Here is a 72,089-nt window from a genome sequence, read left to right on the forward strand (position 1 = left end):
AACCGTTCAACGGAGAGGAAAGCATAATGAAAAGCATTACTACATGAGATGCAAGCCGAATGCTGGACGGGAACTCCACAAGATTTAGATGACCGACGGAGCTCACCAATGTTTTAAATAGCGGGCTATTGTCAAATAGCGACGGACCTTAAAATCAGCTATAGCGGGCTATTTGTACATCGGACCATTTAGCAGCACCCTGCTGAAAAGGCTATATAGCGGGCTATAGCGGAGCTATAGCCGGCTATTTAAAACATTAGAGCTCACACGCCCTTTCTTTGCGCAATAATTCTACACTTACGGATAACACCTATGGAATTTACTTGCGGACTCTCTCCCCGGCCATTCTCACACTAATCCGCCACCTGAATCTCAGGGTGGACCCCCTTCCTCCCCAATTATTTTGTTGACATCTCATTCCGCTGTAATAATAATTTCGTAAAATTGGTCCGTAGATGTAGCAAAACTCTTCTTTGAGCCAATGTCCGGCCAACGTCGCATGCAAGCATGCCTACGCCTACGTGTGCCTATGCCGACGTACGCTGGCCCGGCCAAACACCAAAACGTTTGACGATTTGAAATCCATCCATATCGATGCTCAACCGGAGAGCAAATACTGAGAGACGATCAGGAATGGACTGGGAAGAACGCGGAACGGCTGAAGCTGGCCCCACAGGCACGAACACGTACGTAGGCACGTTAAATTAAAACTTATTAAAAGTGGTCTGAGTGACATGGACGAAAGCGTCACAGATGATTACCATAGGACAACACACACCTTTTTTTGTCTTATACATGCAACTTGCACCAGTGTGTGTCTAGCCAGTTTCATCGAACCCTGCTGGCTTGACTATAGCAGTGACACGCACATCACATAAGAATATGATTATCCGTCCCTCTTGATCGATATCCTCCGCCGTAAGTATGACCGACGGAGGCAGCAGGCACATATACTTTATCTGAGAATAATATATATATTATATATTGTAGTACTTACTCCCAGTTTATTAAATCGTACTAGATGAAAACGTATTGCCATGCAGGGAGTATTGTAGTATGGGACGGCAATATGTGACTGGTACGTACTATGCTGTATCACGGAGGAGCTCGTCGCTGCTAGCTAGTACGCCCTCAGTTTTTATTTACTTCCCATATTAGATTTGTCTCGAGTCAAACTGTCTAAATTTGACCAAGTTTATGTATAAAAAATAACATTCATAGTACCATTAGAATCATCATTCAATATATTTTCATATCATATATGTACTTTTTATTGTGAAAGTTTAGTTTGTTTTGGAATAAACTTGGTCAAAAAAATTTAGAGTTCAACTTAGGTCAAAGCTAATATACAAAGTAAATAAAAACAGAGGGTGCATGCCGCAGCAAGTGACCTCACACATGATATTTACTTATTGCACCACGCGATTGGCTGTCGCCAAACCATTGCCACTGGCAAGCTAATTATGCTTCTTTTTTATTTCTGGCAAGCAAACTAGATAGTCAGTTCAGCTCAACTGTCAATACCGACCCCATTTGCTCTTGGCATTCCACGGTGGACGTACTGGAAGCCGAGTCAGCACGTGCCAACTAATTTTTCTGTCACGCGTGAAGAGTTGCTAACCAGACCCTGGGTGCCTACGTGTGCATGTTGAGTGGGCCGGGTGTGCATGCGTATAGTTCACGACCGGAGCAACCGCTGCACGTACGGGTAGGGCCCCGCTGTCGGTGCTGGTGCCAGAAAAGAAACTCATAAGCGTCGGCAAAGGGATTCAACAACAAACTAGGCACTGCCGACCTTCTCCACACCTCCTAAAAGTTAAGCAAGGAGGCTTTTGTATTTGGTTCGGTGTCAAGAGCTCAGTGGCTCCAAGTTTTACTTTATTTTCAGTGTTTCTAAGCTGTCAACCCCGGGCCATGCTTGTGAGAAATAATATCCAAATAGCGAAGTACTCCCTCTATAGTGCGCGCATGCTTTTTGAGATTTAAATTTAACCATAAATTTAACCAATAAAATGCGGCTTATGTGTCATAAAAATGATATCATTGAATTCGTATTCAAAAGAAGTTTTCAATGGTATAATTTTTCAGTAACTTGATTTATGTATTATTGGTCTAATTTATGGTCAAAATGAAATCTCGAAAAGGATGGGCGCGCTAAATTGTGGAATAGAGGGAGTACGTAACAAACACGTACTATACTTTTTCCTAACACTTCAAGGATCGAATGCTTGTATTTTTCTTTTTCTTTTTTACAAAAAATGAAATATATTATAAAAAAATTCACCGGAAGCATGAAGCATCTCAAACATAAGAAAAATTACATCGAGGTTCATAAACCACCGAACGACCACTGCTATCATTGGAACAAGCCACTGACGCGACGTTGTTGCTGATCCCATAGCAGAGCCGGCATGACCTTCTCAATGATAGCCTGGAAAGCGCAGCTGCAGAGGACGGGGCAGCAGGCCATCGAGACGAGAGTGGGGCATTCAGGCAGGTTCGTCGACCGCTGAAGAGAAGGATCGAGAGCACCGGGCAATGACGCACGGCAGCTGCTAGGAAGGGGAACCCTATCCTTTCCGCCCGATCGAAGACGTCCTACCGCCAGACAGAGCCGCACACGATGTCGGGGAACGCCACCCATGAGAAGGTCAGGGAAACCGCATGCCAAACCCCAACCGCCCCGAGGACTGGAACTACCCAAAGCTCACACCCTCGGCTTCCCTCATCTGGATCACAAAACGTACCCAAGGGAACACCTCCAAGGAGGACACGGCATGCAACGCGTTGACGTCACCCAATCTACAAGGAATTTGGACTTTCTTCCAGGTAGTGGGTCGGGATGGATGTTGGGGATCTCAGCCATGCCACCATGGAGGAAGAATGGTGCCCTAGGGCGTCATTGTTGCCAGGCTGGACCTGCCGAGCAGGGTTTCACATGGTCTCGAACAACCAACCGGGCACCCACCGAGCTCCAGATCTGGAGGCGCAATGCCACGTTCAGCCGGAACCTGCAAGGGAGGAAGAGTCAAAGGGGCGAGCACAAACCTCATATCTGATGGGATGGGAAGGCTCCATGTCGCGGCCGCCACCAGGATCACGCGAGGACGTAGACGCCGACCAGAGCCCCTCGCGGTGGACGCCAGCCATATGGGCCCCATCACTGCACCAGCAAGGGCCGCCGCCAGGATCCCGGGGTCCTCTGCACGAGGCGGAGCAACGAAAGCCTCACGGCCACCGTCATCGGCGTTCGCCCGAGCTCGCCCGACAACCACCTCTGGTGCCGGCAACGAGGAAGGCGAGGAGAAAAGGAGGCGGCACATGGGTAACCCTAGTCGCCACCCGAGTCGCCCGAGCGGACCGTGGGGAAACTTTGGAGGCTTTTGTTTTGTCAATTATGAGTTTGTGTATTGCCTCTGCATTCTCCAAAATGTTATGGCGTGCCCCCTCCATATGCGTCCTTGTTACCGCAGATATGGCAACCCTACTATTGTTTCTATTAACCATTTAATTCTATATCTTGAAAGTTAATGTTAAATTTTCGATGGACACGTAAGTTGCATGTCAACTAAGAGTGCAAAGAAACAACATGCGACTAAGCTTTCCCAACACAGAGTCCAAATATTAGCATTCCCTGAGTCAATAATACAAATGACTTTAGCAACTTTAGAAGAGAGCGTTGAACTATTGAGTTGCAACTTTCAGGTGGAAGTGTATATTTTTATGCTGGTTTTGGGCATTCTTCTTATTTTTCTCAGATTGGATGTCCAAGTAAAATTTTAAGATAGGTTTATGATTTACTTTGAACCTGTTTGGATTCTCTCTCCATAACTCTGCTCCTGGAAGGGTGCCAAACGCTCTAACTCCACAGAGTCTGGAGAACGGAGTGGAGCAGGATGCAGTTCAATTTTTTGGAGCAGCTAAAACCGAGTTCCACAGATCCTTGAAATGAAGGAGTTTGTACAAGTTACAACAACCTGCCACCTATAAGTAAAACATACTGGTTCATGTGATATGTATCTCTGTCGGTCGTACGTTTTCCGCTCTATAATTTTTCTTGGGCCAACTTTTTGACATGAAAAAACCCAGTAAGCTGAGGGAACCGGAGTTCGGCTGCCAAACATGTTTCATTGATCGGGGAATCACAGCGGGAGCGTGACCCAGCGAGCAGAGTGCTGATTTAATGATTTGGGGGAGCTAGCCTATTGCCGAACAGACCCTTTTTTTGGAAAAAATTATCTATTCATCTTCAATCATAGCAATACATCAAATACCGAAATAATAATAATTATATTCAGATTCGTAGACCACCTTACGACGATTGGAAGCACTGAACCGAGCCAAAGGCGCACCGCCGTTATCGTCCCTCCCTCGCCGGAACCGGACACAATTTGTTGTAGTAGACAGTCGGAAAGTCATCGTGCTAAGGCATCATAGAACCAACAAACTAGTACAACAACCGCCGTTGATGAAGAGAAGTTTAGATCGGAAGGATCCAACCTGAAAACATATGAACAAAGATGAATAAAGACCGGATGCGAGTGGATCCACCAAAGACAACCACAGACCGAATCCCACGAGATCCGCCGGAGACACGCCTCCACACGCCCTCCGATGATGTTAGACACACCATTGGGCCGGAGACTAGACGGGGAGAATCTTATTCCGTCTTCAAGAAGTCGCCGCCATCTCATCTTCCTACGTAGGACACAAATCCTAACAGAACTTGAAGAAGCATCTAAAAACGGAGTCCTCAAGCACAATGGATTCCGGCCAAACAGGCCCTTCATACACGATTTTGTCATCAAGCATTATATAAGCTTTTTAAATTTCCTATACCAGGAGGCTGCTCAAGCACATTATTGTCAAGTTCCGAGCGAGGGTTGCTATTGCACGTGGGAGCATAATGACTCTAAAAGACCAGGCGAACATTTTCGCTAAATTCACATGCTCATCTTTCATAACACAAACAAACACAGAGGAAAAAAACATCATATAATTATATAATACACTGTTGGTAGCTTCAACCTTCGGCCTGATATTTTGCCAATGCGCTTTTGTTATCTACACAACACCCTGTCAACACATCGCTTTTGGTCCTCCAGCTCATTGTGTGGGGCTATATCGGAAGGAATACTTGAGACGTACCATGTGTGCGTCGTGTTGCATTCGGTACCGGCGGATAATTGTTTCTTTTTTGTTTGCACAATCTCTCAGACTATGAGCAGAGGACTGAATCCTAGCGAACTCGGAAACAACATATCTGGAGATAAGATCCTGCCAGATTAAAAGAGATGCAGATTGATTTCCCTGGTCATGCGCTGCTGGCTGCACCAGCTAGACTCCTCTCACTCACGTGACACTTATTCACATCACATTATGCAGTGTTTGTGTCGACTGGATCTAAAGTGTTCCTTCCTTGCCCCGTTAAAAGTAAGAGTGTGTGTTTCGTGGAAACCCCGCATGTTTTCCTACAGTAAACGAAAAAAGAACTCGAGATATATATTTGGCTCTAGTTCCAGGAAAATGAGCATTCAACAAGGTACCTTTGTCTGCGGAGAAGTAATTAGAGAATGTTTTGCAGGGACCGGCGCTTAGAGACAGGACCAGCAGACATAGTTTTCTAAAATATCACCGCCCACGCGCACTGAGTAATTAACAAACCAGCTAATGTACTCCGACATTAAACAAGGCCGTCGAACCAATGACCATCAATCGACCAATCGTCGTCATGTGTGTATGCCTTGAGCAAGCAAGCTAAGTTTGTTTCTTTCCTTTCTGTTGCGTTTACTTACTCAAAAGCAGTGATCGCTGCAGGACATCGCCGTCACAAAAGTTGATCAACATATGAAAAGGCATTGCATCACGATCAATGGTTCATCGACTGTTGCTTGTTTCCTGGAAGCCAACCACCAAAACGCATGCACCTCCCAAAAGCTTGGACTCTCCTAGTAGTATTTCTTCTTTGTAATTTGAAATGAATTTACGGAGGTCATTCCAAATCACTATTATTGAGAATCTTTTCTTTTTGTTCAAAATTCTGTGAGCCTTATTCGAAGAGTATTTATCCATTAACCATTTTCCTTTGTGAATTAGGGGGATACCTTTTATTGTGCATCAAAATAATATGAGTCGTCTATTTTCAGTTATTCGATGGATTAGATCTACCAATACTACTAGACAAAATCAGCAGTACTTTTTTGTTCAAAGGATAAAATTGGAAGACACAAAACAAATACCCAAGCTCTACATCCATTGAGATGTCGGGTGTTTGCTTCTCCTACTCTGACCCGACGTGATCTATAAAATTCCGAGACTAGGCCAGATCCGACGGAGATGAGAACAAACTACAATAGTAGCGAAGCTAGTCTCCCAGATTGATTGATAATGTCAAGACGCATCAGTACATACGTGATCAGCCCATTGTTTTCCGACGATCACGCGTCCGTATACCTACACAAGCAGGTGGCTGCTGAACCATCGACATGGGAAGCGGCAGCTCATTGCATACATGTCTAAGTACTATCATCTCACCCTTCACTTGCCTCAGCGGGCGGCAGGACGTATAGGGTACTCCGGCAAGGAGGTACACTCAGACATGCACCATCGCTGGGAAGCGTCAGCGACATCACGAATCACACGGACATGAAACATCGGTACTACGGCAGCGTCGACAGGGTGAGGAGTCCACACGCCTACGTCGAAGCAGCCATGACATTACGACGCTGTAGCGGTGGCTGCGTGGCCTGCTGGTTGCTTCGAGATGCCCGGTTGGACTTCCATTAGGAGCCCGGCGTCCTGAACGACGGCAGCTCCTTCGTCAATGCCATTAAGGCCAGCATAGATGATGCGAGCTCTGAAGTCTGATCGATTGTTGGATGGGCACCACAGAACAGCGACGGCAACCGCGAGGGATCTTAGAAATTAAAGAGAGAAAATGACGAAACTACCCAACTAGTCAACGGCTAAGATTATTCTATACTACTCAGTCTTAGAGGTAGTATGATGTATCGTAAAAAACCTCTACCGGTATCGTTTGAGAAACCTCGTGATTTTAGTGCCTGCGGTGTCAGTTTAATTGAGAAACCACGGACATGAAATTCCAACTCAGGAAAATATCTAGCCATGCCGCCATTTGGGTGATTCAGCTGATACCGTCATACGATTGTCAAAACGGAATGTTCCATGTCTTGAAGTTGAATCACCATTGTCGAAAACCACACATATTCTCTTTACCGGTCTAGTCATGGTGCTATGATTTTCACGAGGCTTTTCCAACTGCTAGATGCTGACATAGCACTGGGGGGGGGGGGGGGGGGGGGGGGTGGGGTCAAACACCGCTATTCAAATATTTTCATATTTCGCATCAGTTTTTGTTTATAATGGTGGAGTGCCAAAGTTTCATAGTGGTGATAGCTATGTATGTTTTCCACTTGATTTGCACACCATTTACGCATTAGGTTCTTATGTTCCACACATTTATAACTAAACAACTGCTCTTATAGCAAGTTCACTTTGGTTTGTTTATATCAGCTTGATTAGCTTTCCCTGTAAAGTTCTCTTTTCTCCCCTCAACATGTCACTTGAGAGGATCATTGGAAGAAGGAAGCCATCCATCAACACCACACCAGAAAAATACATGATTCATGGTGGGTTTTGACGCATCACTGGCTGCCTTTCTATGCCATCACTTGACAACTAATCATTCATGTGCAAACACAACCAGTTGCACTTCACCATGTCTGCCTCAAAACATCCCTTTCTCTGCAGATTTGTGTTACAATTGGACTGACAGCTGCACGTACAACTCGCGCACATTAATCCCTATCATGAGCTATGGTACATATTATGATATAAATAGTTATCATCAGGAATCAAAGTAGTATAGTAGTTAGCAAACTACCAAGGACTTTCTAATTGGAATTTGGAAGTAATTAGCATGTGTATCTACATTCATGACCCCTCACCAGCAGATAGCTTAGCTCCTAGCTAGCTAGTGATTTGGTTAGAAGCTCACTAATTTGTTCATTACTCGCCTAATCCGTCTAGTAAGCACGGTGTTTGACGCGTGTCAGAGGCAAATCTATTTCTTAATCTGCAACGAATCGTCGAGCAGACTAAAGGGGATTGGTCATCATGGGTTGATTGTCTATTTGCTTGGGCCGATGTTTACATTCATGTGCGACTTGATCTGCTAGGTTATTTTTTTCCTCTCTTTTCGGTGGTTATGTGAGTTGAAAATTAAGGTGCTGAGATCGGTGGATGTGTGGTCGGCCCACTGACAACGACACCATAGGAAGAATACATTGTACTTCCACAGATTAGTTTGTTAAGCAATGTGGAGTCCAATGTATTAGTGTGCAAGTTATTTAGTAGTAGAGCTTTGCCGGCTTGAACAATGTATTGATTTTTTGCAAGAGAAACTCATGTGGTGACTCAACTGTTTCATACAAAATCACTGTACAGTTGATGTGATATTTCTCACATAGTCACATGATACATGGTCTCCGTGATTAGTACTGTATTTCTATCCACTAGCTTTTTATTTTTTGAAACCAAAGATACCGTTTGAACAACTAAAAAAATTGACTACTTATATTTTCCACACAACTTGAAATTAAATAATTAATCATATTTTCTGTCAAAAATATTAATTAATCATCTTCCAAAGTGAGTCCAGTCCGCCGGATGATCCTATTAGGCTGACCTTTTGTGTGCATTTCTATCGAAAAAAATGTATTTCTTTTGTTCTGCTTGTATGTTGGCAGGCCTTTAACCAACGTAAGTAGCTCCAAGACAGAAGCATTGTGGAGTGGAGGCCAGCAGATTTATTTGGTAGGAGAGCACAAATGAAGCTTGATTTGCATGCATGTGGCACGCTCTTTGCTAGAAGAAGATATTAGTTAGGTTAATCGATCCGGCGCAGTTCTATGCACGAACTAACTAACGAAGAATATACCTCATGCATGCATGATGCCTCTACATAGTGCTAGTGGCAATATGTTAATTCTGAGGTGAGGTTACGTTATTGCCATTGACGCTCCCATGCATCATGAGCTTGCTCCCATACGTTAACTAATGTACAAGTGATCAGGCAAAAGGAAACTAATTCAAGTCGTATCCTTGGGAAAGAAGACAAAAAAGTAATGCAAAATTGACTCAAGAAAGCGTCAAATGATGATCAAGAGAGATAACAAATTTTACTCTCAAGATATCAAAGTTTATTGTGCCCCGCCCTGCTTTGATTAGTAAGACGCCATTATGATCCATCACTTTTTGATTGGTATATACCATGCGCCGTGTTACCGAAAGAGGCAACCGAGTATATATATGTAAAAGGTTATATAATTTGCGAATAAATGATAAGAGTGCACATTAGTATTGTATCAAAGGGGCGGTCATCTGAGTGTATAGTTAACATAAACATTGACGTCTATGTCACTTGGGCTAATGTAATTAGTAGTGGAATGCAAGTACAGTTGCTACCTTGCCGGTAGCACTAATTTAGTTATGTAGCGCGCGATCGAGGATGAGCTATCGACCACCGATTGCTTCCCTTGGTTGAATTGGTCTTTTGGTGATAGATATCTGCGAGTACTCTTTCCGTCCGGGTGTGCAAGCGCGTGCACATGCTTCTTGCTAGGTTGCCAATTTGGCTAACCAAATATGTGTCAATCTAAAAGCATGGACACATTCTATGTAGTATGTACCAGGATGAACGGAGTAGTAATTAACCGTAGTGTATGTAGATCCATGCATACATATTCATTAAGCAAGCTGAAATGTGGGAGGTAAGGCATAAACACTGGAGTGGAACTTTTTTCATTTTGGGGACGAAGTCAGACCCCCCCCCCCCCCCCCCCCCTTTTTCTTTGAACACCTCGGGGCCAGTTGTGGATGACCAGTGAGCTCTTAGAGCACCTAAAACCGGAGCCCTCAAATCTGCCCACAACGTCTGGGTGGGCTGTCCAGTCATTGTTCAGACACAAAAATGTCACCCAACCAATCCCTGTAAGTCTTGGCCCAAACGTCTGGACTGACATGTACTATCCATACCAGGCCAATATTTGGGGTGGAAATGGGGACGCACGGATTCGCTTGCCACGTCGTCTTTGACAAGCCGGATCCATCCCAGATCCTCTCAAAATTGACTAGTCCTCCACTTCGACCCGACTCCTCGTGCCTTCGTTCTCCATTTCCCGCCTCTGCGCAGCCGCCCACCTCTTCCCTTGCTCGTCGTCCACCTCTATCGTCGTTGATGTTGTCGCCGACAAGCCAGTCCACCACCATGGTCACGGATGATGCCTCCGTGGAATCGGTTGGGCTGCCCAGCCTGGCGGTGGATCCTTGCAAGGTGGTGAACCTTGCCCTGAAGGACCGCCACCGGAGGCGGCGGGAGGCGGCGGCGAAGACAGCTGCGGAGGTGGCCGGTGCAAAGAAAAAAATTCCACCCCTACAATGCACGACATGGAACCTAGCACCTTATATTTTTGAACGGATGGAGCGTGCGTTCGTGCATGTGTGTGTGTGACCAAACAAAAAGGCTACTTGGCACTTTGCCGAATTTAAGTGTTACACTTGGCAAAGAGGTGTTTGTCGAGTGTTACACTAGGAAAATGTGCCATGTGGCACAACCTTGGAACTTTGGGGCATATGGCACTGCACACCATAGTTATTTGTTGTGTGCCAACACTCAATGAACAGCTATGCCGAGTATTGTGTGTGAGGAACTCGGCTTGTAGCATGAGCTCGTGGAAACAACTAGGGATAGTTGTTCGCCAACCGCCGACACTCGACAAAGAGCTATGCCCATTACCAGCTATGAGGAACTCGGCTTATAGCATGGACATGTGGTAGCATCCGGGGATAGAGTTGTGCCAAGTACCGACAATCGACGAACATCTATGCCGAGTAGGCATGGCAAGACACTCGGCTTATATCTGGGACACGTCACAACCTGGCATCTGCCATGTTTGCCGAGCGCCTGCAGCAGACACTCGGCAAACAGAGGTACCACATGGAACCTCCGTTAACGCCGCATTCAGGGCCCTTTATATTGCCAAGCACCCCCTATATTCAACGCAGCAAAGCTTTGTCAGGTGCCCGACAAAAGACACTGGGCTTAAACTGCATTACCAACATGGTGTAAGCCGAGCCATTTTCACTGAGTGCAACACTCAGCAAACAGGTTGCCGACCATTCTTGGGTCTTCACCTGGTATTTTTGATACTCAACATCAAAGATTTTGCTTGTGGTGCATGTTAAGTCCAAATCAACTCAGATTTGTGTAAGTTCTAATCATTTCGGAAAAGTTTAACCTCCGTTCACCGTAATGTAACCTGCACTTACCTATCGAAATGCAACTGAGTGAAAAAGTACAAGTTACAACTGGTCGAAATACCAAAAGACTTCACAACTTACTGCATCCATGTACATATGTGCCATGAGGCCGGGACTCTCCCACCAAAGAAAGAAAGAAAATAATACATTCGTAGATAGCATGAAAACACAAATTTCTTTGCACGGGACCATTATTAATGGAGCAGGCACAGTTAGATACAAGAATATGCCTATATGCGTAAGCAGTGTTTTTCTTTCAAGAAGGCTAGCTACTCTCTTACACGTATTAGGGCATGGCAATTACATAGCATCATGTTGATGCCCCGTGTGCCATGTAGGATCGAATGTCAAGGTATGTAAGTTCGGATAGGGAAGCGGGATCCTCTGCAAGAGGCGGGTGCTTGGGGACAAAAAGTGTGGTCCGGTGTAAAAGCTGAAAAAGCTGAAGTGAAGAGTAGAGATGCATCTACTCTTTCTTGATTAGGCCTGCTAGTGGTAGTTTGTGTTGGGGAGAAAAAATCAATGTAGTTTCCTCAATCTACTTTTTCTCATGGGGCATCTTAATTCATATGCCACCATTGTTCATGCCCTTAACTAATGTAAACTTGTGGTCCATAGAAAAACTACTTTAAGAGTGCCATGAAAGGTGACACAAAAAGCATCAAATGATGAGCAAAAGATAACCAATTTTACTAGGGAGATATGAAGTTGTAGTGTGTACATCTCTCATTCTCTCTTACTCTGGCTACTAGCCCACCATCCATGATGGCCCGTCACCTTTGAACCATACACTGCACTGCAATACTGAAAGTAGCACATATGTATAGATTATTAAGCTTACATTTCTTTGTGGGAGTTAGACATACATCAGCGTAGTGCGATTATTGTATATTATCCAGGGATGATTGTAACTGAGTGGTGCGGGTAACTTACAAATCGTCCAGGTCGATCTGCTTTGACGTTGTTTCACGATCCAGTGAATCCTTGTGAGATGTGGTACGTGCGTACGTACGTAGCATGCACAGGACGTCACCCAAAGAGAGATGATAGAAATATGTTACAGTTCTTCGCAAAAAAATTACTCCCTCCGTTTCAAATAGATGACTCAACTTTGTACTAATTTTAGTACAAAGTTTATAAAGTTGGGTCATTTATTTTGGAACGGAGGAAGTATGTTACAGTGTAGTAAGGATAACTTTAACTACTACAACAATATGCTTCTTAACATATACTAAGATTTGTCGGTTTTATAGTTAGTGAGATACGGATAGGCGTCGTGCCGTATACATGGATAAAGATCGGATCCGCGCTAGCTGCAGCCATGTCTGGCCAGAAAATGGGATCCTAGCCATTGCAGAGCCTCCGGCGGCGCACGAGCGAAGATGCACGTCTCTACTAACAGTTACCGCATCAAGTGGCCTCACCGATATCTTCTAATCAACCCATTACATTGGGCGTAAGCTAATTGTAATTATGTATTCCTTTGTAAACTATTATAGGATGTTTTAGATTACTACTTTAATGACCCAAAACGTCTTATATTTGTTCGTTTACAGAGGGAGTAATTGGTCACATCAACAACTGCTGGTTCACCCGGTTCATGTCTGTGCTGTTGCTGGTGCCAGCAACTGCAAAAGAAAAGGAAAAAATTGCATGGCCATGGGCATGGGGGCATTAGTAATTAGTGAACGCTAACTTGCAACTCGAGCTTGACCCACACACAAATACAAGAGGAGGCACCGCCGGCCGGCGGCCTTCACCCACATCCTTCTATAGAAAGGACTGCATGCATTTCGGCGAAACATCATACTGGTTTCTGATGCAAATGAACGAGATGTACGTGAGCGTACATCAATCCGATAGAAATGAACCCATGCATGGACACAGAGGAGCGTGTCAAACCCGGAATCCTGGCCGACGTACGTAAGCTGGCCGTATGGCCGGCCCCGGCCAAACGCCAGGCTGCTTGAAGGACAAATATGTGACGATTTGAATTCCATCCATATCCAAGCCCACCTTTTTAAAGATGTTTGAGGGGCAGGGAAGAATGCGGCCAACGGCTCAGGCTGGGCCCACACGCACGCACGAACGCCTGGGTACGTTAACAAAGGTGACATGGGGGAAAGCATCACAGATGATTACCAGAGGATAACATACATTTTTTGTTTTACATGCAACAACTTGTACCGATGAGATCCTTTCACTTACTTTCTTGAGAAATATGCAGACCCTTACTCGTATGAAAATTTTATCCTTATGAGCATCTTTAAAAGATTCATCCGATGGGTCTTAAGATTGACAAAGTCATCGCACATGTGCCTCCCTATGGATGAAAACATTGCCTCCCATTGAAAGAATAAGCTGCCTTTGTGAGACATACAGACGTCAAACCTAGGGTTTGATCCTTGGTGGGGTAGGATACAACCACCCTCTTAACCATGCAATCCAATGTTGTTCAAAATGAGTGACTTTTAATCGATCGATTTCCTCCACAGTTAGTTACTATTACTCCCCCATTCCTAAGTATAAGCCTTTTACAGATTTCAATACTGACTACATATTGATGTCTATAGACATATTTAAATATGTAGTTTGTATTGAAATCTCTACAAAAGACATATACTCCATATTTATGAACGGATGGAGTAACATATATCACAGGGAACGGTGGCTGTTGTTGTGGTTGTCTTTTTCGTTTTATCATGTCGGTCTTTACGTGACTCGTATTTTGATCTTTATGATATGAATGAGACATCTTTTACCATGAAAAAAGAACGTCGCTGCTACTATCTGGTGCATGCCGGCCGCATCAAGTGACCTCGCCACTTGATATTTACTTATTGCACCCACGTGATTAGTTGTCGCCAAACCATTGCGCGGCAAGCTAATTAAGCTTTTTTACCTGCAAGCAAGCTAATTACTTTTGTCAGTTTAGCTCAACTCGCAGTTAGTGCCGACCCCTTTCTGGCATTGTATGTATGTCTACCACGGTGGTGGACGTACCGGGAGCCAGCCGAGTTAGCATGCATGCATGCATGCCGTAACTCTTTTAACAATTGTGAGAATGGGCGTCGTGCCGTATACACGGATAAAGATCGGACCCGCGCTAGCTGCAGCCATGTCTGGCAAGAAAATAGGATCCTAGCCATTGCAGAGCCTCCGGCGGCGCACGAGCGAAGATGCGCGTCTCTACTAATAGTTACCGTATCAAGTGACCTTATCACTAATAGTTACCGCATCAAGTGACCTCACCGGTATCTCACTTGATGCGGTAATTATTAGTGGTGAGGTCACTTTCTGGTGCAAAAATGAAGGAAATGTACCCATGGACACAGAGGAGCGTGTCAAAGTCGGAATTCTGGCCTACATACTTAAGCTGGCCGTACGGCCGGGCCCCGACAGACGCCACGACGTTTGAAAGGCAAATGTTTGACGATTTGAATTTCATCCATATCGAAGCTCACCGTTTTTTATATGTTTCAAGTGACAGGAAAGAATGTGGCCAACGGCTCAAGCTGGGCCCACACGCACGCAGGAACGCCTAGGTACATTAACAAAAGGTAAAAGCTAGTGAAATGGGGGAAAGCATCACAGATGATTACCAGAGGATAACATACATTTTTTGTTTTACATGCAACAACTTGCACCGATGCGCCTAGTTTCGTCTAACCCTGGTTTGACTAAAGTAACACGCACATTATATATTTATTTATGAAATCCTTTCACTTACTTTCTTGAGATATATGCAGACCCTTAGGTACACGCATATACACTCACTCATATGAAAGCTTTATCCTTATGAGCATCTTTAAAAGGTTGAGCCGATGAGTCTTAAGCTTGACAATCATCGCACATGTGCCTCGCTATCAGCAAAAATGTTACCTCCCCCTGAAAGAATAATCAGAATTTGTAAGACATACAGATGTCAAACCTAGGATTTGATCCCAGGTGGGCTAGGATACAACTAGCCTCTTAACCATGCAACCCTATGTTGTTTCTTAAAATGGGTGACTTCTGATAGAGTGATTTCCTCCACCGTTAGTTACTACTATTACTCCCCCTCGTTTCTAAATATAAGTCTTTTTACAGACTAAATATATAGAGAGAGCATATTTTAGAGTGTAGATTTATTCATTTCACTCAATATGTAGTCTGTATCGAAATCTCTAAAAGGTATATACTCCGTATTTAAGAACGGATGGAGTAACATATATCACGAGGCACGTCGCTGCTACTATCTGGTGCATGCCGGCCGCACCACTTGATATGTCCGCACGAACGCCTAGGTACGACAACAACGGTAAAAGCTAGTGACATGGGGGGAAACATCACAGATGATTACCAGAGGATAACATTCTTTTTTTGTTTTACATGCAACAACTTGCACCGATGCGCCTAGTTTCGTCTAACCCTGGTTTGACTAAAGTAACCCGCACATCATATAGTTATTTATGAAATCCTTTCACTTACTTTCTTGAGAAAATGCTGACCCTTATGTACACGCATATACACTCACTTGTATAAAAACTTTATCCTTATAAATAACTTTGAAAGATTGAGCCGATGGGTCTTAAGATTGACAAAGTCATCACACATGTGCCTCGTTATCAACGAAAACTTTGCCTCCCATTGAGAGAATAATCTGCATTTCTGGTGGGCTAGGATACAACCACCCTCTGAACCATGCAACCCTATGTTGTTTCTTAAAATGAGTGACTTTTAATCAATCGATTTCCTCACTCCCTCCGTTTCTAAATATAAGACATATTTTAGAGTGTAGACTTATTCATTTAGGTCTATATGTAGTATGTATTAAAAACTCAAAAAAACATATAATCCGTATTTAGGAACGGATGGACTAACATATATCCCGGGGAACGTCGCTGCTACTATCTGCATGCCGGCCGCACCAAGTGACCTCGCCACTTGATATTTACTTATTGCACACACGCGATTAGCTGTCGCCAAACCATTGCTAGAGCAAGCTAATCAAGCTCTTTTTAACCTGCAAGCAGGCTAATTACTTTTGTCAGTTTAGTTCAACTCCCAGTTAGTACCGATCCCTTTCTGACATTGTATGTACTATGTCTACCACGGTGGTGGACGTACCGGGAGCCAGTTAGCCGAGTCAGCATGCATGCATGCCAACTCATATCCTGTAACGCGGTGAGAGCGGCTGACCAGTCAACCCTGCATGCCTACGTGTGCACGCACGCGAGAAATTCCACTAGCGGAGTAGCAACGGCTGTACGTGCGTACGCGTAGGGCCCTCCGCCCTCACTCCCGGTGCCATAAAATAACTCAAAAGCGTCGGTAAGCTATGCACACGCACCGCCGACCTTGATCACCACACCTCCAAAAAAATAATCAGCGGGAGTGTTTTGGTTTGGTTCGGTGTCAAGAGCTTAGTGGTTGTGAGTTTTTCTTTTCTATCAGTGGTTCTAAGTTGTCAACTCCGGCCATGCATGCTCGTGACAAATACTCCCCCCGTTCTCAAATAAAGTATAAGTCTTTTTAGAAACCTATATGTAACTACATATTATGTAAAATGAATGAATCCACACTCTAAAATATGTTTACATACATCTATATATTGCAGTTTATTTAGAAACAAAGGTAGTAATACCTTGTATTTCACAATTTTAATTATTATTTACTCTCTCTATCCCATAATATAAGTGCGTTCGGCTAGTGGTGCTATTTACGTACTACATTGAGATGTAGGCGATTAGCCGACGAAATTAGTTGACTGTTAGTTCCTACTAGCTAGTTGGTGACCGATATGCGCCAGTAATAATTAACTTCAGTGTCTACATGGATCAACATAATCAACGTCAAATCGTATTGAAAAGAGTTCATTATTGGGCTGCAACGATCGACGGAAAGGGAAGCAAAAATATGCAGTCCCATGCGATCGAGAGGCAAAGCCATGAAGGGCGCTGGACTGCAGCTAGAAAATGACATTAGCTAGGGCCCTCTCTTTCTCCACTAAGAGCATCTACAGCTAGATATGTCAAATATGACCTTTAAACGTCTGTGGACACGTTTGGTCGTATCCGCCGGTAGTGATCGGACACGCCTCAAATTTCACTAGTTGCATCTGGACATATCAGAAAATCGTGATCGGTCCGTGATGAGCAGCCGCCCAAGCGTATGAGGCCAACTCCAGCGCACGACCCCATCCCGTCCAGCCCCGTTCGTTTGAGGCAAAAGGGACAAACCAGACGGCCCAGCGCGCGACGGCCTGGACTCATCTGGTTTGTTTTTTGTCCGGGCCGACCCATTTCGAGCGCAAACATGCGCCGGGTTTGGGTCACGGCGGACAGCAAACGGACGCGTCGCTCGTCCGTTTCGGGGCCGCGTGGCAGGCGACCACCTACCTCCCACCGCCCGACATTAATGCGCACGCGCGGTCGGCCCCACCTGTCATCCGCCCAGCGAACGGTCGCCGTCCTTCTTAAATGCGAAGCCGTGGACCGGTCGTTGTCCACACTCCCTACTCCAGCCCGTGTTGCCTCCTCGAAACCCGACACGCCCCAAAACCTAGCCCTCTCCCCGTCCTCGATCTCGCCGGCCGGCCACCTCGCAGCCATGGGGTTCTGGAATACCGGCCGCAAAGGGAAGCACGACCGCGAGGCTGGCTCGTCCTCGGGCCGCCGCCGCGGCTCCGTGAAAGAGGAGCCAGCATCACCATCGCGTCGGGCCCCCGCGCCTGCCCCATCGGCCCTACAGCCGGCGGCGAGCGCGATCGGCAATACATCAACGTGGATGTATGCCGGCGTTATTGGGAGACGAGGACGTCGCTCCACGCCTTCCCAATAACTGGCATCTCCCCGCCGACCGGGTCCCGATCCCGCCGGTCCCGACGAGCGGCCGTGCGCGCCGCGAGGAGATCGAGCGCCGCCACCGCCTCCTGCCGGACGACCTCTACTACGACTCCAGGTACGCCCCCGACTCCGGGCTCTAGGACAGGTGGTTAAGGGACGAGCACGACGTGCGGCACTCCTCTTTCTTCGGCGGCACCTCGTCGGGGCCGCGGCGGCCACGTCGAGAGCGCGCGGCGGCCACGTCGAGAGCGCGGAGCGCCTGCTCCCCAGGTGCGCGGGCGTACGCAGGTGCGCGTCCTCACGCCCACGCCATCGCCTTCACCATCTCCGTCGCCACCGTCACCTCCTCACATGACAGCGGAGGAGGAGGCCCGGCTCATGCAATGTGTCATGGAAGACTCCATGAACACGCACGATGAGCGCCAATGGAAGGACCTCGAGGAGATGATGGCCCTCTCTGCGACCGGCGACGTCGCCATCCCCGAGCTGGAGATGGTGAGGGCGGAGGAGGTGATGGAGGAGGAGCTCGTGGCCGCGTTCCACCCGGGCCTGGTTGGCCAGCAGTGGAGCTGGTCGTGCACGGCCCCGGAGATGGCCGACGCCGTGGGGGGCGTGAACTGGTGCCCCACGCGGCCGCGGTCACCGGAGCGGGAGGCGCTGCCACGGGAGGAGGTGGTGCAGGCACCTCCCGCCTTCCAGCCCGCCCCCGTGTACCACGCACCGCCGTCCCACCGGACTATGTCGAATTCGTCAGCGACGACGACGACAACGGCGGCCACTGAGAAGACGGCGACGGCCATGACATCGACGGGCACGGCATCGACGAGCAGGAGCGCGCGGGCGGCGGATTTTTTTTGTCTTTTTATGTTAATTATGTCTATGTTAATTATGTGAACTGTGGAACTGGGCGTTTTGTGACCGTGATGATTAATTATGCTTTATGTTTTTATGTTTGTGTTTATTTTTTGGCATTTTATTTTAGTTTTTGCGTTTTTTTAATCATGTCCATCCCGGACATGATTTGGGATGCAGCCGCGCGTCGAGCGCATCGACAACCCAACGGCCGCAAGCGGACATGGATGACCTCATTACCATCCCAAACGGACGAAAACCGGTCAAACCGTATATTCTGTAACGTGCGGTGAAGTTGGCCTGAAGCGAGTTTGGGCGCCTAGCTGTAGATTCTGTAACGTGTGCCGGAGTTGCGAATGACCGGTCAACGCCGTATATGCACGCCTACGACGTACGACGCGTGCATGCCATCACGTACATATACAGCCTAGGACGTACCCGTATGCGCAGCTGTAGCAAGCGCACGTGCGTACGGGGGACATCACGAGCAGTCCATTGGCCGGAACCGGAACCGGAGGAGGCACCGCCGGCCGGCCGCCTTCACCCGGCGACCGAGTGAGTTGGCTGTACACAGCTACTCCTAGCTAGCTGGCTGGCGTGTCAAACCGGAACCGGAGGAGCAACACTCATGTGGGGCCCGCCGGCAGGGACCGAGCCAGAAGATGTTCTCACCGTTGACCCTTGCAGGATAGGAGTAGTACTCCTCCCATCGCATGCATTGAACGCGTACGTTACGTACAAGACCGCTCGACAACAAAAGTGGTACTCCTAGCTAGTACAAAAGTGAGTGTACGTACCGGAGGATAACATTTTTGCTTGTTTGTTTTGCTTGCAACTTGCACCGGTGTGCTTGCCGCACCAAGCGACATATACGTATATACTTATGCGGCCAGGCGATTAGCTGTCGCTAAACGATTGCTACCAAGCAAAGTTTTTTCCTTTTCTTCTTCTTTGTAAGTGACGCGCCCAAGACTGCTGACTTGCTGAATTGAGCTACTGCGTGCTGTACGTACGCGTAGGGCCCAGCTCTCGGTGCTGGTGTCAGAACAGAAGCTGAAAAGCGTCGGTAAAGGGAGTCAACAAGAAGCTACGCACCGCCGACCTCCAAAAATTTAAGCAAGGGCAGCCTTTTGGTTTTGTTCGGTGTCAAGAGCTCAGTGGCTGTAACTTGTCAACACCGGCCATGCATGCCAGTGACAAATATGCTACCAGCAAGCACTACAATTTTCCGAACTTTTCTTTTTTGTGGGAACCTCCTGTAACACTTATCCTTGTGTACATTTTTCTTTCGAACCAGGCTTCGCCCATTTTTGCTACTTGCATAACGATAATATCAAAAAGGGTTTCCTGCGAACCAATCTGTGGTTGAATGGTTAGGAGGATAATTGTAACCCTAATCCACCAGGGTTCAAGTTCTAGACTTGACATTGGTGTTCACATTATTTTTTGATTTATTTCAGGCTTCCGGCGATATTCGTTTAGTGAGAGGAGACGTTCCCGTCGACTGCGTGGCGCCTGTGGCGCCTTTATAAAATCTCAAGAGACTATGCCGGATCAGTCACTCAGAGGTGCTCATAGGGGTAGGGTGTGCATGCGTGTGTTTATGGGGGTGAGTGTATGTGAGCGATTCTGATTGTGCTGTGTTAAAAAAGGAGGTTTCCCCGCTTTATATATAAAGCAACTATCACCAAGCCAACCGATACAAACGAACGTCACGGCACCAAACACACCCAATGTAGGATAGATAGACACTGAGAATAGCCTCACTGCCCCAAACAACTTCAAGTCAATAACAGATGAACAATAGGCATCACTATGGAGTCGCCAAGATGGTTCTCAACTATAGACACTGCAAAGAGACAAAGCCGAGAATGACGAAGCACGGGCTTCAAGGCGGCACCTCCAAGAAGGGTGCGCCACCGAAGCGCCGCCACCGTCCAATCCGAGAATCAGGGTTAGCATCACGGTGAACCATGAGTATCCGCGACGACGCCTTCAAGAAGGGGACGACGCTAGAACGCCGCCGTCACCGAACTGTCAAGTTAGAACAGGTTTTCAGCCCGGTCAACACTCACCGTCACTGAACTACGACACGGTCGACCGCGCCACCACATCGGACGTCACACACTGGCCACCACGCTGCACACACGGCCCTAGTCACCAGTCATCGTCTCAGACAAGTGCTCCGCCCCCGAGCACCGTGGTTCCCACCACCAAGGCCGCTGCCCCGGCATCCATGGCACCAACTCAATCCTGGCCGCATGCTCGTAACCAAGACGACGGAAGAGACGGGCGTAACGATAATACAGTATTGACAGACAACAAGAGATATAGTAGGAAGGAAATGAAGGAGTGAATTTGAAGCATTATCAGGCATTACTTGGATACAGTTTTTATGTACAGTTGAAACAACAAACACCACATGAAAGTGGCAAAAGTGTCATTTTCTTCTGTTTTTCGTATATGGGAATGTTGTGCTGTGGTATTCAGTGCATTACAAAACCTTGCCACATGGAGGGGAAAGGAGCAAAGATACGGTCGATTAGGCAAGTAACATCAAAATAAGGAATTTCCCAGAGGTTGTACTTCCTCTCGGACTGACTAGCATAAGTAGATGCATTATAGTGAGATTTTTCTTTTGTGAGTTCATTATGGTCGGATTATCGATTATGTACAGTTGAAAACCAACTGAATGATCCAGAGATTGTATTTCCTCGGGGAGTGATTAGCGCGACGAAAACATTATTTTGTCGGCGGAAAGAAAATGAAAATTTGTCTTTCTTTTTACAACTGAAAATTTGTCTTTGTTATTTACAAGGAAAACCAGCGACGCCAGAATATAGGAATCAATTTTGGAAATGCAACCAACAAAGGCTACATAGTACCACACTGCGTAGTAGTACCTTGGTGGTGTGGGCCCACAGGCAGAGAGACAGGGGTGGCGACCAGCGTTTTTCAACCCATGGCCCACATGGCAGTGCGCACCTATAAAGGCAGCAGGGAGCACCCCCACTCCCACGCTTCTTCCCCCACCTCCCACACCTCTTCTTCCTCCTTCCTCCCTGCCGCTCCGTTATAATATCCCAGCAAACCGCCCACCTCTCTCACCTCTCCCCTCTCTCTCCCTCTCTCTCGAGCGCTCTCGCGGCACGTCAACTCCATTCCCTTCCTTCCCCTCCCGCTGCAGATTGCTCGATCAAGTCAAGGTAACCGCTCCTGGAAGCCCTGAAGTTCCGCTCGATCCTCCATTAATTCTTGCCTACCTCTGCTGTGCTTTCATGAACAGTTTGCAGCTTTCTTCTTCCCCGCACCGCGCCACAGAGCGCATAGTATTTCCTCATGCTTTCTTCATTGCCACGGCCATGAGATGCTCTTACGAATTAGGATTGAGTATGCTGTGGAGGGTAGAGATTAAGGCGGAGAAAATGGGTGTCTTTCCAGTTCTTGCATCTTTGCTTCCGCCACCATTTGGATTTTGGATGGATTTTGGGGTCAATGCGTGCCGGCCGGTGCCTTGAACCGGCCGTCGACGCATGTGCTCCGTCTGCCTGCTTGCCTGATGATTTCTCAACCAGATCGGCCAAACATGATAGATTTATTACGCAGTACGTATGAGATTGGCACCGTCCCTCCACTTGGTTGGTTTTGCTTTATTCTTCTTCCCCGGTCTGCTCTGCTCTGCTTGAGTTCTCGTTTACTTTACTCTTCCTCTCCCAGCTCCAGCAGAGCAGCTGCTAAGCTGTATTACTGGACTAGTTTAGTTGAGCACCAGTAGTTTATTAGCACCTCCCTCCCTCTCTCCCCTACATGGCTACATTTTTAATAGATTTTTAGTCAGTACTGGTGCTGGTTGAGATTTAACGCTTTTGCGACATTCTTTACACCTAGTTAAAGAGCCAGGAATCAGAGCTGTTGTATTCGATTCGATTCCGACCTGAGTAGTCAGTCCCTCTCCCTCATCACATATCATCTCTTTACAGATTGACGCGGACAGAGCATCCAGGAGATTGGTCGGCGGATCGAATCATGACGACGGACAATGCAAGAATCCCAAAGGTTAGTATGGTTTCCGATCAATCTGGATTCAGAACCATGTGTTTCTTCCTTTCTTTACAAAGCAGAGTGAGTTATAGTTCTATGATAAGCTTACATACACAGAGGCTGATTTTTCGCTTGTGTGTTTGATTGCTCAGTCGTCGTCGTGGCCGAGGAGGACGAGGACGGCGGTGAGGAGATGGCTGAGCCTCAAGACCAACGCAGAGCCGTCGTTCCATTCAGACTGCGCCAGTAAGTCACCATGATCGATCAAAGAAACAACCATTTCTATTACTGTTCTTCCAGTTCCATCTAAGATACCTCCAACAGGATAATTCTCCAACGGTTAACTAACCACAGCAAATGATTTCTGCGTGTGGTTTAATCGACCAGGTGACAGATTTGGCATCAGAGGGCAGGAGCAGAGGAGGCGCAAGAGCTGCTCGGACAGGGACGGCAGCCGGCGAGATCTGTCAGGTACGGACCACGTAACAAACTTTTACTGTCACAGCGACTGCCGGTGCTGTTAGCTGCAACAAGAACAACAACAAACAGCTCTGTACATCTTTGTCCCCAGATAAAACCATCAAAAGAGACACACTGTTTCATCACACGAGATGGAACAGTTTAGTAATGGCGCCGAATGAACGAACGTGGTCTGAATATCTTGTTGGTCTGAATTTTTGTTTGTGCATGCGTAGGTGAAGCAGGGTGGTTGGTGGAGGAGGGGCGCGAGAATCTGGTGCCTCCCCTACGGCATGGGCCGAGCTCGTCGTGGCAGCCTCCCAAGGAGCTCAGGTCAGTGACTCACACACAAACCCTGATCTTCATGCGTCAATGTCTCTGCGGTTCAAAAAGAAAATATCTTATCATGTCGATTGTCAACGCATATAAATCTGCGTGCATCATGTGCATATGGAGCAGGCTACATACCTAGTGAAGCAAACGAACAAAATAGAGGCTGTTCTCTGAAAGTCTGGGCATCTTTTTTCTAGTATTGATTTCAGAGAAAATACACACTACTAGTACTGGTAGTAGCATATTTAGAGAAAGTCGGAATATCAACTAAGCAGATGGGGTTGAGTTGAGGCGATGGGATTGCGCTAAGTGAACGATTGATTAAACCATGTTGATTCATTTATGCATGGTTTATACCGTATGATAATTAACTGTATTTATGTGCTTGTGTGATACAGAGTGCTAGTGGGGACGTGGAACGTGGGCGGGAGAGCGCCGCACCAAGGGCTCGACCTCTCCGACTGGCTCCTCGACCAACATGCCTCTTCCTCGCCTCCCCACATCTACGTCCTCGGGTATGTATGTGCATACTACCCGTGTCGATCTACTGTTTTCTGGTGGTGCGTTGAACTCGCTTCTCTCTCTCTCTCTAGTTTCATAGGAGAACATAATCTTCAGGTATGACCAATGGAATTAATATAGTGTAATGATGCACGTACACATTGGGTTACTTGGAAAGTGTCTAGTTAAAATTGCTACTCACTCAAAGGGATGCTGCTGAGTGAATGCACTCACTCATAGGAATTTGTATGGGTGAACTTTGTGTGGATTTCAGTGCAGAGTGCGAACCCATATGCCGGCCAGAATCATGACAGGACGTCGTGTACCTTACCTTACTTGCATAGGAGTGAGTAGTTTACCTATACATATTTGTCATGGGTTTCAGTGTTGGACTTATGCACCTAATCATGATTAGTTATCCCATCACTCCTCAAATCCCAAATTGATGTAGTATAGTACCATGAGAGGAGGAGAAGTTGACAGCTTAATTTACCGCCTCGATCACCATAAACAAAGTCATGATGTTGTGTGAAATGGTGACATAATGATGGAGTATATAGGAGTGATTTCGAAGTTTGATTAAGTTTATTTGTCATGTCACAGCTTTCAGGAAATAGTGCCGCTGAACGCTGGGAATGTTCTCGGGGCGGAGGACAGGGTCCCCGCTTCCAAGTGGCTCGACCTTATTGGCCAAGCCTTGAACCCTTCCTCCTTGGAGAGAAGCAACAATTATCACCACGGTCACCGGTGCACGGCTGCCGAGGAGGCGCACCCTGAATGTAGTCAAAAGGCCAAGGTCGGCTTCACGGATATACCGGTGATGGACGATACAGTGTCAGAGCTTGAGGAGGAAGAGGAGGAGGATAGCGAGCCTTCCACGTCAAACCCGGAGTCGAGCAGCGAGGAGGAGACGAGCGAGTTTGTGACGATGTTGCAAGAAAGGGCGAGGCACGGGTACCGCCTGGCAGCGAGCAAGCAGATGGTGGGCATCTTCCTCTGCGTGTGGGTCCGGGCGGATGTCATGCCACGTGTCACCGGCCTCAGGGTCTCGTGTGTTGGCAGGGGCATCATGGGGTACATGGGAAACAAGGTGAATTTCTATCAAATAAATATTGTAAATTCATTGCATATCGTACCATCGTGAAATTTTGCAAGATTAATATCCTGGAGTTTAAATTCAAACATTAAGTTGTTGCTGAAATGATTGTGAATATGTGATAGGGGTCCATCTCGATCAGCCTGACGCTGCAAGGTGGCAGCTCGGCGGCGGCGTCCACGAGCCTGTGCTTCGTGTGCACGCACCTGGCGTCCGGCGAGAAGGACGGCGACGAGGTGCGCCGGAACAGCGACGTCGCGGAGATCCTCAAGCGGACGAGGTTCCCGCGGGTACACCGGTTCTCCAGGCTGCCGGCGTCGGCACCGTCGTCGCCGGAGACCATCTTGGAGCACGAGTACGTACGACATCAAAACCCACATCCTTATCTGATCTTCTGAACTGGACTCTGCCTCTGACCGCGGCGTTGTGGAACGGCATGCAGCAAGGTGATATGGCTCGGCGATCTGAACTACCGGCTGTCGTCGACGGGCGGCGGCGGCGGCGGCGACGTCGAGACGCGGGGGCTGCTGGAGCGGAACGAGTGGCGGGCGCTGCTGGAGCGCGACCAGCTGCGCGCGGAGCAGAGGGCCGGGCGCGTGTTCGGCGGCGGGTGGGAGGAGGGGGAGATCCGGTTCCCGCCCACGTACAAGTACCTTGCCGAGTCCGACACCTACGCCATGGCCGCACTGAGCTCCTCCGCCGCCGGGAGGCCGTCGCGGGAGAAGAAGAAGCGCACGCCGGCATGGTACGTAATTGTTACTCCGTAATTAGACATTTGACAGCCCTAAAAATTGCATCTGACACAAGGATCGTGCGAGCGTCAGTTCGGTTAGGAAGTAATCAATCAGAGATTCAGAGGTCTCACATGGCATGAGAGACATGAGAAGATCATGGCGGAGCAGTCGCTGCACACTGCATCTGCATAATTTGAGCTTAGGCACATGCTCTGCGATTAGCTCAGATCAGAATTAATTAGTGAGGCTAGCTAGGGTAGCGTAGACTCCATGGTGACCAGTCCTTGTCGCGCCAAGCTAGTCTCCATGGCCACGAGCATAGGGAATCTACCTACCTAGCAGTAGCGGTGTAGCAGCAGATGCAAGCTTTGTGCATGCACTGCACGTAGTAGTTAATTATAGTCCAATGGCCACTCGCCGCCATGACCTATGGCTAATTAATCTACTGCTACTAGCTAAACAAGTCTGCTAATTCCTTGGAGGCTTCGACCATGTCGTTGATGATTAATTTATTGGGTGGTGGTATTGCAGGTGCGACCGCATCCTGTGGCGCGGCGAGGGCGTGGAGCAGGCGTGGTACGAGCGCGGCGAGTCGCGCTTCTCCGACCACCGCCCCGTCAACTCCCTCTTCTCCATCCGCCTCCACCACCACCACCACCACCACCACGACGGCAGCAGCCTGCAGGCCACCGCTAATAAGGCATGCTGCCGGCAACGCAGGACACCGCCCGCGGGCGGCGCGGTGATCGAGGCCGAGGAGCTGCTCGTCGCGCCGCCCCGGGACTGCCGCCGGTGCCTCCAGTCCTCGAGATTCTGACACGTCATACGTGGTGACCATCGAAGAACGGCAGCGGCGGCCTCAAAAGGTGGCCGTCGCGGCGCACGCGTGCCGGCCGGCGCTGAAACATAGGCGAGCCCGGCCGTGGTACGTGCACCGGCAGGCAGGTGGCGTACGTGCTCGTTATTGCCTGCCATTTGGCCACGGAGCTCGCAGCAATTTTCACTCTGAGAGGAGAAGGACGGGACATTCTTCTCGGGAACGCGCGAGCTTTTCAGGGTGGATGCCTTGCCTTCTTCGGAGGAATCTTCTTAGTAGAGTAGTAATTCTTCCTTCATGTCTAAACTTATCACAGTATGCGTGTAGCCCAGCAGTATAGAATAGGAAATCAGGAATCCTTGTCTTCTTTTCTCTGTCGTTTTGTTTTGGACGTACATAAGAAGAAAAAAACTGTAATCTCGAAATTTTCTTCAGTTCATATATAATTATATATATAAGGAGATGGGTTGTCCATAGACGTTGTTGCAAAATTTATGTGGAATGCCGGATGCATTCCAGTTAAACATGTTCTTCCGGATTATGCTGAATAAATTCATCTTGCAGGATGCCTTTTTCTTTGGATTTGCTAACTTCTCTCTAGATGAGAATTAGCTATGTCACGTCTAAGTTTTTTTCCCATTAAATCGAAAGTTCTAAGATTCGTGCTATTAGTTTGGTTTTTTGTAGATGACCCGGTTGCGCGTGGGGAAGCCTCGCGTAAGGGGACTAGCCCAGCTGTGCTGGAAGCCACAACCTTCTTTTTTTTCATTTTCGTTTTTGTTTTTTGATTTATTTATTTTATTTTTGTTTACACTTCCAAATATTCTAAACATATATATTACAAAAATATACTTCACATAATATTTAAAAAATGTTAAACATGCATTTGAAAGATTTAAATGTGTACATAAAAATGTTGACCATGTATACAAAAAATATACAATGTGTGTGAAAAAGGTTGATCATGTATTTTAAAAATGTTAATCAATAATTCGAAAGAAAACGTTAATCAAACATTTGAAAAATAATATTAAACAGGTATTTGAACAATGTTAATCAAGCAATTGAAAAAGTTAAATGAGTATAGTGAAAATATTTACCATGTATTAAAGAATGAATCTTGTGTTGAACAAATGTAAAATGTGTACAGAAAAAAGTTCGCCATGTATTAGAAAATGTTAATCTTGTACTTGAATACAAATGTTAATCAAGCATTTTAAAATAAGTTAAATGTGCATAGAAAAAATGTTGACCACGTATTATAAAAATTGTTAATCTTGTATTAAAAGATGTTAAATGTGTATACAAAAAGTATTAAAAAATATTAAACTTGTATTTAAAAAATGTCAAATGTGTATAGAAAAAATGTTGACCACGTATTATAAAAATTGTTAATCTTGTATTTAAAAAAATGTTACATGTGTATACAAAAAGTATTAAAAAATGTTAAACTTGTATTTAAAAAATGTCAAATGTGTATAGAAAAAATATTGACCATGTATTAAAAAAATGTTAGTCAAGCATTTAGAAAAATATTAAATGTGTATAGAAAAAATGTTCACCATGTATTCAAAAAATGACAATTAAGCATTTGGAAAATTATTAAATGTTTATAGAAAATATGTTCACCATGTATTCAAGAAATGACAATCAAGCATTTGGAAAAATTTTAAATGTGTATTAAAAATTGTTGACCGTGTATTTACAAAGTGTTAATGTATTATTTAAAAATGTCAATCAAGCATATAAGAATGTTAAATATGTATTAAAAATGTATTAGATGTATACCAAAATTTGTATAGAAAACTGGTGAAACCTGAGAGAAAACAAAGAGAACCGTTGAAAAATGAGAAAGAAACAAACAAACCGAAGTAAAACGAATAAAAAGGAAAGGAAAGAAAACAAATAAAAAAGAAACTAAGAAAAAACGTTGAAAATGAGAAAGAAACAAACAAATGAAGCAAAACAAATAAAACGTAAAGGAAAAAAATGAAAACAAATAAAGAAACGAAGAAAAACCGATGTAAAAAAGACAAAGAAAAGAAAACCCTGTTGGGTTCTTTTTGTTTTGGGCTTCATCTATCTGTTTGAGCTGCATGGTTTCACTTTTTGGGCTGCTTTTCTGTACCTTAAATCTCTACTCCTAATGTCTGAGTTGGTAGTCTTTATTTTTCGTCCCATCATTTTCGTCCAGTTTTTTTTCATAGGCTTTTTTCCCCTCCCAGCCCACGCACAGAGTCGAAAAAAAAACACCCCGAAAAAAAAACAGTCTTATCGATCCCCCCAGGGCATGTACAACGCCCGATGCTTAGCATGGGCGCCAGGATCAGATTCCTGGTTGTTTGGGCAGTTATCACTGAAATCCCAGCGTTCTGTGTAGCATCGACGCAAGGCCATGCGCCGGGCGCTTCCTTGTTTTTCTTCCCACGCGAAGCGCCCGGGTAGTTCAATTTAATGCATGTAGTTAGCGCCTGCCGTTGTAACGTAGGGCGCTTAGGCACTTTTTTTAATTCGGTAATATTTATTCTTTTCACTGTTAGCGTCTTTGCAAGCGTCTACCATTGTAGATGCCCTCAAGGAGACCGCGCCGCCGTCTTGTGATCTCGAGAAGACGCTGTCGGATCTCGTGCGATCTCGCTGGCGCAGACGTACAGGATCGCCGCCGCGGACGTAAGGGTCACGTCATATCTCGTCGCCGACGAGGTACGGGATCGCCGCCGCCGACCTTCCTCAATCTTTTGTCTAGGGTTCCCCGCCTCCGCCGCCGCCGCCGACGGCGCCATCGCGGAACCTCAGGGCAGGTCAGGTCTCCAAGCAGCTCGTGCTTGTGTGGAGTCGCCGCACTCCGCACACCGCTGCCGTGGCGGATCCCCGGGGCCGCCGCCGCCGCTGAACCCCATGGACGAAGTCGTCCCACGAACGGCCGATGCAGGCACCACAACAGCAGCTCGTTACCGAGTAAGTTCCCGGCACCCAGCACGCACGTTGGCACCATGCTCTTGGTCAGCGGCTGCATGCTCCTCGGTTTCCCTTGCAAGATGAACACCATACGCTGCACCGGGTCACCCTCTTGATCACTTTCTCATGCTGCAGAATATCAGGGGCGCAGATGATGTACAGGATCATCTCGTCCATGTCATGGAACAAAGCCACCTGTTTGACGAGCTCCAAACAGAGGTAAGGCTTGATGCCCCGCTGGATCCACTTCAGAAAAGGGTGTTGACTGTTCCGAATTAAGCCAAACATGAAATCTGATTGAGGTAGGGATGAAGCTCTTATTTTGCATAGTATTTTTAGGCAATTTCAGAATTTACATAACATATATATGTCCTTAGATTAGATAGTATGCATGCCCTCTGTAACCTGCTGAATGTCTCTTGGGTAACTAAAAATATTCAGAATAATCTAAATTTCAGAAATTCTTCGTGGATTATGAATGGCAGTTATATGCCGTCAGATAGCAAGATTGCTACTTGAACAGTTTGTTATCTGTGAAGCTTAGGCGTTAGACGAACTAAATTTGCTATCATTTTCCACCATTTATTCCTAAGGCCATCAGAGCCATTGACACACTTTCGCTGCCCTAAGGGAGTCCTGTTACCCTTTTTTTAGTCAATGACCCACCAGTCACCACAAGTGCAAATGGTTAGTTTACTAAAATTCAATGACAGTACATATTTACTCCTGTTTATTTGCACGTATGGTTTCTCAATTTCACTTCTCAACATGGTATTTGCAACTTAATCATTACTCAACCGACCTGCTTTTGGTATACTTTTTTACAAGTATAATCACATTAAGATATATTACTGTATCCCCCCTAAAAAAGGTATATTACTATAATTTAGTAGGGCGCTCATTCGATTCACAAAACAAAATTTACACGAGATTGTATGAGCTTCTGCATATCTGCATCTATATTAGAATCAGATCAAACTCCTACATTTACTAATACAGTTGATGCCCCTTAAAATGATTGAAACACCATTGTTATGCGAGATTATCGATAACTCAGGCACTCAGCTGATTAGGCAGTAAATGGTGACTATACCATGTAAGATGCATTTTCCCTTCAGAATGTAACATGTGTTTTTATGAATTTTTGGATGCGAAACCATTTGCACACTAGCATGCATCCACCCTGTCAAAGAAAATAATAAAATGATTCAGCACAATCGCAAGATATCAGTAGTTCAGCACACCATGGTAGCACATGCATGACCCACCATGTACGCTCACTACTAACACCATAGTCAATTCAAGCGACCTATTGCTAGGAAGTGCATGAGCTGATGCTAGCATGCCCTGACAAAACATGAAAAAACTTGTTCTCTAATGTATCTACCGCCTGAGAGATTGTTTCGATACAATTATTGTATTTAAGAAAATAATTACCAGGTTCTCTGATGTAGTAGTTCACAGGTTCTCTGATGCAAGGGCTCTGGGTCATCAGCTTCGGCAAGTGGAGGTACAAGTTCGGGCACGACGAGCTTTATTTCGTAAAAACGCGACTTTGATGTTTGAATCTTCCTTCTAATATTTTTAATGATAAAGAGGTTCTCTTAATAGAATGTGAATTTTTCCCTTTGCTTGTTAGCTTTTATGCTTTATTGTGTTCTTCGTCAAACACAAACCGCTACCGACAGGGACTGGCATGGACGCCGTGGACTTTCACAACACGGCCTACAGCACAGTTCCAACGTGCTCTGCTCCTCGGACTCTGTCTGTCTGTACAACATCAACAACAGCCTGATGGTTGCCTCCGGGCCATGGCATGGCAGGACATGCAGGTCCCGATTCAATGGAGACATATGGAGGCGCTGGCCTGTTGCACGCTCGCTGGACACACATGAGCAGCCACATGGTGATTGTCTTCACGGGAGTTTTCTTTCTCCCAAGAGCGCCAGCTGCCTGAAGGGACAAAACTATGGAGGGGCGGTGAAGAGATGATGTTGAAGTACTACGTGTGGTGAGTTCCAGCGGCACAAACATGCTAGCCACGTCTAGCTCCGTCTCAGTGCTTCCTCTATTCATTAATTTTAGTTCGTGCATGATATCTACCATGTTCTTTGAATTATATATGTGATCAATCATAATTCATAATGTTTCGATGTTTTCTACTATAACGAGTATTTGATACGACTAATGCAGAAAGTTCTTCTCAACATTACCTAATTATTATGAAGTTAGTGTGATAAGAAACACAAAAGATCAAGAAATCACACACTTATTGTACAGAATATGTAAGCTAGATTTTATAAAGTTAGTACTATTAATTTTGCTTTTTATGCACTTACCAAATTTCATGAGAGCAATTAGCAGGTCCGAATACATGTCCAATATAAAGGGTTGTTCACCCGGATCACTTGTTGTGACTTTCTAATGACTGTAGCCCATTTTTTCTTCATTGTTCTTTGGTCTTTTTTGGGAGATTTAACAAGTTTCTGAACCATTATGTAAAAGAATTGGAATCACTGACATATTAAATTCAGCCACAATTGCATGAACGAGTGAGTGTTGAGTAGCGAAGCCAATTTTTGCCATTTCAGATATCTAGCAACATAATAATAAGACCACTAAAACTAATAATGGTACTATCTCTTACAAATTAATTTACCCTTACAACGGATTGAGGCAGTAGATTACCGAGCCTGCATCATGATGGCCCTTCTTTATGTCAGTTGTCTTGGACCAGTTAAAGTTAACCGCATCTTTCTTACAATTTTTTGGACTATTAATATTTTCCCTGTCTGAGCCAACCAAAAGATACTTTCATGCAGCTATTTCTAATTTAATTTAAACCAAGATGACTATCACCAGTCCCGTTTTTAGTTTTCATGCATTTATCAAGGAAGCTACTTTGTTACTTGGAATGATAAAATAGCTACAATGTAGATATGCTGATTTTGTGTTTGAATCAGTCTGTTCTGATGAATGCCTCTTTTATTTGCCAAGCTCCAATGGCTTACCAAGATGTGGCTTTTTTGTGGACCAAGTAATTAAATTGTAGATTCGTTGTGTATGTAAGCTGACAAGTAATACATCTCCATTTTTCCAGTTTCAGCAAAAAAATTGCACTGGATTGTGCCGGCTGGGGTGGTCACTTTCTTTGGAAAGAAAGAAACATATATATTGGAGATGCATGCGTTTAGATTTATATATTTTTTGCCATGAGTTCAATAGTCTCTGTTAAATCACAGTAATTTTGTTGCTCTGCTGAGCAGGTTTTCTTATACATATATTTATTTTGAAAATTCATAGATGGATGAAATGCTGCTGAGACGTTACAAAATATTCCAGTAGAGGCATCCTTACCGTCCGCATTACAAGGATATGAGAAGATTGGGGTCCTCAAGGCAGTGACCTGTTTACCATACACATATTTACTTCCTTTCTAGGGCGGAACAATGGAAGGCACAATTCCAAGTACAGCTCTTCAAGAACAGGATCTCTGAAGGAACAACAATTTACAAGCTTGGCGCTTACCAGGTTCAATATGCTAGGGAAAGATACAAAACTGTAGATCGTCCATGGAGAGTAGTGTTTGCCAAAAAAACTACCGTGGAACCAATTGTGCCTCAGCCACCAAACTTTCCCAAGTATGGATATACCACCTACAATGTACACAGTATCAAAGCCGCATTAAACAAATTGTTTTGTTGTCAGGTCAGCAACTCTTAAGAATTGTTTTTATTGTATAATTTTCCATTTCTTACAACTTACAATTTACTGAACTTGTGAATGTTGGATTAGTTACCAGCATCACAAGAATATTTGCGCCGAGCGGCGGATCGATTGACCAGATATGAGAAAATCACATCACAAACGTGCGCCAACTTTTATCATTTTTCATTCTGTGTTCTTATCTCTCCACTGAAACAATGATATATCTTTCCAGAATACCCGCCGTTGTGACGTTTTGGGGAAAATTAGCAGATTCCCTTGATGCAGACAAAGCTACAACGGTGGTCTGCTCAAGAACCCATTATAGTTCTATTTGCTGGCATGCCAGTACATGAATTTAATAAGTACTTATCGTCATCTTATATCCATCCTGCACAATTTAGATAAGAAAATAAAATTACCTGTTAAATTTTTTGTACAGGAAACTTAGCCTTCAAGTCCTGTCTGGCAACTCGATGGTACATAAATCCAACTATTTCTGAAGCGGCAGCTATTCTAGGAAGGTACACACAGCACAATGATCTATCTGTGCAACTAATTTTCAATAATCCAGCATCTGTGTTGACAAATTTCACAATATCTCAGATCTACTGCAAGATCCCATCAAATTGAGATAAGCACCGGCTCACAGGGTCATCGCTAGACAATACAACAATCACATAATTATCAGCCGTTGACCCTGGTGGAATCATGGTATGTTGCCATTGCTATCAAAGCTACACTAATGTCTTTCTCCGAGTAACAATATTTGGTTTCTTTCTAAAATAGATTGACCTGATGTGACTTGCAGGACCAGTACTATAAACTGGAAATAAAGAGAACTGAAGTGTCCCCTTCCATGGCGTTGGGGGGCCTTTCTCTGCCAGGCGCGGCGGCTCCTTGGTAGGATGATGCAGCTGGCTCGGCGGAGGCTAGGACACATTACAAGCCCCCTAACCCACCCCGACGAGAAGGGCTGCAAGACGACAACTGCTTGCTATTTTTATCGTTGCATAAATATGCTTATTGTTACAGTGCTTGTCGCTGAGCTGGAGATGGAAAGAAGCAATCTTACTATACTGTTGTGTGAGAATTATTAGTCTGCAAATTGATTACTAATCCCTCCGTCTCAAAGTAAGTGACTCAACTTTGTACTAGCTTTAGTGCAAAGTTAGTACAAAGTTGAGTCACTTATTTTGGGATGGAGGGAGTATTTTCTATCCTTTGGTGAAATGACCAAGAGCAAGCAAGATGGTGCCAATACTTGCGAGATGATAGTGTAGTTGGCCTTGACTTCCTTTTTTGGTCCTAACCAATTTTAGAGAACAGTGTAATGTTTTTCATTGTTTATTATCCTCGGCGCATACAAAAAATTACTTGAGTCTCAGGTAGCCAGGTTGCATTATCACCATCTTACAAATATTTGTTGTGCAGGTCTGAGCTGTGTGCAAGGAAGCTCAAGACATTGGAGGAAAGCATTGTCGGATATGTGGTATCCTGACCCTCTTACTTGGGACTGGGATAAGTTACAATCTTACATGTTCTGAGTTCTGTACTCCCATGTACTTGTGTCCAAGAATTTATCCTGACATTATTTTAAAGTTTTTCTCTAAGATGTGCATATCACCGCTGAATTTTTTGCAATATATAAATTCAGTGTTATTGTGAACACTTGAACAATACATACAGATGTGTAGAATGAGATTGTTGTATACTGAGGACTGAGGTTATCCTTTAGTCAGCTAAATAGTGCATAGTTTACTGATGTATATCATTAATAAGCTCCTAATAAATATGATTTGCGAAAAAAATAAATTGCGCATGCAAGAGTCAGCTAGGTAAATATGATTTAATAGGTTACTGAAGATTTGCGATGAATAAAAATGGCACGGTCAGCTAGGTAAATCTTATCGAGTTTTACACAATGAGATGCATAGAAATAATTGTTCTTCCTTGTACATATGTTGCACATAATAATACAAAAGGTTTATTTCTATGTATGTTTATTTTTGCAGAGTACATATCAGAGATGGAGAGGGATTATGTTGATGTTCAAAAAGAATCATATTGTACAAGGGTCCCGAGGCAATGTCGTTGGAAGGGGCCAAAAATTTTCTGAGCTTTATACAAGAATATTGGATATGCAAGCAGAAAAAAAAGGCTAAGGCCCCTTTTGATTCATAGGGTTGGAATAATAATAGGAATATAAAAGTTATAGTAAATGAGATGTCATGTATCTCAAATCATATGAATAGTAATAGGAAAAGAGATGTCCTTTCATTCATATCATTGGATCTTTCCCATTGAGTCTAGGTTAATATTATTTTCATATGAAATGTGAAGGATAGGAAGATTTTGTCCATAGGAATACGATTCTATTCCTACAAACCAAAGGACTTTAAATATATTTTTTCTATAAAAATCCTATCCTATAGAATTCTTATCCTATAGAATTCCTATAAAATTTCTCCAAACCAAAGGAGGCCTCAAAGGCCCGTAGCAACGCACGGGCATTGTACTAGTGGAGGATTGTTTCTCTATTTTTTGTTGTCCTTTGGTATGTTTCGTACGTTGTGGCCACGATGGACATGCCCATCGTCAATTTAACCTGGGCTTTGTTGGCCCACGTTAGCTTAACCTTTGCGCCACCGGGATTGCATCGACAAGAAGAGTCCATTCAGACCAAACAAAGCTCGATTAGTATATCGCGGACGACGAATTCTGCCATTTAATCTACGTATACTGTCACAAGTCTACTTTACCATCAGTGAGAAAATTTTAAATTACTCACACCCATCAATTCTTCGACATGTCGCCAATCGTAGACATTGCCTATCGTCCTATTGTTGCCATTGGTCGCGTGCATCACGAGCCGTGTCATCCGTAAAGGTGAACCAAATGTTGCAAACTCCGGCATCACCTTAACATGGTCATGGGAATGACATTTCAATGCAAACTTTTCGTGTCACTTTGCTAGCCTCATCTTTAGTATCCGTATTAGTAAGCCCCAAGTTAATCCGCTCTCTAATGCTCCCTCCCTGCCACCTGAACTGAATGTCGATTGTTGACATTAGCTTGTTCAACTAATTTATGTTCTACTACCTCATTTTCCATCATCCGTGGCCACTAGATTGCACATTCATTAATGAGCATGTGCTGCTGATTGTATCCTAGCCCTCTTTATTCACTATTTTTTTCACATTTTTTGTTTTTGTTTTTGTTTTTTTTTACTTTTGTTCATACTTCCGAATATTCAATATATATATGTTACAAAAATACTTTATAAATTTTTGAAAAATGTTAATCATCCATATAAAATGTTAGATGTGTATAAAAATGTTTTTGATGTATGCAAAAAAGCTATAGAAAAATGTACAATGTGTATGAAAAAAGTATAGACATAAATAATATAAGTTTTCAAAAATGTTAATCAAGTACTTGGAAAATGTTAGACGTTTATATAAAAATGTTTGGGACATATAAAAAAAATGTACAATGTGTATGGAAAAGTAGACTAAAAAAATATAAGTTTCGAAAATATTAATCGTGTATTTCGTGAATGTTTAACTAACATATACATAATTTTTCTGCTGTATAAAAAATATACAATGTTGAAGAAAATGTAGACGTAAAATAAATATGTTTTTTTAAAAAATGTTAATCATTTATTTCCAAAATGTTGAAAATATATGTAAAAAATGTTTCTGATGTATACAAAAAACGTACAATGTGTATGAAAAAAATTACACATCAAATAATATAGGTTTAAAGAAATGTTAATCATGTGTTTCCAAAATGTTTACACGTATATAAATTTTTTTCTGATGTATACAAAAAAAATGTACAAGGTGTATGAAAAAAACTAGACATCAAAACAATATAAGTTTTAAAAAAATTGGCCTACAGATCTGAATATGGTTGTTTGTTACTTCTAGTGTTCTTTGTACTGACATGATAATTGATGAATTATTCAGAAGTTTCTAAAAAAGGACCAAAGTGACCTTTAATTTGATCACACATTTATATTAACTAGACGATACCCCCGAACGTTGCTGTGAAAATTAGAGACAATATCTCTATAGAACATGAGCTATAAAATGAAATTTGGGTGCACGAAAATCATGAATATAAGCTCATTAAATTATTATCAATTTGTCCAATATTTTTCTAGCACTGGAGCATTGAAATAGACACCTACTGCAAATCTGAATATTCTGAACTCTGAATCATTCAAACATCTTACATGTGTGTTATCATTCGTTAAGAGAAGTAAGAGATGATCATAGTACATTTTTATTATTTTTGTGTTGTTTATACCACCATGATAGTTGAATAATAGTTCAAAAGTTTCTAACAAAAAGTGACCCTTAACTTGGCAAGAAGTTTTAGGACACTACAAATCTAGGGTGAGATTTTTACGAATGACAAATCAAACGTTTTTCAAGGCAAGTTATATTATCCGAGGATGGCAAGTTTAGTTGAAGAGCATAGCAAATCCGTCACAGTTTATTTTTATCAGAAAATTACCGTGTTTGCTACCTAATTTTGCCATCACCACGTTAATATAAATTGTCATAAAACGTCAAATTTGCCATGCCTGAAAATATGACGTCAGATTTTAGTCATTTCGAAGTTTTAACTCCGGGCACTTGGTTCAAATAATAACATTATTCAATTTGATTTAACAATCTTAATCCAATCCCCGAAAAGAAAAATTCTTGATTTTTTTCTTCTAAAAAGAAGAAGCAAAAATACAACATCTCAAGCCCTTCTGTCCTCCCACTACAACATTCCTATCCCATTTCCCTCCTCCCGTTATCCGTTTCTTCTCGCGGCCGACATCGCCACAACGCCGCGTTGGTGCCATGGACGGTATGACGACGAGCTACGGAGAAGTCTCTTCGTGCAACATCGCCAGGGACGGCCTAGGCATGCGGGCTTCGAAGGGATCTCCTCGAAACAGGCTTTCACCCTGCTTTATATATAAAGCAACACCGAATAAGTACATGGGCCGGATGCTACAAAATGATGAGGTAGCCCTCTTACAAAGCCAATCTTGAGACAATTGTCAGACACAGAACGCACGCGACAACGCAAGAGCCCCGGGAGAACTATACACACCCCACGCTACGACATAGCACACCTAAACTCCACGACAACACCCCCAAGAGGGAGAACGGCGCAGAGCGTCGCCGCTGCCGAGTCCACACGGACAAGGATTTTCACCCGGAGCCCTGACACGGAGAGAAGAACCACAACGACATCTTCAAGAAGAACACGGCACCCACACAGGTGTCGCTGTCATCGGCGCCAAGGCACGGAGTTTTCACTCGGCAACTCACCCGTGCCTCCACGAGGCCGCCATAAGAAACGCGACGGCGTCAGATCCCCAGATCTAGATCAGGACGCCGCCCTCCGAGAGAGAAAGCGCGTCCGAGCTACCCGTCGCAACACCCTCCGTTGCCCACAAAACCCAGGAGGGGAGCCACCACCACCGCAATGATGCCCACAGAGTTGGTCGAGAGAGAAGGCTTCGAAGGGATCAGGACGGCCGCGACTTACAGGCGGCGGACGGAAACTCATCTGGATGGCAGACGAGGCGGCCGCGGCGAGCTCGATGCAAGCGGCGGCGGCGCTGGCCTTCCTCCACCAGCACTGACAGGTGGGCGCCCCAAAGTTTCTTTCTTCTTCCCCACAATAAAGGGTTAATTTGTTTTCCCTCGAAATGTGAGTCAGGCTCCTGCATCTTTTGCTGGAGTCCATCGCAAGATCTGAACCGAACAAGCTAAAATCACGAGCAAATACACCTTTTTTACATCATGTGAACCAGCCAAGATTTTTACTCTCACTGAGTATGCATTGGGAAGCAGCAAGAATTAATTCGTGTGTACTGGTAAGCAGAAACTGACAACCTCGATCGGAAATATTTCGGGATAGGGGCTTCCTTGGCAGCAATGTTGGCGCGGTGGACTCTGGCGGGCTGCCTCCTAGGAATCGCCGGTCGGCCAGCAGGTTACCCCTAATCAGTTCCCTCTACTACCATATATCAGTTGTCCAAGTGTCCAACAAAATGGAGATATGATATCGTGGAATATTTGCAAATGTGTTGTTTCTGTTTAATATATATGTGTTATTGCATCCAATGTTGCAGTTGATAATATAATATGTTAAAGCAGTAGCACTACTGGAATTAGGGAATTTGCCATCAGCCTGTTCTTTGCCGTCCGCTAGCCGACGGCAAAGAGGGTCTTTGCCATCCGCTTTCAAAACGCAGACGGCACAGAATTGGCTGATGCCGTCCGCCAGCTCTTTGTCGTATGCCTTCTAGACCTTTGCCGTCCGCCAGACAGCAAAAAAATGACCTAGCTAACGGCCGCCCCCCGGCCCACCCCACTAGCTAACTAAAACTGTCAGCCCCGCCCCACCCCCCTCTCTCTCCCTCTCTCTCTCCCCCCACCTCACCCGCGCGCCGCCCCCGTAGCCCGATCCGCCGCCGGCCTGCGCCAACCTAGAGCCCGAGGTGCCGCTGGCCAGCCCGCCCCCCTGAGCCCACCCCGCCGCCGGCCCACCCGCTCGCCCCGCCCAGCGGACCAAGGACGCGACGGCCGCCCTGCCCCGCCCCATCGCGGAGGCCGCGCCGCGCCGCCCTGCCGCCGGAGCCGCACCGCGCTGCGCCGCCCCTCCCCGCGGCCTTCCTCCACCCCCCTCCACGGGCCGACCTCGCCGGAGCTAGCTAGGTGAGTTCTTGTGCTCTTTTTTTTTCTGTTTTTTTAGATTTAGTTTAGTTTAGGTTTAGGTTTAGATTTAGATTTAGTTTAGTTTATTTTTTTCTTCTGTTTTTATGAATAAACAAGAAAGATGAAAAAAATAAGAAGTAAAAGAAGAAGAGGAAGAAGAAGAAGAAGAAGAAGAAGAAGAAGAAGAGGAGGAAGAAGAAGATGATGAAAATAGAAGTAGAAAAAGTAGAAAAAGAAAGAAAAGAAGGTCGAGGGTCGAGGGGTCGATGGTCGCTGAGGGGTCAAGGATCGCCGAGGGGTCGAGGGGTCGATGGTCGAGGATCTCCGAGGGGTTGAGGGTCGATGGTCGCCGAGGGGTCGAGGGGTCGAGGGTCGAGGGGTCGAGGGTCGATGAACGAGCAGTGCGAATCATTTTTTTACAACTTGGCGGTGGCATCCTGTTGTAAATATTTAGTTAGGTTTGGCAAAACAATAATGCTATGTTACTCATCTTTGGATTTCAATGTGCAGTTGTTTCGTCGCTGCGAGGGTCTGGTGTTCGATGAGCTCCGCCCCTTCGTTCGCGGGTGAGCACAAATGACATCTCCTCCTCCCCCTTTATTTATTTGCACTGTTCCGGTGTTCGTGCCGATGAAACTTGCTAGCTATAGGTGTCTTCAATCATCAGTATGCGTGACCAGTATGTGCCTCCCGTTCGAAAAGGTTACAATTATAAATATGCATGCATTTGCATATTTATAACCATGATTCTTTCGAATTGTCCAACTTTATCCATGGACAGCCCAAGTATGTGTAGATTGGGTTCGTTTTCCCATATGCTCTGCTCAGGATCCGACGCATAAATTTCGTCAGTGCCTCCGTGTTGTTCTCCGGGTAAACATCCTCTCTGTTTATTGCAGAGACGTGTATCAGGAGAACAGCGGGGAGGTGCTGCCGAAATTTTGCATCGGATCCGGAGCAGAGCATGGAAAAACGAACCCAATCTACACATACTCGGATGGGATTAGGACCTATCTTTACCTATTAGAGTGTAGGTTGCATGGACGTAAAAAAATTGACAAACTAGATTAACTGATGAATATATACATGGTGAACTATATATGTGTTTCTTGTGTGTCCAGTAGCTAGGCAAGCCAAGATGAGTGATCGTGTGTGGACGTACACCGGTCACACTAGTCAGAAAGAGATGACCAATAAATGGTTAACAAAAACCAAGGGGTTTGTGAAAGCCGCATTTGCAAATGGCTAGAGGAAAACCTGGTGCCTCTTTGTCCGGTGCGACAATTGGGAAAAGAGGACAGAGGATGAAATGGGAAACACCTGCAGAAGAGTGGTTTTACGCCCGGTTATACACTACTGGGGAAAAGCCTAGTAGTAGCGCGGGTTTAAAGCCTACTAGTAGCGCGTGTCACCGTGCTACTAGTAAGGCGCTATAGCTATTCCTTAGCAATAACGCGTACAACACACGCTACTACTAAGAAACATAGCCGCAGCGTGTGTTGTTTCCAGCGCAACTGCTAATCTAACTAGTAGTAGCATGTTTTCGGTCCAGCGCTACTAGTATACCGTTTTTCAATTTTTTTATTTTTAGTGTATTTATATGCCGTTATACAAATTTTGGTACAGTACCAATTATGAGGTTGTTATATCATTATGTCCATAACAATGTGTGAAATGAAGGTGGATTATGTTCATGTGGAGGCAGCAGCGGGTACTTCCGATGTGCACCACATGTTGCCTCCACTTGAATCTAATCCGCCAACACAAACTATTTAATCATCATCATAGTCATTACCACCAACGCTAGCTATTTAATCATCATAGTCATAGTATAGCACATCATCATCTTCAAACTCATTCTAGCTAGCTAATCACTCCTGCTGCTCTCTCTCATGTAAAATAGCATAAAACATGTGTAGCACTCCTGCTTCATCATATTGGAGCATGCAGATGAACCTGTCTCCTAATTGTGGGCTGCGCTTCTGATTGCTGCCCCCTAGTACTTCTCTGCGATCCTTCACAATTTTGTTCCAGTGTTTGACTATTAATACTTGCTCCCTTTTAGAAATCTTGAATGCACTAAAGTGCAATGTAGGATGTCTTGGCCGTAAGCTAACCATGGACATGCGACCTTTAGTCTCGATCCAATGAGGCATACCTATCATCGGGAGTCCCTGTTGAAGAACATCATAGTAACATACTTAGCAATGAAGTTTAGCTTAAAAAATAATGTATGCAAAAGATGCACTGAGGACAAATAGTAAAAATCTTACCATCTTTCCTAAATAGATGTGACCGTAGTTCAATACGAACACTATTGGTCGCACGTTTTGAGTACTAAGATTTTCAAGTCCAGGAAAATAATTTATCTTGACAGTATCAAGATCCTCATGCCATGAAACATAATGACTTATCTCCTTGCAGTTTAGTTCAACCCCGGGATAGTAGTAGGTCATGTCTACCAAGCGCCGAACAGGTTTGCTTGAATGGAAATAAGCTGTCAACTATTTTTGAATAAACAATATCCAAGACATAAATATGGTTGAGAAACTCACATAATGGTAGAACTGGAGGCGTCTGCACATCGACCCAGATGTCGATATAATCTTCAATATCATCTTCCGGACGAATATCAAAGGTGATAAGCATATCAGACTCAAATGCATAAGCCTTGCATAGTGCTCTCCAATTTTTGCATTCAAAATAGGTGTAGGTGTCTGCATTGTATAATTTTGCGGTAAAAGTATAACCATGCTCGACCCTCAAGTGAACTCTCTTAACCTCCATAATTTCCATAGTACTGAAACCAATCTTATCCAAGACAAAAATTCTTGCATGGCAGGCGATACGCTAGTAGAATAATAAAAAATTAAAATTATAAGTTGAAGCAGAAGAAGAAGTCATGCTTAATTAAAAAAAAGACTTGTCATTTTGACTTACTATATCCACTTCAAAGGTCTCATCCAGCTTGATGCTGAAGCGCCTACCATCAACTAGGAAATTTCTGTCGCACAGGCCGCGCTCGTCTTCGCAGTATTTGCACATACCAAAATCCTTTTCGTCGTCAGACATTTCCTATGTTCATAGTTGAAATATTAATTGAAAATCGATCGAAGGCAACAAGCAGGAAACTCAACACACAAATCACTATTACTCAATATGCAACGGGTTGACTTTAGGTCTGTCGAGTCTTCCTTCCTAAATTCTCATCTCACGTATATGGTGGGCACTCCCTCTCTGATACTGCGACCGCCGGTGATGGTCGCTACTCCTCCTTTCCCTAGTGCGTTACAAATATCTAGCACAAGGAAAAGAAGGAGAAGCGACCCCCACGACAACAGTCGGCATTCCCCTTCTCTCATATATGGCAGACACTCCCACACCGATTTTTCGACCGTCGATGATGGTCGCAACCCCTTCTTCCCCTAGTGCATAACAAAGGTCTAGCACAAAGAGAAGAAGGAGAAGCGACCCCCACGACAACAGTTGGCATTCTTCTTCTCTCATATATGGTGGAGACTCTCCCTCACTGATTTTTTGACTGTCATGTATGGAGCCCCGACAGACTTAAAGTCAACTACAAATGTCGTTTGATTCTCTTACTAGCAAATCCGGGGAAGTCAATATTTCCTACATATTCTAGCACAAGTCATGCTTAAATTCATGGAAAAATCCGGCATGACCTTTGCTAAAATAGGACATATCGAGTGCCTAAAATTTGCCAGAACGGAAATGAATCAACACTCCGGCAAAACATAGGCCACTAGGAAATGAGTCAACACTTCGCACATGAGCATAAACTGGTGCTCATTGCATTTCAATGGTTCAATATTGACATTTTTTTTGAATATATCTTATAACCCGAACACTTCATTTGGTTAAGAAGCATAACTAAATACCCTAGTTTTACTTTATTCAACACTGAGGAGTGGAGGAGGAGGTGGACTTTTAGCTCACCAACTCAGGTGTAGAGGAAGTAGAGGTAGCTCGGATGACGATCACTCCAAGGAGACACGACTCTACAAAGCCTGCATATTCCACCGTGTAAAGTTTTAATTAGATCATCAAATCTCATATAGCACTACTGCAGGATGGTCCAAACGCGACACTACGATCAGAGACCCTTCGACGAAACTATGTGCGATGCCATAATCAGAAACGGTGGTGTAAAAAACCCGTCAAAAAAGGTGCAAAACGTCTGCGATGACGGATGCATCAAACACGGTTCGGATTTTAGTTGCGTGTGCGATGCATGACATACGGTTTAGTTCAATTAACTGTTTGGGATGAGGAGGAACAAAAGAAACGGGCAGCCAGATGAAGGTGTGTGCGATATACAATATACGGTTCACTAGGATGAACTGTGTGTGATTAGGCAACACAATGGAAACGGTTCAACTGAACAAGATGTGTGTGATACGCGGCAAATAGGTCCGTAATCAGAAATGTGTGCGAAGACCAATAATAACACAGACGATTGCTGCTAATAAGGCGTGTGATTTGCTCTGTCTACAGTAGAATAACATGTATGTATATATATGTATGTATATATATATACACACACACACACACACATATATATATATATATATATATATATATATATATGTATATATATATATATAACTGAAATAAACATCCAATTACATAAGTGACTATACAGATCATTCGCACACACCTCAATCAACAATTGCATGCATTCTAAAGTAGGAGAAACGATCGTCTAGTCATCTACTTCTTGTGACGCTCCCGCCACTGCTATGTGGCTCGATCCCTCGTCTAGGGCAAGAAGAAGACAGTTCCTCATGTCAACGATCCGCCTGTACATCTCGTAGCTTGTGTACGCGTCCTTGGCCGTGTACTTGACGTGTTCTTAATCCAGTCACTCATGCCAAACACTGTGCCAAGCGTTCTTGTCCTTCTTGCTCTCTTCCTTCATCTTCGCGTAGTAGGGATCGATGATGGCCGAGGCCAGGTCAACCAGGGAGTTCAGTTTGTTGTTGCCGCTCCCCTAGACCTTGTAGTGGTGCTGGATGTTGACAAGATTCGGGCATTTCAAGCCCGAAACCTTGAGCGCTTTTAGATCGTTGGTGGTGTCCATAGTAGCGAAACTGTAGTCGGAGCTGTTGATAAATCTGGAGAAACGCTTGCAAGGCCTTGTGGCAAGGTGGTAGTGGTAGACGAGGACGTCATGTCGCATGCACAACTGGGCGACGGCAACCTTCTCATCGTGCCCGGCACGACCCATGGTGTACTCGAGGTTGAAGCCAACCACTCGATACTTGTCCTCGGCAAGGAACTGCTCCATAGTTTGGATGGAGCTCTCCACCGAGACCGAACTGTTTGTATACACCACTGAGAGGGCCTTCCCCCTCACGTGGGTGTCCACTACATGATGCGTGGTGAACTGCCCGCCGTTGTCGTCGTCGGCCGCTGGGAGCGCCATTGGAGCCACGGGGAGCGCCGTTGGAAGCGCTGGATGTCTTCTCTGTATGTGTCATCGTGGGTGTGCTTATTGTGTCGAGTGACGCGAGAGATATAAGGTAAATGGCCGCAGGAATAAACGGGGCCCGGGCGGCCTGGATTCTCTGCACGTCCGCATGGCAGTTTTTGCAGCGGGTAACTGCATCGTCGCGCCGCGCCCGGCGCAACCGCATGCACACGAACGTGCGTGATCGTGCGGCGGCCCCAAACACTGGCAGCGCACATGGAGGGACAAGGGCAGAGCACCCGGAGGGACGCGAGAGCAGAGCGCGCGCGGCGGCACGCGAGCAGAGCGCGCCGCGGCCGCCTGAACCGCTAGCAACCACACGCATAGAGCAGTTGAACACGTTGGAAATGGTCTCCTACAAGCTGGCCGACAGTTGCGTCACTGCGAAGAGAGCGGCCGTGTGCTACCACCTCCGTCTAGCCTATAGTCCCCTTTATATTCCATGACATACTTTGCCCTCAAATTGAATCCACAAAATGTTAATGCATGTTATAAAAATTATATAATTGGAAACTATGTTCAAATACGAATCCAACTATATAATCTTTGGCGACATGCATTCGTATTTTATAGTTAAATCATACTTATAAACCAGGATGGGGGTATAGTAGGTAATTAAATCGCAAACGTTTTGTTATTAACCGTGTGTGTACGTGGCCTTTCATCCTCCTCTCGCACGTCTTGTCACCCCGCTACCGCAGGCGGCTTACAGTGCAAGCTTGCGCAGCGCGCGGGGGTGTTCTTTTGGCCAAACGGTGGCGCCAATTAATCGTCGGTGAGCCCGTTCCCGCGCAACCTCGCAGGTTCCCGCGCAAGCTTCCCGCCTGACTCGGTGAAATCCCCCAAAATCCCAATGCTTACCAGCCTGCTATAAAAACCCTCACGGCCGGCGAGTCCTGCCTTGCATTTTCCCCTCCCTCCCTGTAGCTTATCTCGTCTGCTTCTCCCACAATCACCAATGGCACCGGTCCGTCGTCGTCGGTCAGCCACTCCGCCGTCATTAGAGGATAGCTCCAGCTGGGCGGCTACACCGCCGCGGCGGCGACGTCCCCGACGTAGTGTAGTGCGCGTGGCGTCCCTATTGGGTGTGCGCGTAACACCAACCACACGCTCCGCCGCCGCTTCCCGTCGGCAGCTGCTTCCGGCCGCCGTTGCCGCCACACCACCGTCAAAAGCGAGGGCCATCACACGCTCCGCCGCCACGCCCCGAAGGTGGGAGGTGGCCGTCGTGGTTGCCACCCCACTGCCGGCCACCGTGGCCATCACCCGCTCCGCCATTGCGGCCCGAAGGCGGGAGGTGGTGGTCGTGGCCGCCACCCCATTGTCGGCCGCCGTGGCCGCCAGCCCATCGTTGACTACCGGGGTCATCACCCGCTCCGCCACCGCCGCTCGAAGGCGGGAGGCAAAGGTGGATGCCCGCATGTGAGTCAGCGACCTTGCGCGCTACATCGAGTTCCTGCGGGAGGAGGAGGAGCGACTCGTCGAGCACGCAAAGAGCCTTACCGCCGCCGTGACCGCGGCACACGCCGCCTCAGAGGCGAGGAATCAGGAGATCTACAAGAAGAACCACCGCTTCGAGAGGGGTCGTCTGGAGCGGAACAGGGCGTTCGAGGTGAGCCTCGCTGAAGCTGCAACAGCGGCAGGCATCGTATTGCGGTTGCCCAGCTCATCGGTAGGCTCCTCCTCCTCCACCTCTTATTGTGCGCGCTCGGCAGAGGAGAGGCAGCCGAAAGTAGTACAAAGCCCCTCCGTAGTAGTAGTAGTATTTAGGGGCTATTTTGTTCAGTTCATCTGACTATAGACGTGGTGGAACTGTACAACGTACTTAAAATTAGCTAGTATATATAGTTGAACTAGCTATGTCAGTACGTGGTTGGCAACAATTGGGGAAAAGTTTGGTCGGTTCAGCTGTCGAGTTGAACTGTTTGTATAAATTAAGAACGACTGCTTAATCTATGAATGAAATCTATGCTTAATTACTGAATTTTAGTTGCAAAAATTAGATACTGCTAGTGATTTTTAGCTTCATATTTTGACAAATCGCAGTGTTACAAGGTTGACAAATGGCAATGTTACTAGATCAACCAATGTTAATCTTTCCAGTTTGACAAATGGCAATATACCCAATATGACTGATGCAAATCGCACCAAATTGTTTGTAAGTGGTTGCACACGGGTCATCCAAAAGAACCGTTTGTGTTGAAGAGATGCACAAATCCTGCTCTCACTTTGCATCATGTCGTCCCGGGGTCGACGGGCGGGGCGCGGGAGGACAACAGTAGGTGGCGCTGAGAGGTAGCGTTCGATGGCGGCGTCACATGCCGCTGAGGGGGGCACGCGCACGGAGAGGAAGGCGGGCGGCCATGGAAGTCCAAGGGCTCGCTTCCCAGTGAGCCTGCGCAGCGTACAGCTCGCACGCTTCCCGGTGAGCCTGCGAATTCGAGGATAGCTTGCACGCCTCTCGGTCAGCCTGCGCACCAGACTGCGCTCGCACGCCTCCCGTTCTGTCAAGGTCAAGCAGCTGTCCGCACGGCACCTCCTACAACCATTAAAACCAAGACACGTGGCATCACGTGAATGGTTAACAGAATGCACACGGTTTGAATTATACAAACGTTTGAGATATTAAAGTGGCAACTATTTTTTCAAAATGCCTTTGTTGGCCGTCATTATTCGAGTGCGCCTTCTCTCAAAATGGACACGAAAAATACCACAGCATGTCGGGTGCCATTCCATGATTGCATGCCAAGTTTCATGAATTTCAGACGAGTTTTGGATTTACTAGAATTTAAAATAAAGTATCTCAACGTTTTGCCGACAATCAACGGTGCCCTGGTGTTTGAAATTCATTCCCATTTCTAACATGGGACCTAAGCATGCACCCAAGGACACATATTTGATTTTTCAACCAATTTATATGCACTCGAGCATGTGCATGTAGTTCAAATTTGAATTATGCACATAAATGCATTGAAAACTCAGTTAATGCATAAAAATGTCCAAACGAACCCCGAAAAATCACAAAAATTGACACAACACTCCTGTTGTTCTATGTTGACACGAGAATTTTTTTTGAAAGCAATAAGAGGCAATGGATATCGTTTCGTCCCCAAAGGTGGGACATTCCCTACCGAAACCATCATGCTTGTTGTGAGAAGCTCTGGTTTGTGAGAAGCATATACCCAAACCTACCCCAAATGGGATTTTTTTTACCACAACATGTTGATGCCACTCCATGATAGCATGCCAAGTTTCATGAATTTCAGACAAGTTTTGGATTTACTAGAATTTAAAAACCAGGCATCTCAATGTTTTGCCGGCAATCAACGGTGCCCTGGTGTTTGAAATTCATTCCCATTTCTTGCATGGGACCTAAGCATACACCGAAGGACACAGATTTGATTTTGCAACCAATTTATATGCACTGGAGCATGTGCATGTAGTTCAAATTTGAATTATGCACATAAATGCATTAAAAACTCAGTTAATGCATAAAAATGCCCAAACGAACCCCGAAAAATCACAAAAATTGACACAACACTCCTGTTGTTCTATGTTGACACGAGAAATTTTTTGAAAGCAATAAGACGCAATGGATATCGTTTCGTCCCCAAAGGTGGGATGTTCCCTACCGAAACCATCATGCTTGTTGTGAGAAGCTCTGGTCTGTGAGAAGCATATACCCAAACATGCCCCAAATGGGACAAAAATTTTACCACGGCATGTTGATGCCGCTCCATGATAGGATGCCAAGTTTCATGAATTTCAGACAAGTTTTGGATTTACTAGAATTTAAAAACCAGGTATCTCAATGTTTGCGGCCGAGTGACGGTGGCAGGGTGTTTGACATTCAGTCCCATTTCTTGCATGGGACCTAAGCAGGCAACCAAGCAAACAGATTTGAATTTTCAACAAATTTATATGCATTAGAGCATGTGCATGTTGTTCAAATTTGAATTCTGCACATGAATGCATAGAAAACTCAGTTAATGTACAAAAATGTCCAAGCGAACCTCGAAAAATCCCAAAAATTGACACGACACTTCTGTTGTTCTATATTGACACTAGGAAAAATTTGAAATCGAGAAGAGGCAACATATATCGTTTCATCTAGAAAGGTGAAACGTTCCCTACCGAAACCATCACACTTGTTGTGAGAAGCTCTGGTTTATGAGAAGCTTATACCCAAACCTGCCCCAAATGGGACAAATTTTTTACCATGGCATGTTGATGCCGCTCCATGATAGCATGCCAAGTTTCATGAATTTCGGACGAATTTTGAATTTACTAGAATTCCAAAAGCAAGTACGTCGGCATTTGCCGGAGAGCCACGATGCCGTGGTGTTCGAATTTCATCCCCATTTCTTGCATGTGACATAAGCATAAACCCATGGACACATATATGATTTTACAACCCATGTTGGTGCACCGGAGCATGTGCATGTAGTTTAATTTTTAATTCTGCACCTGAAATGGCTAGAAACCAATTTAATGTATAGAATGTTCAAACAAACCCTGAATAATTCCAATTGTTTTACGACACACATATAGTTGCATGTTCACTCCAGATAAAAGGTCTAGCAATTCAAACACCGTCCATTGCCGCTGTGACCCCATTATGTAATTCAAATCAAGATGAAAAATAAAGTAGATCGCAAATAGTTTATTATCACCAACCGTGTGAGATGCAACACAAAATATCCTGGAGCACCGTCGGTGTATAGTACGCCTATGGAAATTCGAACCAAAATTTTTGATGTTCAAACTCATCACACACGGGTTAAGCTATCTGAATCGTTTGTGATGTTCACATATCGTACACAGTTCTGAATAAGGGACCGTGTCTGATGACACTTTGCGCGCCAGTTTTTCGCTGAAGTGATTCCAAATTTTCGGCTTCCGCGGAAATATCTACCTCCCCGCCCCCTCCTCCTTACCAAAAGCCACGTTTCCCTTGTTTTCGCCTTCCTTTCTAAGTTGAAACCTTCACTCCTTGCTTGCAGCGCCGCCTCCTCGTTGGCAACCCTCCTTCACGCTGCTCGGCCACGTCTATCCAGGCAGGTAATCCACACCCGACCCCCATCCTCCTCCTCCTTCCACATTCCACATGCCCCGACTGCCGGCGCAAGCGCGACACCTTCCACCCAAATCACCGACCCCTCCACCAAATAAGCACCGCCCTAAGCCATGGTGCACATAGTATAGCCAGGATCTCAAGGAGCATTTGGCAGCGGAGAAGCAAATTTGCTGGCTACGACGGTTAAGCATGCTCGGTTTACCCGCTGCGTGTGCTACTCCTACCTTTCCTTCCCAAATTCTAGTGAATTGTGCTATCTAATTTTACCATGCAATCTATTGCTCTAGTGTATATGTTCTATATGTCGTGCAGTGTGTTGCTCACTTATTAACTGTTTTGTTAATTAGTTGTCATCTTCAGTTAACTGTTTGGCTTAATTCTGCAAATCTGATGTTCAATTCTTCACGCTGCAATTTTGTATTGTCTTCAATGTGAGAAATAAATCGAATTTATCTTTACAAAATACATGAGAAACGAATACAATTGCTATATTTCCAAGTTGTCAAGCATGCTTGGTTTGGTTATACATTGTGCAATGTGGTGCTCAGTTAACGTTTGGTTCATTTGTGTTGTGGTGTTTAGTTAACTGTTTGGTTCAATTCTGCAATGCGATGTTTAATAGTTGTGGGTGCATTCTGTTATTGTATACCATGTGACGAATAAATTGAATTTGGCTGTAGTAAATACATGAGAAACAAATACAATTGCTACAATTGGCTGTAGTTAACTGTTTGGTTAACAATCTGATCTTCTATTAGGGGTACGTTATATTCTGCAATGTGGTGCTCAGTTAATGTTTGTTTCATTTGTTGTGGTGTTTAGTTAACTGTTTGGTTCAATTCTGCAATGCGATGTCCAATTGTCGTAGGTAGAATTTTGTATTGTTGTGCATGTGAGGAATAAATCGAATTTGGCTGCACATAATACATGAGAAACATATACAAGTGCTATATTTCCTAGTTCTTAATCATGCTTGGTTTGGATAAATGGGTTTTCCATGTGGCTTGAATTAATCTGATGAATCTGCAATGTGCTTATTTTTTATCAACATATTTTACTGATAGCATGCAAACCATTACTTAACCTGATGACTAACTACCTTATATGTGTTGCAGGGAGGTTTACAATCGAGGTTAGCACGTGCATGGTCCGTTGTCTAATAGCACATTATTGTGCAATTGTAGGAACCATTCTAATATTTAGGTTTTTAACAATTTGGTCTTCCACATGTAGGTCCTGCTGTCAGAGGTTTTGACCCACTGTTCGACCCTTTTTGCATATGGGGAAATGAGTTGTCCACGAATATCAATCAAATCAAGAAACTCAGAAAGATTTTTAAGATAAAGAAATTAGCGACAAAAAACAACAAGATCTTTGTCTGCACAATGAAGAAGACATCAGTTCACTACAAGATGATACTAACTATTATACCTTGCTTTTTTTATTCCTTTGCCCCATTTCCAATATAGAGAAGATATTTATGCACATCCTTGTTTTCAGGCCTTTCCAAAGCAGTTCACTGATGATTACCTCTCAAACCACCTCTATGGTCAGGAGGCGAGGAAGGTTTTCATACAACACCCACGGTTCAATATTGAAGTGTTCCTGAAGAGGACGAAGGACGGACAGTCAATCATCCACAGGCACTGGCCTAAAGTTGCAAAGACCTTCAGCATGAATGAAGGCTCAATATTCGCCTTCCGCTTCAGTAGTTTTCCAGATGAGATGCATCTGTCTATATTCCATCTATGATGCTAATTTCGAAAGGTTCTACATGTTGCATGTGGAACTTGGTGCTGGTGCAGTTGTGTAACGGGGTAGTTGAGTGCTGAAGCTATATCATGTTGTACTCTGATGTATTTCAATTATGAAATTCTGCTTCCTTAATATGGAAATGAAATATATTATGTGCTTAATATGAATGTCAATTAGATTAATAAATGGATTATTAATAATAGGGCAATTAGCCTACTAATGGTGAATTAGCCTGCTAATTGGGTTTTGCTATTGCAAACGGTTATTGGAAAAATACCGTGGGCGATGACCTCAGGCAATGCACACAGTTTTTAGGAATAAACCGTGTTGTATCAATGAACAATCACACACGACTTTCTTTTGAAAACTGTTTGCATTAGGCCACCTTGCGCAAACGTTTCCACATAAAAACTGTGTGTGATGGACAACCTTTGCCACACAGTTTCTTCTACGGACCGTGTGTGATACATTCAATAACGCAAACGATTAACGGAAAAAATTGTGTGTGATGTACCTGTGAACGGAAACGGTTTCCTTGGAGCGACTGTGTGGGATGTACATACGAACGGAAACGTTTAGCGGGGACTGACTATGTGGGATGTATTTGGGACCGAAAACAATTTTGCCTGTATAATTGTATTTTTTAGCTCTACTGTACGTATTTCCGTATTTGAGCGCTCGCCGGTCGCACACGACCTCATTTTGCCGAGCGTGTGTGCCAGGAGGGCATATCCCCGACGGTTTCTGGGTCGTGAGGGAAGGACCCCCCTATCGCCCACACTCACTAGGCGACAGTTCTAAATGCCGTCGCGGAAAGGGGTTAAAAACCGTTTGCATAGCACCGACGCGTACCAGTGTAGCATTCTTTGATGACAAAGTGATAATGACATAAATTCAACTAGTTCTATTAATTCAACTAGTTAAACTAAGCACTTACTAAAAATAAACTAGTTTTATTAATTTTCTTACTAAAAATAAACTAGTTCTATAGTTAAATTTTAATTAGATCATCAAATCTCATATACATAATTTTTCTTACTAAAATAAACTAGTTCTATTAATTCAATTAGTTCAACCAAGCACTTACTATAAATAAAAATAATTAATTTTCTTACTAAAAAACTGTAAAAAACTACATTATTCAAGAACAGTACAAAAAAAGTTTAGGGTTTAGGAGAGATGGAGGGAGGAGGGAGGAGGGGGCGGCCGGAGGAGGAGGGAGGAGGGGGCGGCCGGAGGAGGAGGGAGGAGGGAGGAGGGAGGAGGGGGCGGCCGGAGGAGGAGGGAGGAGGGAGGAGGGAGGAGGGAGGAGGGGGCGGCCGGAGGAGGAGGGGGCGGCCAGAGGAGGAGGGAGGAGGGAGGAGGGGGCGGCCGGAGGTGGAGGGAGGGGCGCGGTAGGGAGGAGGGAGGAGGAGCAGGAAGGAGAGAGGAGGAGGGATTACCTTAGTGGAGGAGGAGGAGCAGCGTCGGCGGCGGCGGGCGACGACGGTGGTCGGTGAACGGCGGCGGCGGCGGACGACGGGGGGTGCGGGGGAGTGAGAGTGGAGAGGGAGAGTGGGGGCGGCCGGTTGGGGAAGGTAAAGTTGAACTTAGCAGTAGCGCGGGATATGATAAACTGCTACTGCTATGTTCAATAGCAGTAGCGTGCCTGCAATACAGGCGCTACTACTATACCTAATAGGGTGGGAAAATCGTGGCATTTTTAATGGTAGTGCATTTTGTCCCTAGCGCGCTGCTGCTACTTGTATAGAAGTAGCGCGGTTTTTCCACACGCGCTGCTGCTAAATAGCAGCAGCGCCTTATTTTAGACCGCGGTGCTGGTAATATTCTGTGTATAAGGTTTTCCCTAGTACTGATACGATGTGGACATTTCATGGTGAGTCTGCCCAACGAGCCAGAGCTGAGGTGGTTCGTCGTCGCACCGATGAGCATGGTACCGTGATGGAAGACATGGTACAAGACGTTGATAATGCTGGGGATCCGGACGATGAGATGGAGGAATCTGCAAAGGCCTTCAATGAAATGTTGGAGTCTTCAAAACGTCCTCTCCACGAGCACACTGAGCTTTGTCAGCTGGATGTCATCTCACAAGTAATGGCTCTGAAGGCTCAATTCAACTTGGGCAGAGAATGCTACGACGCGATGATGACAGTATTTGGACGCTTTCTACCCAAAGGCCATGTAATGTCTCGCTTCGACTTGCATAGACAGTTCCTGGATCCTCGCCATAAGTTCAAGAAAGACAAGAAGAACTTCATCAAAGGTAGAGTTGTCAAAAACTCTGCACCACCTGCATTGACAGGCTAAGAGACCCTGGATCAGTTACACACTCTCGAGCCAAATCCAGAACATCCAGGGTATTTGAAGGGGTATAATTCGGAACACGCCTGGACTCACAACACATGCTTGTGGGATCTGCCTTACTTCAAAGACCTCCTTTGCCCACACAACATCGACGTGATGCACACTGAAAGAATATCGTTGAGGCCCTTTTTGGTACATTGTTTGGCATAGAGGGGAAGTCAAAGGATAATACTAAGGCTAGAGTTGATCAAGAGGCGCTATGTGATAGACCGTTACAAAACATGCAAGAATCAAAAGGAAAGCAGAATTGGACGAAGCCAAAGGCATGGTTCAATCTTGGAAGGCCAGCTATGAGGGAAATTATCTTGTGGGTGAAAATGCAATTGATGTTCCCCGATGGGTATGCAGCGAATCTAAAGAGGGGAGCGAGTCTTGAAAAATTGAAAATATTTGGTCTCGAGAGTCATGATTGGCACATATGTATTGAGCGGGTAATGCTGGTGATGTTGCATGGCTTTATCCCTGAGGATGAATGGCTAGTATTGGCAGAGCTGAGCTATTTCTTCCGTGTTCTTTGTGCAAAAGAACTATCGCCTGCCGTGCTAGAAGAAATGGAAGAGTTGGTGCCGGAGTTGATCTGCAAGTTAGATAAGATCTTTCCGCCAGGCTTCTTTAATCCAATGCAACACTTGATTTTGCATCTCCCGACCGAGGCAAGATTGGGGGGGGGCGTGCAAAATCGTTGGTGCTATGCAACTGAGAGGATGCAGAAGACGCTCCGAGAAAAATGTAAAAATAAACGTAGAATTGAAGCATCGATGGCCGAGGCATTCATTACTAAGGAGGCGGCAAACTTCGTGACAGCACACTATGAAGCCAAAAATCGTCATTTGCATAATCCGAAGCCTCGGTACAATGCTGGCGACCCTAAAAAAGGTGGATCCAACCTCAGCCTATTCAAAGGGAATCTCACACCAGCCGGTGCTTTGAAACCAATATCGTTGGATGTCGAAGAATGGCGGACCATTTCATTGTATGTCTTCAACAACCTAACAGAAGGGCGGCCGTACATCGAGTAAGTTCTTGCGGTACATTGTTTCGCAACTTATAATTCCTTTGAACTGCTCTTATTCCCGGATATTTGATACAGTCGATATGTTGCCAAATTCTCAGATGGAGTGGAGATCGAGTAGGAATCCATCAAAGAGTATGATCTTCTGGCAAAGCAAGGAGGCGGCTTTGCCGGATTCATCTGTTGGTTCAAACGAACGGTAATTTCCATTAGACCATTCTCATTTCTTCGTCTGATTTGCGGCTAATGGAACAATCCTTTCGTATTAAACTTGTAGGCTAATTCAGAGTCTATGGACGCCCAATTGAGACAAGTCGCTAATGGTTTTGACTATAAGGTCCGTTCATTTGACAAATACGACATCAACGGGTATCGCTTTTGTACCTTCGGCAAAGAGCTATCTATGGCCGACCGTAAGTCTACGAATTGTTGTGTCTCTGCTATCGGCGATGGAGGTACCGAGTATTATGGGAGAGTTGAAGCAATTTATGAACTTCTATCTTTGATGAAAACCCTCCGAATGTCATAGTCTTCAAATGTTATTGGTTCCAGCCGAAGGAGACTAGAAGGACTCATGAACATATAGGGCTAGTCGAAATCAAACAAAGCACCCATTTAGATGTTCCCGATGTCTATATTACGGCTCAACAGGTGACCCAAGTTTTCTATCTACCATGGGCCTGCCAAACTGATCCAAATTTGAATGGTTGGGATGTCGTTTATGAAGTGCCGCCACGTGTTAGAACACCCCCCCAATGAAGAGGATTATGAACCTCACATTAACCCAGACACATATGAAGGTGAATTCTTCCAAGAAACACGTCTTTCCAAAAAATGGTTCAAGAAATGCTCTACTTCACCCAGAACATTGAAGTAGACACTGGCAGTGAATCCGACTTCACCCCTGAGCCGGAACAAGAAGAGGTTACTGCTGAGGCTGACCTGTCAATACTTGACCGATTACATAAAGGTGGCCTTCCACATGTTGATGCTGCTGAACCAGATGAGCACGTCATTCATGATAGTGATGATGATGATGCATTTATTGATCCGAAGCATATATAGACGATCAAGATTATTATTAGTTCATGTCAGGTATTCAGTTTGTATTATATACATATATATATATATATATATATTGTTAGTTCATGTGAGGTATTCAATTTTTTATGTTCTACTTCATTTATATAGTTACTTTTATGATTGTATGATTTATATAGTTACTTGTATAATTTTCTTACTTGTGTGATTGTTTGTTTTACATAGTGCCATGGTCTTGATATCCGTCCCCGTCGGCCCTCGTCCGGTTTATGATTCGGATGTGGTATATTCTCTTTTATAACTATTTGTTGCATTTCACATTTATGACAATTATGCCCATCAAGTTGACATAGAGATATTTTATCTAGGAGGTATCTAAACCGGAAATTTCAACCGACCCTCTTGTCGTGAAGTTAAATTTAGTTGAAAAAGAAAACAAGTATTTGAAGGAAAAAATGAAAAGAATTGAAGAAGAGAAGATGAAATTGGAGGATCAAGATGGATGAAATGCGCTTGAAGATTAGTAAGATTAGAAAATATGCAATTGATAATGAGGCTTGGTATCATTATACCGTTGGATCAATTGTTACCTTAGTTGCGATTTTGATCGCATTTATTGTGATGACGGTAAGTTTTCTCTAGTGTTTTGCTTAAGAAATGCATACTTAGCTTCGTACATGCTTGTTAGCCCTATTATGCCACATACTTAGCTTATTTTCCCCAAAAAAGACGTACTTAGCTAATTATCCTCCAAAATGATATAATTAGCTTATTTTGTTCATTTATGACATAATTAGCTTATTATCCTCAAGAATGGCATAATAACCTTGGTTCTCTCACAAATGTCATATACTTAGCTTATTTTCCTCCAAAATGACATATTTACCCAAGTTAGATAAAAATGAGCTATACTTACCTAAGTTGGCTAAACAATGGCATCATCACCTAGGTTAGCACAAAAATGACCTATACTTACCTTATTTTCCTCCAAATTGACATAATAAGCTTAGTTAGCTAAAAAATGGCATAATTACCTAAGTTAACTCTAAAATGACATAAATAAGGAATAAGAAGAAGAAAAACAAGGAAGAGGAGAAAAAGAAAGAATAGAAGAAGAAAGAGAAGAAAAAGAAAGAATAAAAGAAGAAGAATGAGAATGAGAAGGAAAAGGATAAAAAGATAGAAGAGAAGAAGAAAGATGAGAAAAGAAGAAGAAGTAGAAGAACATATCTTCGTATTCTACCTTTTTCTCTTCTTCCTTTTTCTCCATCTTCTTCTCCTTTTTCTTACTCCCATTTTTGCAGAAGAAGAAGAAAATATCTTCTTATTCGTCCTTTTTCTCTTCTTTCCTTTTCTCCATCTTCTACTCCTTATTCTTATTCTTCTTCTTTCTTCTTCTTCTTCCTCTTCTTCTTCTTCTTCTTCTTCTTGTTCTTCTTCTAGTCTACTTTTCTTCTAACTTTCTTACTCCCATTTTTGCTGGTTTGATTCACTTCATGGAAGCAACATTGATGGACTGCTAGTGTTTAGTTTTTGTTTTCATTTGTATTGATGAACAATGTGAAACTATATATGTATATATGGATGAACTCCATGAAACTATGTATGTATTGGACCTTTTAATACCCTATGTGTTCTGTTGCATTGATGGACTGCTGTATGTTGGATACATGGACTATGTTTGAGGTTGAAACTATATATATATATATATATATATATATATATATATCATATATGTCTTTTGAAAATGCAGGGATATAAGAGAAAATAGAAAAAAATAGTAACAATACAGGCACTTTGTCGTCTGCTACCGACGACAAAGGGGTCTTTGCCGTCCGTTACAGATGGCAAAGAGGCCATGTGGCAGCAGCCTGTGCAACCTGGGAGCTGACCCATTTGGTCACTTTGCCGTCTGTGGCAGATAGCAAAGGTTGCAGAGGTTTGCCGTCTGTGGCAGACGGCAAAGAGCTAGGTGGAGTGACGCGTCTGCTGACGTCACAAGGAAGACGACAAAGGGGAGGGCATTTTTGTCGTTGGCTGGCAGACGACGAAGCCTCCCGTTAGCCACCTAACGTGGCTGACGTCTGTTCTTTGCCGTCCACGATCTTTGCCATCTACCACCGATGGCAAAGCGTCTTTGCCGTCCACTATGAGAAAGCAGACGACAAAGAAGCTGTTTACCGTAGGTTACTGTCCCGAACAGCTTTGCCGTCAGTGGCTGACGGCAAAGAGGTTTGCCGTCAGCTTTCCGGTCCTTTGCCATCTGCCATGGCAGATGGCAAATAAGCTGATTCCTGTTGTGTAGGGCTTTGTAATGCTGCCATTTTTGTTATAATTTTGTTCAACAGTTTTTTCATGTGACATTGAATGCCATGTTGCAGTTAGTTATCGTACATGTGTTGTGGCTGACTTATCTCCGTTGTTTGCTCTGCCTTTTGCTCATGTTGCTTTGTATATGGTTAAATTTGCTTGTTTCTTTTGATTATTAGGGGAGGAGTTGGATCCCTGGATGAAGTATTACATGGTGAAGTGGGCATCAGGAGTCGCTTCAGTGCTGGGAGGATTCGAGAGATCATGCGTGGTCCGAAACCTTGGCAGCAGGGGTATGTTGCAAAGTATGGATTTGAGCATTTCACTTGTATCGGGGGATTCTCTGTCCATGAGCCACTGACTGAGTGGATCATGGGAAAAATTAACCCTCTGACGATGACATGTACCAAGGGTAGGGTCTTAGGCCTGACCTAGACACCCTACCCAAGGACACTACCCTAGAGTCAAAGGCATTCAAAGTCCAACAGAAGGTACCGACTGAAATCACCTTGAAGTGCAATCACTCGACAGAAGATTCTACTTGGATACCCCAATTCCACTCGACCACACTAGCATCACTCGACCATGTGAAGAATCACACGGAGTACAGAAGATCTAAAGCCACCCCAGGATGGCAACGGTCAGGCATTCACTCCGTAGTCATAAAGTCCCTATCTTAACTCGCATTACCAGTAACGCCCCTGTCTTAACTCGCATTGAACCCTGTGTAACCGAGGGCTGGAGGGACTTGGCGCACTCTATATAAGCCACTCTCCTCCTCTAGCACAAGGGTTCACACCCCCTGTAACTTCAACACATCCAGTCGACAAGCCTCAGCAGCACCGAGACGTAGGGCTTTTACCTCCTCCGATAGGGGCCTGAACTCGTAAACTCGTGTGTACAACCTTGCCGTAGCTAGGGCCTTGCCTCCTCATACGTACCCTATACTCTTACTGCCAGATCCGTTCCCACGACAGTTGGTGCCCACAGTGGGGCAGGTGTCTTAGCGACTTTCGGTGAGGTTGCATGTTTCCGATCTCTACAAACATGGTTTTCGGCGGTGGTTTGTCCATGGGCCACGAGGTCCACCTCGGAGCACTCATCTTCATCGCCGATGACTCCGCCTGGCTCCAAGAAGCCCCCCTCGACGTCGAGGCTCTCTCCGTCCGCGGGGCGACGCACTTTCGCGCGAGTGCTTGAGGCGTCCTCCTGCGGCAGCCGTCGACCCCTTATCGGCCGGCTCCCGTGGCATCCTCGCTCCCCGCTGTTCGCCCACGCAAGCGATCTGGTTGTTCACGGCTCCAGCGATGGGTGAAGCATGCGGTGGCTCGCCCGTTGACCACCCATCAAGTCACAGCAATCGAGCCCGACGAATCCTTATATGGTTTGTTCGACCTACCGGCTGGTCACTCGGATTCACTTTTCAAGTGTGAGAGCAGCGAGAGCAATGACCCAGCAGCAGAAGTCCTCATGGCCACCTCCCAGCGCAGTCCGCGCGGATTCCGTCGCGGCAGCGGCGGCGGAAGCGGTGGCCCGTCACGTGATCACGACGAGTACATTCCCGAATCCCTCACTGCGGAGCAGAGGGAGGAGGTGCATCACCGCAACGTCCAGGCGCTCCAGACCCCAATCATTGGGGAGACCTCCAAGGCTCGGGCCTTGGAGGCTGCGCGCTTGGCCACCTTGGGTGAGCGTACGCGTTTGGAAAATCTCCAGCAGGCACTCGACGAACGCGCTCGTCGACAGATCCCTGAATCCAGTCGACGTGCACGACAACTGTTTCCGATTCAACCTTAGGTATATTGATACGTCTCCAACGTATCTATAATTTATGAAGTATTCATGCTATTATATTATCCATCTTGGATGTTTAATGGGCTTTACTATGCACTTTTATATTACTTTTGGGACTAACCTATTGACCCAGAGCCCAGTGCCAGTTTCTGTTTTTTTCCCTTGTTTCAGTGTTTCGAAGAAAAGGAATATCAAACGGAGTCCAAACGGAATGAAACCTTCGGGAAAGTTATTTTTGGAAAGAAAGCAATCCGGGAGACTTGTAGTGCACGTCAGGGGACCAACGAGGAAGGCACGAGGCAGGGGGGCGCGCCCTCCACCCTCGTGGGCCCCTCGTGGCTCCCCTGACGTATTTCTTTCACCTATATATATACCAATATACCCTAAAACCTTCGGGGAGCAGAATAGATCGGGAGTTCCGCCGCCGCAAGCCTCTGTAGCCACCAAAAACCAACCGGGACCCTGTTCCAGCACCCTGCCGGAGGGGGGGAACCCTCACCGGAGGCCATCTTCATCATCCCGGTGCTCTCCATGACGAGGAGGGAGTAGTTCACCCTCGGGGCTGAGGGTATGTACCAGTAGCTATGTGTTTGATCTCTCTCTCTCGTGTTCTTGATTTGGCACGATCTTGATGTATCGCGAGCTTTGCTATTATAGTTCACTACTAGGAAAAGGCCTGCTAGTGGCGCACCTGTTTTGCCTACTAATGGCGCACTACAGGTGCGCCACTAGCATCACGCCATTAGAATTTTTTACTAATGGCGCAACACAGGTGCGCCATTAGTATCTGGTATACTAATGGCGCACCAGGCAGTGCGCCATTAGTACATCACACGGTGCGCCATTACTAAGTCAGATAGTAATGGCGCACCACATAGAAGTGCGCCATTACTAACATTTTTTTTCAGAAATATTTTTTTCAAATATTTTTTCGTTTTTTTCTTAATCTCGGGTCACTATGGCTTAATCTCGGGTCAATATGCTTAATCTCAAGTCAAATCGCACTCCGTGGTCGAACATCCCGAAAGGTCACCCATCCACACACTACTCTAGCCCAAGCACGCTGAACTTCAGAGTTCTATCCAACCCCAGCACCAGCTCACTTCACAGGCACTTGTTGATATATCTATAATATTAATCCTATTAAACCTTGTTGATGTCTAGGACTTTGTTCATGTTCATGAGTGTGATGAAATTTTGAAAAAATATTTCAAACTTCCCGGTCATATTACGTATCATATTTTGAAGAAAATCCAAATTTTTTTTTGAAACCAATTTTTTTCTGTTACTAGTGGCGCACCTAGCAAATGGTGCGCCACTAGTAAGTTTGATTTTTTTTTCATTTTCCCCCTCTAGATCTTTCGTTCTATTAGGTTTTTGGGGATTTTGAAGATGTTGTACGGGGTTCCCCCGGTTCAATTCGGATGTAACTTTTCGAGTAGATGATTTTTCATATATAAAACTTTTTAATCCGAGTTCGTATGCAAAAGTTATGCCCATTTTACAAATTCCAGAGAGATTTTGCAAATAAAGTCAAAATTCATATTTGTAAATTTTCCCAACAACTAGACCACATATCACATGGGAAACTTATTTTATTTTATTTTTTTGACATTTCCATCATTTTCTTTTATTTTTTTTAAACTGAAAAGGCGGTCCAGGGGTGCATTCGGTGGAATTTTTGGGCAAAGTTAGTAATGGTGCACCGTGGGTGTGGTGTAATGGCGCACCACACCCACGGTGCGCCATTACTAACTTTGCCCAAAAATTCCACCGAATGCACCCCCCCGTGGACCGCCTTTTCAGTTAAAAAAAAAGGGTGTGGTGCGCCATTACTAGTTTAACTAGTAATGGCGCACCGCACCCACGGTGCGCCATTACTAACTTTGAAAAAAATAAAAAAATTTGTTAGTAGTGGCGCACCGAGGGTGTGGTGCGCCATTACTAGTTAAAACTAGTAATGGCACACTGTCCCCTGGTGCGCCATTACTAGTCTTGAAAAAAAAATAAAAAAATTTGTTAGTAGTGGCGCACCGAGGGTGTGGTGCACCATTACTAGTTAAACTAGTAATGGCGCACTATCCCCTGGTGCGCCATTACTAGTTTTGAAAAAAAAAATAAAAAAAATTGTTAGTAGTGGCGCACCGTGGATGTGGAGCGCCATTAGTATTGGACACTAATGGCGTACCAACACATGGTGCGCCATTAGTATATAGTAGTGGCGCACCACATGTGTGGTGCGCCATTAGTGTCCATATTATCTATAGCCCTTTTCCCAGTAGTGGTTGGATCTTATGATGTTTCTCCCCTTCTACTCTCTTGTAATGGATTGAGTTTTCCCTTTGAAGTTATCTTATCGGATTGAGTCTTTAAGGATTTGAGAACACTTGATGTATGTCTTGCCGTGCGTATCTGTGGTGACAATGGGATATCACGTGATTCACTTGATGTACGTTTTGGTGATCAACTTGCGGGTTCCGCCCATGAACCTATGCAAAGGGGTTGGCACACGTTTTCATCTTGACTCTCCGGTAGAAACTTTGGGGCACTCTTTGAGGTTCTATGTGTTGGTTGAATAGATGAATCTGAGATTGTGTGATGCATATCGTATAATCATACCCACAGATACTTGAGGTGACATTGGAGTATCTACGTGACATTCGAGTTTTGGTTCATGTGTGTCTTAAGGTGTTATTTTATTACGAACTCTAGGGCTGTATGTGACACTTATAGGAATAGCCCAATGGATTGATCGGAAAGAATAACTTTGAGGTGGTTTCGTACCCTACCATAATCTCTTCGTTTGTTCTCCGCTATTAGTGACTTTGGAGTGACTCTTTGTTGCATGTTGAGGGATAGTTATATGATCCAGCTATGTTATTATTGTTGAGAGAACTTGCACTAGTGAAACTATGAACCCTAGGCCTTGTTTCCTAGCATTGCAATACTGTTTGTGCTCACTTTTATCATTAGTTACCTTGCTGTTTTTATATTTGTAGATTACAAAAACCTATATCTACCATCCATATTGCACTTGTATCACCATCTCTTCGCCGAACTAGTGCACCTATACAATTTACCATTGTATTGGGTGTGTTGGGGACACAAGAGACTCTTTGTTATTTGGTTGCAGGGTTGTTTGAGAGAGACCATCTTCATCCTACGCCTCCCACGGATCGATAAACCTTAGGTCATCCACTTGAGGGAAATTTGCTACTGTCCTACAAACCTCTGCACTTGGAGGCCCAACAACGTCTACAAGAAGAAAGTTGCATAGTAGACATCATATATCATATTCCGATCCAAAATCTCGCAGCAGCAGCACGCATAACAGAGTCAATTCAGCCGTCTCGTTCAGAAGCTGGTAGAGGTTTGCTGCAGATCGGAGCGCTGCTCCGGGCAGCAGGTGAACAGAATTCGGCTGTTTCTCAGTCGCGCAACAGAATCCATAGCAGGTCTGTGGTTGCACACACAGTTTAGTCAGCACATAGCCCGAGATCGCCTCCGCAGCATGAAGATCGTGGTTTTCGCCAAGATCAGTACCTTGGTCAGGGCCATGGGCAGTTTGGCCCTCGTGATGACCACCGTCGAGTTCCTACGCCTCCTCCGAGGGGCGGGTCGTACGCGCCCCGGCGGTATGACGACAGGCGCCCGTATGGTGACGAGCGGAGGGTTCCAGTCAACCCAAGAGAGCCTGGGTTCGATGCTAGGTCAGTTCTTGTACAAGGTTTGGTTGACAGAGGCAGAGCACACAAAGAAGGTCAAGACAGAGATCGTCCGACTGGCAACAGAGCATTTGTTTTGGGGCCCGAGTGTTTCAGTAGGGCTATCCGAGCTGCTGAGATCCCACCCAACTTCAGATTGGCCGCTGGTGTCAGCAAGTTTACTGGTGAGTCGAAGCCAAACACTTGGCTAGAGGATTACTGAGTGGCAGTACAGATTGGTGGAGGCAACGAAGATGTGGCCATGAAGCACCTCCCCCTGATGCTTCAGGGCTCGGCCAGAGCCTGGTTGAATTCGTTGGCCCCTGGAAGTATTTTCTGCTGGGAATATTTAGCCTGACAGTTTGTCAAGACATCCGAGGGCACCTGCAAACGACCTGCTGGGCTGTCTGAGCTGCAACACTGCGTTCAGAAGCCGAATGAAACTTTGAGAGATTTCATCCAGAGGTGGACTACCCTTCACCACGTGGTTGAGAATGTGTCAGAACACCAAGCAGTTTGCGTCTTCAAAGGGGGCGTTCGATACAGAGAGCTCATCCTGAAGTATGGTCGATCCGGAGACATGTCTCTGGGCCGAATGATGGAAATAACCACTCGGTATGCAAACGGTGAAAAGGAAGACCAACTCCGTAGTGGTAAAGGGAAACCAGTCGATCAAGACACTAGAGGTGGAAACACCAGTCGGAAACAAAAAAGTAAAGCAGAGGCGGCAGGTCCCGCCGAGGCCGCAGTTTTAAATCAAGGAAAGTTTAAGGGCAAACCTAAAAGGCCGCGGGTGCCTAAAAAGGCGAAAGATCAGTCAGGCAACGACGTCCTAGATTTTCCGTGTCACATACACACAAAAAAGGATGAAGAGGGTAACCTGATTCTACCCAAGCATACCACTCGACAGTGTGGCTCCTGATTCAGCAGTTCTGAGAGGGCCAGCCCATGGAAAAGGACTCTGAAAAGGATGAGGAGAAAGAAGAGGATGATGATTACCCCAATGTTAACGCTACTTTGGTGATTTTTGCTAATGCCGAGAGCAAAATTCGACTGGAAGTTATCAACAGAGAAGTGAACATGGTTGCTCCGGCAACTATGACGTACTTGAAGTGGTCGAAGACTCCCATTACATTCGACCAATTTGATCACCCATCGCACATTGCTACCCCCGGGCGACAAGCTCTAATTGTCGGTCCAGTCGTTGGAGGCACCCGACTGACTAAGGTCCTTATGGATGGTGGCAGTGGTTTGAACATTTTGTATGCTGAGACCCTCCAAGGGATGGGCATTCCAATGTCCAAACTCAGTGAGAGCAACATGCAGTTCCACAGTGTCATCTCCGGAAAGAAGGCAAAGTCACTTGGGCCGATTGCTCTTTACGTGGTGTTCGGTGATACCAAGAATTACCGCAAGGAGAAGTTGATGTTTGAGGTGGTGGATTTCCACAGTGCCTATCATGCTATTCTGGGCAGGCCCGAATATGCCCGTTTCATGGCTCGACCATGTTATGTGTATCTCAATTTGAAGATGCCTGGGCGCAGAGCTGTGATCACGGTTACAGGGAATAGGCAGAAAGCTGAGGAGTGCCTTCAGAAAGGCTCAAAAATTGCTGATGAGCAGATGGTAGCGGTAGAAATGGAGGAATACAAGAAAAATGCAGATCCGAGTGATTTGTTGCGAGCTAAGAAGCCTGCCTCAGAGTCCGCATTTCAGTCGGCCGGTGAGACAAAGCCTGTCCATATTCACCCAGAAGACCCCAATGCTGCTCCGACCCACATCTCAACAACACTCGACAACAAATAGGAAGAAGCGCTCATCCAGTTCCTCCGTGAGAACTGGGACATCTTTGCATGAAAACCATCTGACATGCCGGGTGTACCCAGGGGACTGGCTAAGCACCATTTGCGTGTCGACCCAAAAGCAAAACCTGTCAAGGAACATCTCCGTCGGTCCGTCATGGAGAAGTGGAAAGCAATCGGAGAAGAGGTGTCTCGGCTGCTGTCAGCTGAGTTCATCCGCGAAATATACCACTCCGAGTGGCTCGCAAACATCGTCATGGTCCCCAAGAAAGATGATTCACTTCGTATGTGTATCGATTTCAAGCATATCAATCGGGCCTGCCCGAAAGATCAGTTTCCTCTCCCCCGCATCGATCAGATTGTCGACTCGACTGCGGGGTGTGAGCGTTTGTCCTTTTTGGATGCATATTCCGGGTACCATCAGATCCGTCTGTACGGGCCCAATGAAATAAAAAAGGCCTTCATCACCCCATTCGGGTGTTTTTCTTATGTTACCATGCCTTTTGGTCTCAAGAATGCTAGTGCCACGTTCAAGCACATGATCCAGAAGTGCCTTCTCACTCAAATCAGTCGGAACATGGAAGCATACATGGACGATATCGTGGTCAAGTCACGCAAGAGTTCTGACCTGCTGACTGACCTCGCTGAACCGTTCACCAACGTAAGAAGATATGACATCAAGCTTAACCCATCCAAGTGCACATTCAGAGTCCCATGAGGAAAGTTGCTCGGTTTTCTCATTTTCGAACGGGGATCGACGCAAATCCAAAAAAGATTGGAGCAATTCTTCGAAAGAAACGCCCCGTGCATGTGCATGATGTTCAGAAGCTTACAGGTTGTTTGTCTGGATTGAGTCGATTCATTTCTGGTCTCAGTGAAAAGGCATTGCCTCTCTACGGACTGATGAAAAAGTCTGATACATTCGAGTGGACTCCTGAAGCTGAAGCAGTGTTTGTAGAGCTCAAAGCCCTGCTTTCTGATACGTCTCCAACGTATCTATAATATTTGATTGTTCCATGCTATTATATTATCCATCTAGGATGTTTTATATGCATTTATATGCTATTTTATATGACTTTTGGGACTAACCTATTAACCTCGAGCCCAGTGCCAGTTTCTGTTTTTTCCTTGTTTTTGAGTATCGCAGAAAAGGAAAATCAAACGGAGTCCAATTGACCTGAAATTTTACGCAGCTTATTTTTGGACCAGAAGAAGGCCATGGAGTAAAAGAGTTGGGCCAGAAGAGTCCCGCGCTGCCCACAAGGGTGGGGGGCGCGCCCACCCCCCGGGTGCGCCTCCCTACCTCGTGGACAGCCCAGAGACCCCCCTGACTTGTTCTCGACGCCAAAACCTCTTATATATACAGAAATCTCCAGAAAATAACCTAGATCGGGAGTTTCGCTGCCACAAGCCTCTATAGCCACCGAAAACCAATCTAGACCCGTTCCGGCACACTGCCGGAGGGGGGAATCCCTCTCCGGTGGCTATCTTCATCATCCCGGCGCTCTCCATGACGAGGAGGGAGTAGTTCACCCTCGAGGCTGAGGGTATGTACCAGTAGCTATGTGTTTGATCTCTCTCTCTCTCTCTCATGTTCTTGATTTGGCACGATCTTGATGTATCGCGAGCTATGCTATTATAGTTGGATCTTATGATGTTTCTCCCCCTCTACTCTCTTGTAATGGATTGAGTTTTCCCTTTGAAGTTATCTTATCAGATTGAATCTTTAAGGATTTGAGAACACTTGATGTATGTCTTGCATGTGCTTATCAGTGGTGACAATGGGATATTCACGTGATCTACTTGATGTATCTTTTGGTGATCAACCTGCGGGTTCCGTAACATTGGGAACTTATGCAAAGGGGTTGGCACACATTTTCGTCTTGACTCTCCGGTAGAAACTTTGGGGCACTCTTTGAAGTTCTTTGTGTTGGTTGAATAGATGAATCTGAGATTGTGTGATGCATATCGTATAATCATACCCACGGATACTTGAGGTGACATTGGAGTATCTAGGTGACATTAGGGTTTTGGTTGATTTGTGTCTTAAGGTGTTATTCTAGTATGAACTCTATGATAGATCGAACGGAAAGAATAGCTTCGTGTTATTTTACTACGGACTCTTGAATAGATTGATCAGAAACGATAACTTTGAGGTGGTTTCGTACCCTGCAATAATATCTTCATTTGTTCTCCGCTATTAGTGACTTTGGAGTGACTCTTTGTTGCATGTTGAGGGATTGTTATATGATCTAATTATGTTATTATTGTTGAGAGAACTTGCACTAGTGAAAGTATGAACCCTAGGCCTTGTTTCCTAGTATTGCACTACCGTTTACGCTCACTTTTACCACTTGTTACCTTGCTGTTTTTATAATTTCAGATTACAAAAAGCTATATCTATCATCCATATTGCACTTGTATCACCATCTCTTCGCCGAACTAGTGCACCTATACAATTTACCATTGTATTGGGTGTGTTGGGGACACAAGAGACTCTTTGTTATTTGGTTGCAGGGTTGTTTGAGAGAGACCATCTTCATCCTACACCTCCCGTAGATTGATAAACCTTAGGTCATCCACTTGAGGGAAATTTGCTACTATCCTACAAACCTCTGCACTTGGAGGCCCAACAACGTCTACAAGGAGAGGGTTGCGTAGTAGACGTCAAGCTCTTTTCTGGCTCCGTTGCCGGGGAGGTGAGTGCTTGAAGGTATATCTTTAGATCTTGCAATCGAATCTTTTAGTTTCTTGTTTTATCACTAGTTTAGTCTATAAAAGAAAATTACAAAAAAATGGAATTGAGGGTGCCTCATATGCTTCATCTTTTTAATGCGTTCCGTGAAAATAAGGATTCCGATAATTGTGCTCAATTGCTAGAGGATGAATGCATTAAAATGTTTGGCACTAAATCTTTGAATGATGAACATGATTGCAATGTTGTTAGTATGAATTCTTTGAATACCCGCGATGCTAATGACATGCAAAGCCACAAGCTTGGGGATGCTATGTTTGATGAAGATGATATGTTTAGTCCCCCAAGTTTTGATGAGCAAATTTATTATGATGAAAGCATGCCTCCTATTTATGATGATTATTGTGATGACACGTATGCTATAAATATTAATAATAACCATGAAACTTTTCACCATGATTTTAATTTTCAATTGGATTATGCTTCACATGATAGTTATTTTGTTGAGTTTGCTCCCACTACTATTCATGAGAACAAATTTGCTTTTGTGGAGAGTAATAAAATTTCTATGCTTGGTGATCATGAAAAGAATGCTTTATGTGATAGTTATATTGTTGAATTCATTCATGATGCTACTGAAAATTATTATGAGAGATGAACATGTGCTTTTACATATTGCAATAATTTCAAGTTTCCTCTCTATGTGTTGAAATTTTTGAAGTTGCACTTGTTCTGCCTTCCTATGAAAGTTGATTCTTGTTCCCATAAGTTGTTTTCTCACAAAATCCCTATTCATAGGAAGTGGGTTAGGCTTAAATGTGCTAGTCATATGCTTTATGATGCTCCCGTTAGTTTTCAATTCTTATCTTTTATGTGATCATCATTGTCATCATCATGCCTAGCTAAAAAGGCAATAAAGAAAAGCGCTTGTTGGGAGACAACCCAATATTTACCTTTACTGTTTTTGTGTGTTCACATGATTATGCTACTGTAGTAATCATGTTTTATAGATTTTGTTTCAATAAAGTGCCAAGTAAGACCTTTGGGATAACCTACGGTGATAGTTAATTTGATCTTGCTGAAAAACAGAAACTTTTGCGCGCACGAGATTAGTTTTCATAAATCACAGGAACGTGCTTTTCAGTTGATTATTTTTGCAGAAGATTAAATAACAAATTGCTTAGGACTTCCTAATTTGGTAGAATTTTTGGAGTTCCAGAAGTATACGTTTGATACAGATTACTACAGACTGTTCTGTTTTTGACAGATTCTGTTTTCTATGTGTTGTTTGCTTATTTTGATGAATCTATGAGTAGTATCGGAGGGTATGAACCATAAAGAAGTTGGAATTCAGTAGATATTACACCAATATGAATTTAGAATGATTTCATTACAGCACCTTAAAGTGGTGATTTATTTTCTTATGCTAACGGAGCTCATAAGATTTTTTGTTGAGTTTTGTGTTGTGAAGTTTTCAAGTTTTGGGTAAAGATTCAATGCACTATGGAATAAGGAGTGGCAAGAGCCTAAGCTTGGGGATGCCCAAGGCACCCCAAGGTAATATTCAAGGACAACCAAGAGCCTAAGCTTGGGGATGCCCCGGATGGCATCCCCTCTTTCGTCTTCGTTCATCGGCAACTTTACTCTATATTTTTATTCACCACATGATATGTGTTTTGCTTGGAGCGTCACTTTGTTTTATTTTGTTTTTCTTGCTGTTTGAATAAAATACCAAGATCCAAAATTCTTAAATGTTAGAGAGTCTTCAAATAGTTGCATAATTATTCGACTACTCATTGATCTTCACTTATATCTTTCGGAGTAGTTTGTCGTTTGCTCTAGTGCTTCACTTATATCTTCTTAGAGCATGGCCGTGGTTTTATTATGAAGAAATAGATGAACCCTCATACTTCACTTATATTATTTTGAGTGTCTTTTAGAACAGCATGGTAATTTTCTTTGGTTATGAATTTAGTCCTAATATGATGGGCATCCAAGAGGGATATAATAAAAACTTTCATATAGAGTGCATTGAATACTATGAGAAGTTTGATACTTGATGATTGTTTTGAGATATGAAGATGGTGATATTAGAGTCATGCTAGTAGGGTAATTATGAATTTTAGAAATACTTGTGTTGAAGTTTGCAAGTCCCGTAGCATGCACGTATGGTAACCGTTGTGTGACAAATTTGAAGCATGAGGTATTTCTTTGATTGCCTTCCTTTGTGTGGAGGTCGGGATCGCGCGATGGTTAACTCCTACCAACCCTTCCCCTAGGGGCATGCGTGTAGTACTTTGTTTTGATGACTTGTAGATTTTTGCAGTAAGTATGTGAGTTCTTTATGACTAATGTTGAGTCCATGGATTATACGCACTCTCACCCTTCCATTATTGCTAGCCTCTTCGGTACCTTGCATTGCCCTTTCTCACCTTGAGAGTTGGTGCAAACTTCGCCGGTGCATCCAAACCCCGTAATACGATACGCTCTATCACACATAAACCTCCTTATATCTTCCTCAAAACAGCCACCATACCTACCTATTATGGCATTTCCATAGCCATTCCGAGATATATTGCCATGCAACTTTCTACCGTTTCATTTATTATGACACGCTTCATCATTGTCATATTGCCTTGCATGA

At 44.7% G+C, this 72,089-nt stretch overlaps 1 protein-coding gene and 1 long non-coding RNA gene across 10 annotated transcripts; both read left to right on the plus strand.

The window, feature by feature from the left end:
* Positions 1-22,058: 22,058 nt before the first annotated feature.
* Positions 22,059-27,476, plus strand: LOC109783565 (type I inositol polyphosphate 5-phosphatase 8). Its single transcript, XM_020342162.4, has 10 exons — positions 22,059-22,225; positions 23,000-23,075; positions 23,213-23,306; positions 23,448-23,531; positions 23,756-23,852; positions 24,251-24,367; positions 24,957-25,443; positions 25,575-25,804; positions 25,892-26,194; positions 26,715-27,476. Exons 2-10 carry the CDS (start codon positions 23,046-23,048, stop codon positions 26,998-27,000), a joined length of 1,728 nt encoding a protein of 575 aa, XP_020197751.1. The 5' UTR covers positions 22,059-22,225; positions 23,000-23,045; the 3' UTR covers positions 27,001-27,476.
* A 2,091-nt stretch (positions 27,477-29,567) lies between these two features.
* Positions 29,568-36,006, plus strand: LOC123494154 (uncharacterized). Of its 9 annotated transcripts, none has more exons than XR_006664189.2 (8): positions 29,568-29,958; positions 30,094-31,969; positions 33,262-33,666; positions 33,754-33,827; positions 33,899-34,028; positions 34,106-34,187; positions 34,270-34,377; positions 34,475-36,004. It is a non-coding gene; the product is annotated as an uncharacterized lncRNA (long non-coding RNA). The 9 variants fall into 9 exon arrangements; XR_006664195.2 differs by having other exon boundaries at positions 33,899-33,968; XR_012201488.1 differs by having other exon boundaries at positions 30,094-30,177; positions 31,423-31,468; positions 31,782-31,969; positions 33,262-34,028; positions 34,475-36,001.
* The last annotated feature ends 36,083 nt before the right edge of the window (positions 36,007-72,089 follow it).

This window comes from Aegilops tauschii, chromosome 1 (genome assembly GCF_002575655.3).
Source record: "Aegilops tauschii subsp. strangulata cultivar AL8/78 chromosome 1, Aet v6.0, whole genome shotgun sequence".
NCBI lineage: Eukaryota > Viridiplantae > Streptophyta > Magnoliopsida > Poales > Poaceae > Aegilops > Aegilops tauschii.

Coding starts and splice junctions, on each gene's coding strand:
- LOC109783565 (XM_020342162.4), top strand. CDS start 23,046: ATGACGACGGACAATGCAAGAATCCCAAAG. Junction 23,076..23,212: donor ACAATGCAAGAATCCCAAAG/GTTAGTATGGTT, acceptor TTGATTGCTCAG/TCGTCGTCGTGGCCGAGGAG. Junction 26,195..26,714: donor AAGAAGCGCACGCCGGCATG/GTACGTAATTGT, acceptor GTGGTATTGCAG/GTGCGACCGCATCCTGTGGC.